The 72,089-nt window shown below is 36.8% G+C and overlaps 2 pseudogenes; one reads left to right on the top strand and one right to left on the bottom strand.

The window, feature by feature from the left end:
- The first annotated feature begins 26,599 nt into the window (after positions 1 to 26,599).
- LOC109563563 (tigger transposable element-derived protein 1-like) lies at positions 26,600 to 30,847 on the top strand (annotated as a pseudogene).
- Positions 30,848 to 31,312: 465 nt separating this feature from the next.
- Positions 31,313 to 31,707, bottom strand: LOC109563562 (dnaJ homolog subfamily A member 2 pseudogene; annotated as a pseudogene).
- Positions 31,708 to 72,089: the final 40,382 nt, after the last annotated feature.

Genomic DNA, 72,089 nt, shown 5'->3' with positions numbered 1-72,089 from the left:
TCCATCATTTACTACAAGGACTTTTCTGATGGTTCAGATAGTAAAGGATCTGCCTGCAATGTGGGAGACCAGGGTTTGATCCTTGGGTTGGGAAGATCTCCTGGAGAAGGGAATGGCTACCCACTCCAGTATTCTTGCTTGGGAAACCCAGTGGACAGAGGAACCTGGCAGGCTACAGTCCATGGGGTCACAAAGAATCAGACATGACTGAGAGACTAACACTTTCACTTTCATCTATTACAGAATATATCTCAGTGATTTTTGTTAGTTTCACCAGTCTTCACTTACATCATCGAGAAAGATACTTTTAGACTGAGCTGAGAAAGGAAAGGAGAAGAGAAAAATTTTGTACTTATGGTTCCACCATAAGAAACGGAGACTTATTAATACCAATCTGAAGCTTGAAAAATGTTGCTAAACCTTTGTCAAATAGATCTGTCTCTGAAAAGTGACACTTTGTGAATCTCATGGTATCACTTTTCCACATGCCACATTCTATCTCACTCAGCACTGACCTGTCAATGGACAAGAAAGATTTAGGTGGAAGATTAAACTGGGAGCAAAAAAGGAAGGACATTTAAAATAAGATTCTAGAGAAAGGTAAAAATGGAAGATGATATACCAAAAAATAAATAAATAAATACAAATAAAAATCTATGTGTTACATAATTAGATCAGAAACTGAAAGAGAATTTGTAAGGGGCAGAAAGTGGTAAAGAGTTGTGAATCAATGCTGTTGCTATTTGTCTCGTGAGTCTCTGGCATGAAAACTGGATCGTCATCAAAGTAAGACCTACTTCACTTAGTGACAATATAGAATTACAAGTCATCACAAACATTCAGTTGCTAAATAATGGGGGCATTCATCCTAGACAGAGATTGGCAGAAATGTGACTTAGTAGAAATGGCCAAGGCAAAGAGATGAGAAAAAGAGCAATCATAGATCCTGAAACCACTGTAAAAATGTGTGAGTGAGTTTAGCAGTAGCCAATTCATGTATAAAGGCCAATTCACAGAAAAAAGATAATTTTTAGATTTTCAGACATTGGTGGACTTCTCAGTGCTGGAATGTATTTTAACTTTACTTTGACAGATGAGTAATTTTGAAATGTGTAAAATCATGAAAGAATTGATCAAAGCAGCATGGCTTTATGTAAATACATAAATGAATACACACAAACACTTGCATAAACACACACACTTCATCTCTGATCAACACTACTGTTTCTCAAATTTTTTTCCTTCCTACTACTACAAGGTAAAATTTATATGATAACTGGTTGATAAATGGTCAATATTTCTCCACCAAATTGTCCAAAGTTGAAAATGAATAAATTTATGCAAGCATATGTATTTTCTTCTAGTTTCTAGCTGGTAGGTTTGTTGGTTTAAATGGAAGGAAAGATCTTGACAAATCTTTTCCTCAAGATAATTTCTAGATAACAGTCACGGATTAAGTTTTAATTTTCAATGTCTCTGCAAATTGGTATAAAATAAAAATAATTTCCTTACAATTAAAAAAAGAAGAGAGCAACCTCATTCTCATTCCAATTTTCTGAGGACACTGCTTTTCTATTTAAGCTTTTGCCCTCAGTGCCAGGCATCCAGGGACACTTACAAAAATGTTTAGGGTTGATATATATAGTACTGTGTCAACAGGCCCCTCAGAGGTCAAGAAAGTTATGATAATGGTTTTCCCAGGGTTAGTTCTTGTACTTAATGTCCATCAGCTAATAGATTATATTTTATTTCTTGGGATTTATGGCTTAGTTTATGGTGGATTGTTTTCTGAGTTATCCTTTGATCATAAGATAGATTTGTTTCCTAGTTTCAAATATTATACATCTGTTGCATAACACAGATTACTTTAATTCACATATCACTTTTATTCAAAAACTTGATGTCTTTTTTATAAATTGTGCCATTAACAAATTAGTTATTGAAGAACACATCAAGTTTCTTTTTGAAAATGGAACATGATCACTACCCACACCATTTGACCAAATATCCTTTTCTTTTTTTTCCCTTAACATTTATGAGGGCAAACAGTGTAAGTAGATACCTAGTATATCATAATATCTAAATACAACTCTTTTTTTTTTTTTTTACAGTAGTTACTAGAGTAGTAAAGTCACAGGCATTTTAAAAATTTGAGTATATTTTCTAATGTTTCCTTCTACAAAAAATCAGTTGAAAATAAAGATGAAGGAAGACCTGGAATGTAAGCATATGAAGCAAGAAAACTTTGCAATTTTAAAATTTTATTTTATTGAGTTTTTGAGCAATTAAACCTAAAAGAAATATTTACCTAATCTGAGATATATAGATGTGAATTATCCAGAGAGGAAAGGATATTATATACATTCTAGTTTATATTCTTGATTGTTAAGAAATAGTCCTTTTAGTCATTCTTATGCTCCTGGACTCTTTGTTAAATACTTGTTACACATGTTTTTACAGGTCAGCTCTCCATCCTACCCTCTGCCAATGGTGGCTCTAAGAAATGTTTTTCAACTAAAATGTATTTGTCTTGAGCTTTTTAACAATTATAAGTGTTTTTTCTTAATATTTCAGTTTCCTAAAACCACTTATACAGTACAAGATAACTCAACAATTCTTCTAACTTATCAAAGAAAATACAGATTTTCCCAGTATATTTTTGGTGCCCAACAGTGTACATACTTCAATTTTTCTTTTACAGCAATCTATGCATGACATGTGTGGGGCTTCTCTGGTGGCTCAGTGGTAAAGAATCTGCTTTCAATGCAAGAGCTGCAGGAGAACCTGGTTCCAGCTGGATCAGGAAGACCCCCCCGGCAAGGGCATGTCAATCCACTTCAGTATTCTTTCCTGAAGAATCCCACGGACAGAGAAGCCTGGCTGGCTATGTCCCTACAGTTGCAAATGTCAGACATGACTGAAGTGATTTAGCACACACCATGCATAAGTGACATTTAGTGATTTTTTAAGGGCTTCTCTGGTGGCTCAGAATATAAAGAATCTGCCTGCAAAGTCAGTGACCTGAGTTCGATCCCAGGGTTGGAAAGATCCCTTGGAGGAGGGCATGGCAACCCACTCCAGTATTCTTGCCTGGAGAATCCCCATGGACAGAGGAGCCTGGCAGGCTACAATTCATGGGGTTGTAAAGAGTGGGACATGACTGAGTAACTAAGCACAGCACAATTTTCTTAAGCAGTATACTTGAGTAACTGACCTATCACATTCTATAGCAATATTTGTTTATATTATTTTTCTATATTTACCATATAAAATATATTACTATATTAAATACCATGTGTCTGTTCAGTCACTCAGTTGTGTCCAATTCTTTGTTACCCCATGAACTGTAGCCCACCAGGCTCCTGGGTTCATGGGATTTTCCAGGGGCAAGAATACTGGAGTGGGTTGCCAATTCCTTCACCAGGATTAAAATGCCATACTTCATGATATTTAACCCCTAAATAAGAAATGAAATTATCAGAAACACAATTGGTTGGGTTGGTTGTAGCAAAATGAAAGTACTACATTCTAATAAATTTTGAGCTCTCATTATCTTTATTATATAAATAGATTGCTTGAAACTATAGCTCATGTTCATTTATTCTTTTGTTTAGTATAAGTTGCTGGACACAGCAAATTCTAAAGCTCTGTTAAAGTAGTCCATCTTTATCTACAGTTTTGTTTTCCATGGTTCCAGCTACCATAGACAAACATGGTCCAAAAACATTCTGTGGAAAATGCCAAAAAAAAACCAATTTATAAGTTTTAAATTGAAAGCCATTCTGAGTTGCATGATGAAGTCTCTCACTTTCCTCCTCAATCCTACCAGAGATCCACAACCATCAATATCATCAACTCCTGACATCCTCCAACCATCAACATGACCATGATTTGATGATTCAAGATCACTTAAAGCAGATGATCCTTCTAGATACCATCAGGCCAATATTATGTTAGCGCTATGTCACAATGACATTCACCACACTTCATCTCAGTATGTAAGCATTTGGTCATCTCATCTCATCACAAGAAGGGTGGGTAGGGTACAACAAAATACTTTGAGAAAAAGTGAGAGAGACCACATTCACATAACTTTTATTACAATATATTGCCATAATTGTTCTATTTTATTATTAGAGATAGTTGCTAATGCTTAGTATGCTCAATTTATAAAATGAACTTTATCACCAAGCTCCTCCATCCATGGGATTTTCCAGGAAAGAGTACTGGAGTGGGGCACCATTGCCTTCTCCTATGTATAGGAAAGGACATGTTTATATAGCATTTGGTACTATCCAAGTTTTCAGGCATCCACTGGGGATCTTAGAATGTATCTTCCTTGGATAAAGGTTGACTACATGTATTTGGAATAATTCTCTATTCATTATTTTAAATCATGGGATATATCTTAAGTAAAGTATGTGTGTGTTAGTCACTTAGTCATGTCCAACTCTTTGCAACCCCACGGACTTTAGAACACCAGGCTCCTCTGTCCATGGGATTCTCCAGGTAAGAACACTGGAAGGGGTTGCCATTTTCTTCTCCAGAGGATCCTCCTGACCCAGGGATCGAACCTGGGTATCCTGCATTGCAGGCAGACTCTTTACCATGTGAGCTATAGGGAAGTCCCAATAAAGAGGCAATTTCATTTTTTACACTGTCCCCTGGAATCTAACATTTTAGATTCTTAGATTTGGAATTTTGGAATTCTAAGATTCCAAATATTTGGAATTCCAAATACATGGAATTCTAAGAAATACATCCCAAAACTGACTGAGAGTTTATTTTTCTTCTTAATCAGTTCAGTTCAGTCAGTTCAGTCGCTCAGTTGCGTCTGACTCTGCGACCCCATGAATCGCGCAGCACGCCAGGCCTCCCTGTCCATCACCATCTCGCGGAGTTCACTCAAACTGACGTCCATCGAGTCGGTGATGCCATCCAGCCATCTCATCCTCTGTCGTCCACTTTTTCTCCTGCCCTCAACACCTCCCAACATCAGAGTCTTTTCCAATGAGTCAACTCTTCGCATGAGGTGGCCAAAGTACTGGAGTTTCAGCTTTAGCGTCATTCCTTCCAAAAAAAATCCCAGGGCTGATCTCCTTCAGAATGGACTGGTTGGATCTCCTTGCAGTCCAAGGGACTCCCAAGAGTCTTCTCCAACACCACAGTTTAAAAGCATCAATTCTTCCGCGCTCAGCTTTCTTCACAGTCCAACTCTCGCATGCATACATGACCACTGGAAAAACCATAGCCTTGACTAGACAGAACTTTTTGTTGGCAAAGTAATGTCTCTGCTTTTGAATATGCTATCTAGGTTGGTCATAACTTTTCTTCCAAGGAGTAAGCGTCTTTTAATTTCATGGCTGCAGGCACCATCTGCACTGACTTTGGAGCTCCTTCCCCAAAAAAGTATGACACTGTTTCCACTATTTCCCTATCTGTTTCCCATGAAGTGATGGGACCAGATGCCATGATCTTCGTTTTCTGAATGTTGAGCTTTAAGCCAACTTTTTCACTCTCCTCTTTCACTTTCATCAAGAAGCTTTTTAGTTCCTCTTCACTTTCTGCCATAAAGGTGGCGTCATCTGCATATCTGAGGTTATTGATATTTCTCCTGGCAATCTTGATTCCAGCTTGTGCTTCTTCCAGCCCAGCATGTCTCATGATGTACTCTGCATATAAGTTAAATAAGAGGGTGACAATATACAGCCTTGACGTACTTCTTTTCCTATTTGGAACCAGTCTGTTGTTCCATGTCCAGTTCTAACTGTTGCTTCCTGACCTGCATAGAGGTTTCTCAAGAGGCAGGTCAGGTGCTCTTCTATTCCCATCTCTTTCAGAATTTTCAACAGTTTATTATGATCTACACAGTCAAAGGCTTTGGCATAGTCAATAAAGCAGAACTCTCTTGCTTTTTTGATGATCCAGTGGATGTTGGCATTGTTGATCTCTGGTTCCTCTGCCTTTTCTAAAACCAGCTTGAACATCTGGAAGTTCACGGTTCACGTATTGCTGAAGCCTGGCTTGGAGAATTTTGAGCATTACTTTATTAGCATGTGAGATGAGTGCAATTGTGCGGTAGTTTGAGCATTCTTTGGCATTTGCATATACATACAAATTGGTCACCTCTGTAGAGAAGTTACTAAGAATCTCAATATCAGAAAATAAAACTGTACACTTAAATTGACATTTGTTTCCATATGCCCTAATCAGTTGAAAAGTTACCTAACTCTAATGTTTCTTTCTCTAGAATTTAAAAATAAACTGAATGTACTTTGCTATTTGTCAGGTAGGCCAACACCAATAGTTCTGATAAAATTTTACTTATCAGAACACTAAAATGATTGACAATATAGATGTGTTTATTAGTTTTAATCCTTTAAATTTACCCACTGAATATAAAATTAAATGGATGATGATAAAGGGACTGGCTGATTATTTTTAAATCTGTAATCAGGAAAAAAAAAAACACAAAGGACTAATTAATCAATTTAAATACAGTGTGCAAGATGGTACCCATTTCCTGATTTAAATCAATTAATACAGGTTAATTAGATCAGGTAATAGAACATTTTAACATTTTTTGTACTTATTTAATGTTATGTGCTTATCATGTTTCGTGTTTGACAAAAGAATATAAAATCTCAGTACTCGAATTTTATAAGCTCATCTCAATACTAAGCAATACTTAAGAGTAGGCTTCTATGGCACAGCTCATAAGAAAACTGATTTTACATTTTCACAGTGATACAGCTAGACAAATGGTCCTCCTTAAAGTGATATTGGCTAAGACATTGGTACTTAAAAATATGAGGAACATTTTTGTTTCTTATTGGTATTTTAAAAAGTCAAGAGCATCCCATATTTAGGAATTTTCAAAGCAGTCTCTATAAATTCTAAACTATTTGAGTCTAGTAGGAAATTTAAAAATATGAATAACTTCCAAAATTGATATTACCACAGTCTCAGTGTGTATCCAAGATATCCCAGAAGTTGGTTCACTAAAGTAGTATTAGAATTCTTTTGAAAACCTCAAACCATGGAGTGGTTTTGGGCTTTCTTTGAATTTTGATTGCCTTGGGAGAAGAAAAAAAAATGTAAAACTTAGAGCCCATGAGAATCCGTCTCAGTCTATATTCATCTCAGGACAGTAGACGAGGTCTAACAAGGACTTCTAGCATATCAGATTCTTCTAATTGCTCATTCATTTGGAAAGTGCCTTTAATAAATATATTCTTGAATATTATTAAAATAAATGGCATTAATGAATTGAGGAGTCATTAATTTGAACATTATATGTGTGCGTCTGTGTCTGTTATAATGGGCACTTGTGTGCCCATTTTTCTTATGTTTCATTATTTTAAAAAGGAATTGATAATTTTAGCTATAAAATTTATATTTACCACAGTATTTTTAAAGGGAGTATTAGGCAAATCATTTTCTTTAGAGTCATTTTATATTAATATCTGCTTTCATTGATCTTTTCAGGACATTGACCATTACTATATATATTTTATAGTTGTTCTTATAACTGCCAGAAATAATATTCATTAGTAGTAATACACATTCCTGATTTCTCCATTCCATCCATTTCAGTTTCATAAAGTGTATTGTAGGTACCTTGTTGACAAAGCTCTGTTTCAGACATTAGAATACATGGAATAGCTTTCACTCAGTAGAGTTACTATTTTATATGTGAGGACAATTAACTAAGCCCTCCACATCATTTTGATAAAATATAAAAAGTGGGCATGCCCAAACATGCCTTTAAAAAAGTTAAAATAATCTATCATGAAAAGAATATGTTCTATAAGAGTTTCATTTAAACAATGGATCTCATCTGATTCTTGATTTTGAACATATTTTACTGAAGAATAGTTTAAATGTTTTAAGTTCAGTAAAATGTACAAATGTTAAGTGTGCCACTGGATGAGTTCTTCCATGTATATATACACCTCCATGTATTTACCAAGCAGATCAAACTACAGAACAGCCATCACCCTCATGCCACTTTCAGACAATGCCAACCACTTCCAGTGATAATCACTACTTGACTTTATTATTAATTAGTTTTGCCTATCCCTGAACTTGGCATGAATGAAACTATACCTTGATGTTTACTTATGCATCTTACTTCTTTTGCTTGTTATAATATATGACATTTTCCCATGTTATTCTATTTATAAGAATATTAATGGAAGATTATTTTATAATCAATCCCAAACCAGAAACAACCCAAATGTCCTCTAGTTGGAGAATGTACTTCTTCAGCATTGAGAAGAAAGAATTGCTTATACATATAATAACATGGAAAAATCTCATATATTATATTAAGTAAAAGAAATGAAATGCAAAAGTACTGAAATACAAAAGCACATGATCTGCCATTGGATGAATCCAGGTGGGGTGTCAACTCTAAAGTTACAAGTGAATTTTCAACTGTGTGAAAGGTGGAGGTTCTTAACCCACATGTTTTTCAAGGGTCAACTTCATATAAAGAACACACAAAACTCACAATAAAAATTATCTAGTTAGAAATTGGGCAAAATAAATGAGGGGACTTCACACCAGAGAAGATATTCAGATGGCAAAATGCACATTAAAAAGATATTCAACATTATTATTCATCGAGCAAATTCAAATTTAAGAAATAATTATGTATCACCATACACCTAACCAGAAATTCTCAAATAAAATATAAGGACAATATCAAATGGTTATGAGGATAAAGATAAACTGTACCTCTCATACATTGCTGGTGGAAATGTCAAATGTTCTGCTACTCCGAAAAAATGTTGGCCATGTCTTGATAAACATATACACACCTACACTATAATCCTGTAATTACTCTCATGGTCTTTTAAACAGAGAAATGAAAAGTTATGTTCACACAACAACCTGTAGACAAAATATGTTCATAACATCTGTATTCATATAGCCTCATACTGGAAATAACCCAGGTTCCTTTAGTGGGGGAATCAGTAAACAAGCTTTGATATATCCATACCATGGTATAGCACTCAGCAATTAAAAGAAACAAACTGTTAATACAGCAACTGTTTGTATATCTCCACATTATTATGCTAAGTGAAGAAAAAAAAAGATTATATTGATGGCCAGACATCAAGTAGGGAAAGAGAGGGAATTGGTTGTGGTTATAATAGAGCAACAAGAAGGAAAATTCAGATACTGAAAAAACTCTGTATCTTGCTTTTATCAATATCTATATCCTGGTTATATTATTTGTACGATTGGTTTTTAAGATGCTAGATTGGGAGAACTGAGGAAAAGGATGCATGGGATTTCACTGCATTATTTCTTAATATTGAATGTGAATCTACATTTTTTTGAAAATTAAATTAAATTTAAACAACCACTTAATACACAAGAAGCACTGATAAAAACTACCTTTAATAAACATTAAATATTAAATAGTGAAAATACTAAGGAATAATGTTTATAGACCACATGGTCTATATTATTTTAATAAAGCAGTAATAATCTAGGCAACAAAATGAAAATAAGTTAAATGGAAGAGGAAGAAAGCAATAACGGTGGCAATCATCTTATTACTTATAACAATATTCAATAAATTCTATAAAAGTAGTTAAAACCCTATTATGAAAACCATAATAAGGAAATGGCAATCCACTCCATTATTCTTGCCTGGAAAATTCCATGGACAGAGGAGCCTGTCAGGCTACAGTCCATGGTGTTGCAAAGAGGTGGACACGACTGAGCGACTTCACTTTCTTTCCTTATGAAAACCATTAAGAGACTGAATTAGTTTTGTTAATATTAAAAGAATCTTTCAGAAATTATTTCTTTTGAAGTAGAAGCCATTAATGTAAGTTTCTGATTCTCTTCAGATTCACTTCAGGTTGTTTGTTATTCATTAAAGTAAAACTAAAATATATTTATTAAATATAAATATAGTATATTATAGTTTCATACTATATTATATTATAAATATAGTATAACTATATTATATAGTCAGACACGACTGAACAACTGAACTATACTGATAGTATAACTCAGAATATAAAATCTCTTTATGTCTATAGAGCATATTTTTTATTTATGTTAATAATATATTGAACAAGGTTATTTGTTGTTGTTGTTGTTCAATCACTAAGTTGTGTCTGACCCTTTGCAACCCCGTGGACTAAAGGACTCCAGACTTCCTTGTCCTTCACTATCCCCCAGAGTTTGCTCAAACTCATGTCCATTGAGTCAGTGATGCTATCCAACCATTTCATCCTCTGTCACCAACTTCTCTTCTTGCTCTCAGTCTTTCCCAACATCATGATCTTTTCTAATGATTTGACTCTGCATCAGATGGCCAAAGGATTGGAGCTTCAGCTTCAGCATCAGTCTTTCCAATGAATATTCAGGGTTCATTTCCTTTAGGACTGACTGGTTTTATCTCCTTGCAGTCCAAAGAACTCTCAGGAGTCTTCGCCAGCACTACAATTTGAAAGCATTGATTCTTCCGTGCTCAGCCTTTTTCTTTATGGCCCAAATCTCACATCCATACATGACTACTAGAAAACCCACAGCTTTGACTATATGGAACTTTGTTGGCAAAGTTATGTCTCTACTTTTTTAATATGCTATCTAAATTTGTCATAGCTTTTCTTCCAAGGAGCAAGTGTCTTTTAAATTCATGGCTTCAGTCACTGTCCTCCGTGATTTTGGAACCCAAGAAAAGAAAATCCGTCACTGTTTCCATTGTTTCCCCTTCTATTTGCCATGAAGTGATGGGACTGGATGCCATGATCTCAGTTTTTTTAATGTTTCATTTCAATCTAGGATTTTCACTCTCCTCTTTCACCTTCAGGAGGTTCTTTAGTTCCTCTTCACTTTCTGCTATTAGGGTGGTATCATCTGTTCTATATCTGAAGTTGTTGATATTTCCCCAGGCAATCTTGATTTTAGCTTGTGATTCATCCAGGCTGGCACTTTGTTTAATGTACTCTGCATGGAATTTAAATAAGCAGGGTAACAATATACAACTTTGATGTACTCCTTTTCCAATTATTTGTAGATGGCATAATTTTGAACTTTATATACTTATTTATGCATGTATTCATGCATTTGTTTTCTCCTTTATAGTTTATGCAAGTATGATTTGCAATTTAAACACTATACTTTTCTTTTAACAAGATATTTAAAATAAATTAAAGCAGAATAAATTCTGCTTTTGTTATTGACACTTTTAAGATGAATTGAAGCAGTAGGATGATATCAGTATTAGAAGTGTGTGTGTCTTTCTCCTGTCCTATTATGAATAGGTTCCATCAAAGCAATATCAAAATATGCCAAATATCAGAATTTTATTTTGAAATTCTTTCCTGTGGAATAACTTCATTCCCTGGAGAAGTATCAAGCATGTTATTCTGTCTCACTGAGATCATATGTCCAAAGAAATAAACATATAGTTATAATTATGAATAGATTCATACTTCAGTATTATCTTTACAGTAAAAAGTTCTCCATTGACTTTCACCAAATTCCATTGATATATATCTCTATGGGGAGTGTGTTCATGCTCGGTTTCTTTAGTGGTGTCCAACTATTTGTCACTCCATGGACTGCAGCTGCCAGGTTCCTGTGTTCATGGGATTCCCCAGGTAAGAAAACTGGAGTGGGTTACCATGCCTTCCTCCAGGGCATCTTCCTGACCCAGGGATCGAACCCAAGTCTCTTACATTTCTTTTATCTCCTACATCTCTTACATCTACATGCATTGCAGGTGGGTTCATTACCACTACTGCCACCTGGGAAGTACTATGGGTAGGAAAATATTATAAAACAATAAGTATTTTGCTAGAAAAAAAATCTTTTAAAAATTAAGAAAAAGCTAGTATTTTCTAATTGAGATAAATATTGCTCCATAAGTCATATTATTTCATCATATTATGATATTTGTTTGGTTTTGTTTTTTAAAAATCTTTTAAAAGATTATGTATTTTACTAAAATAAAGTTGTTTAGAGAGATATTTTATCAAGCTTTTCTATGTCTTTTAGCAAATTGTTAACTCTATCTAAACTTAGGCTTAAAAGCAAATGTAAAGTCCCCAGCTATTAATTTACTTTTACGCTTAAGGTTTTTGCCATGAGCTTTCATAACCAAAACCAAAAGTCATTCTTTGCAAGAGTCCTAGTTAGCACAGTTATTACTATTTATATTTACTTAATATTCTTTATAATTCATTTGTTTATGGTCTATTAGGTCTAAATATCAAATACTTTTTTAAAAGTTGTTATGAAATCTATTATTTTTTAAATAAATGTTTTATTATATCTACCTAGTATGTTTTTTTTAACTCTTTATTTTATATTATAGCTAATTAACAATGCTGTGAGGTTTATGTGGACAGCCATACATATACATGTATCCATTCTCCTCCAAACTCCCTTCCCACCCACGTTGCCACATAACATTAAGCAGAGTTCCCTGTGCTATACAATAGGAACTTATTGGTTATCCATTTTAAATATAGCAATGTGTACACGTGGATCTCAAATTCTCTAACTACCTGTTCCTCTTAATCTTAAGACATAAATTCATTATTTAGTCTGTGAATCTATTTCTGTTTTGTTAAGTTCATTTGTTTCTTTTTAGATTATGCATGTAAGGGATGTCATATGATATTTCTCCTATTCTGTCTGACTTACATTACTCAATATGACAATCTCTGGGTCCATCCATGTTGCTGAAAATAGCATTATTTCATGTTTTTATGGCTGAGTAGTCCATTTTACATATATACCACATCTGTATCCATTCCTCTGTCAATGGACATTTAGTTTGCTTCCACGTCTTATCTATTGTAAATAATACTTCAATGAACATTGGCATGCATGTATGCTTTCAGATCGTGCTTTTCTCTGTGTATATTCTTAGGATTGGATGCATGGTCATAGGCAGCTCTACTTTTAGTTTTTTTAAGAACCTCCATATTGAGCTCCATATGTACAATATGTTCTCCATATTGTAAATTGGCTGTACCAATTTACATTCCCACCAACTGTGTAGGAGGGTTCCCTTCTCTTCATACCTTCTCCAGCATTTATTTTTTGTAGACTTTTTGATATCAGCCATTTTGACTGGTGTGAGGTCATATTTCATTGTAGTTTTGATTTGTATTTGTCTAATAATTAACAATGTTGATCATCTTTACATGGGCCTCTTGGCCATCTGTATGTCTCTTTGAAGAAACATTTATTTACATCTTTGCCCATTTTTTGATTGGGTTGTTTGTTTTGATGATGTTAAGCCTCATTAACATCTTATAAAGTTTGGAGACTAATTCCTTGTCAGTCACATTACTGAAAATATTTTCTCCCAATATGTGGGTTGTCTTTTGGTTTTGTTTACTGTTTCCTTTGCTGTGCAAAAGCTTTTGAGTTTAAGTGGGTCCCATTTGCTTACTTTTGTTTTTATTTCTATTGTTCTGGATATATGCTTTTATATGTTTATATTCCTGATAATTTTTAAAGCTTAATATCCATATTTCATGCAAATTAAAGTATAGTGGAAAGGCAGTCGACTAAGTAGTTTGTAACATTAATTCATTTAATAACTGTACTTCCTTGATTACTTCAATTTTGGGTGTTTTGTTGGCCTCAGTTCTAGCATGGAGATATTTAATTTTGCTTACAGTGAAATATGATTTAAGAACCAAACTAGATGCTTTAAAGAAGTACTTTAAGACTATATGTTTGACATTAATGGGCTTCCCAGGTGACTCACTGGGTAAAGAATCCTCCTGCGATGCAGGAGATGCAGGATACATGGGTTCAATCTCTGGGCTGGGAAGATCCCTGGAGAAGGAAATGGCAACCCACTCCAGTATTCTCGCCTGGGGAATCCCATGGACAGAGAAGCATGGTGGGCTACAGTTTATAGGGTCGCAAAGAGTTGAACATGACTGGAGCAACTGAGCATTCAACATTAATAACAATTATTAATTATTATGATCATAGGTCTCTAATGTTGATAACTGGGATATTTTATAAATTAAAAATAATATAGTTCTATTTTTTTTTCTTCCTGGTTTGAACTACTCCTTCAAGGGCAGTTTTCCTGTTTAATGCAGGATTAGATTAGAGTAAGTTGATGTTGCTATAACTTATTTCATGAATAATTAAATTCAATGTTCCTGACACAGAAATGTAATTTTCTAATAAAACATGATTTTTGTCAATATTTCCCCCTTTGTTTCTTAGTCTACCTAAACTCTGAACAAACTTTATAAAGCATGCAGGTGTATCAGGGAAAGATGCCATTTTATCATGTTTGGAATTAAATTGTTGTAACAATTAAGAGCAAAAGAAGAATGAGTTGAAATCAACTCATTCTTAATTACTATATCTTGTAGAATTTACATAAAATTACACTCATCTAAAGTCATCAGTTGAGTGATCACTTTGATACATTTTTGTTTAATTTCACCTGGGAGCAGATGTGCAAAATTAGTATATGTTCAGTTTTATAACTGAGTTCAAAAAGTAGCAAAAATAAATTATAGTAATTTATAGTCCAATACAATAAAGCCTAGTTTCCGCAAGCAAAAAATTATAATTATTTTTGAATCTCTAGTACCTAATATGTGAATATCACATGTATCTAGAAAGATAACTTTAAGTCATTCATACTCTTGCCTGGAAAATCCCATGGACGGAGGAGCCTGGTAGGCTGCAGTCCATGGGGTTGCAAAGAGTCAGACACGACTGAGTGACTTCCCTTTCACTTTTCACTTTCATGCATTGGAAAGGGAAATGGCAACCCACTCCAGTGTTCTTGCCTGGAGAATCCCAGTGACGGGGGAGCCCGGTGGGCTGCCGTCTATGGGGTCACACAGAGTCGGACACGACTGAAGTGACTTAGCAGCAGCAGCAGCACCTTTTAGGGTATAGAGTATCTGTAGCTCAAACCATTCTTTTAATAGGGGGGTTCTCAACAATGTGATTAGAAGACTGATACCATATCTCATACTTTAAGGCAACATGATTACAAAAAAAGAATCCAGCAATGTTAGCTTTAAAGTAGCAGGAAGATCACTATGGCTCTAAGTCTAACATGTTCTGAAATAAGCATTTCAAGTGACCTTAAAGCCTACACTATGAAGAATTTAAAAATTGTAGAGAGTTTTAGAATTTCAGATTCTCCTCTAAGTGCTGAAGTGATATAGCAATCTGTCCTCAGAGATAATGGCCCATGGAGGAGACAGAAACTTTAAAAGACAAGTCAGAAACATGAAATAGATACTAAAATGGATAGAGAATCAAAGTCCTGTGAGAATGCAAAGCAAAACAGATTGTAAAAGATTTGGTGGTCAAAGTCATCTGAACAATGTATAAAATTTTTAAATTTTTAAGAAGCCCATCCCACTAGATAAGTAATGTGTGTGTGTGTGTGTGTGTGTGTATGTGTGCACACATGCATGTTTAGGTAATACAGCAGAACTGTATGCTATTCAGCAAGCAATCTTGCTTTGTCACTAATGTTGGCCTGTCTGCAAACCTTGTTTTAAAAGATCTTCATCATTCTTTTCAAAGGCTGCGTTTCTTCCCTCCTCCCTATGGTTAGCTTATGATTTTCTGATAGTAGAAGTTCTTTGCAGCAAAATCTCTAAGGAAAGTTGGCTGCCTAATGACTTTCTGCAGTCTTGGAGGTGGTGCATTACTTGAAGCCCTTTATGAACCCTTTATCCAAATGGTGCTCTTGGCTCTAAAGTAAAATATTTTCTAGCTCTTATGCATTAGCGTGAATACCTCATCCTATATAAGGAAACACATTCTTTTATTTCCTTATATGGACTACCTTTCTCTAAAAATATGTGTCACTCCAGTCATTCCTCAGTTCACTTATTTTCAATGCTAAATGAGCCAGAAGAGTTTAATTTCTAGAAAGAATGAAATGATTAAATGAACCTTATGGTAAAATCATAATCTGAAAGAGGTGAGATAGTTTATGGGCTTTTCACCTAAAATTCAGGAGTACTTTATCATGTGTTACATGCTTTTATATTAAATATAACCATGCACATTTTATGGGATGGTGTATCAGCAGATGGAAAACTACACCATAAAAACATACCCATTCTAAATGAATGGGGAAGAAAGAAATGAAATGAGTTATTTTGAATATGACAAGGCAGTCCACAGGATTTTATTTTCTTTTTTTCATTCAAGTATAGTTGGTTTACAATATTGTGCTAGTTTCAGGTGTATAGCAAAGAGATTCAGTGCTTTCAGATTATTTTCCATTATAGGCTATTACAAGATATTGAATCCCTACACTGTACAGTGAATCCTCTTTGTTTACCTTTTTAAAGTATAGTTCAACTCAGTTAAGATCAGTCACTGAGTAATGTTCAACTCTTTGTAACCCCATGGACTATCGCAAGCCAGGCTTCCCTGTCCATCTAGGATTCTCATAACTTTTCTTCCAAGGAGCAAGAGTCTTTTAATTTCATGGCTGCAGTCACCATCTGCAGTGATTTTGGAGGCCAAGAAAATAGTCTGTCACTGCTTCATCATTTCTCCATCTATTTGCCATAAAGGGATGTGATGTGATGCCATGATCTTGGTTTTTTGAATGTTGAGTTTTAATCCAAATTTTTCACTCTCCTCTTTCACTTTCATCAAGAGGTTCTTCAGTTCCTCTTCACTGTCTGCCATAAGGCGGGTGTCATCTGCATATATGTGAGTAAGTGAAGTGAAAGTCTGTCAGTCGTGACCGGCTCTTTGTGACCCCATGAACTATTTGTGACCCCATGAACTATATATTCCATGGAATTCTCCAGGCCAGAATACCGGAGTAGGTAGACTTTCCCTTCTCCAGGGGATCTTCCCAACCCAGGGATTGAATCCAGGTCTCCCACATTGCAGGCAAATTCTTAACCAACTGAGCCACAAGGGAAACATATCTGAGGTTATTGATATTTCTCCCTGAAATCCTGATTCCAGTTTGTGCTTCAGTCTGGCATTTCACATGTTGTACTCTGCATATAAGTTAAATAAGCAAGGTGATAATATTTGGCCTTGACGTACTCCTTTCCTGATTTGGAGCCAGTCTGTTCCATATCCAGTTCTAACTGTTGCTCCTTGACCTGCATACAGGTCTTTCAGGAGGTAGGTAAGGTGGTCTGGTACTCCCATCTGTTTAAGAATTTTTCATGTTGTTGTGATCCACAAAGCCAAAGACTTTAATCTAGTCAACAAAAAAGAAGTAGATGTTTTCCAAAATTCTCTTGCTTTTTCTATGACCCAACAAGATGGTTTAGTTCAGTTCAGTTGCTCAGTGGTGTCTGACTCTTTGCGACCTCATGAACCGCAGCATGCCAGGCCCCCCTGTCCATCACCAACTCCCAGAGTCCACCCAAACCCATGTCCATTGAGTCAGTGATGCCATACAACCATCTCACTCTCTGTCATCCCCTTCTCCTCCTACCCTCAATCTTTCCCAGCATCAGTCTTTTCAAATGAGTCAGCTCTCTGCATCGGGTGGCCAAAGTATTGGAGTTTGAGCTTCAACATCAGTCCTACCAATGAACACCCAGGACTGATCTCCTTTAGGATGGACTGGTTGGATCTCCTTGCAGTCCAAGGGACTCTCAAGAGTCTTCTATAACACCACAGTTCAAAAACATCAATTCTTCTTCACTTAGCTTTCTTTATAGTCCAATTCTCACATCCATACATGACCACAGGAAAAACCATAGCCTTAACTAGATGGACATTTGTTGACAAAGTAATGTCTCTGCTTTTGAATATTCTATCTAGGTTGGTCATGACTTTTCTTCCAAGGAGTAAGCGTCTTTTAATTTCATGGCTGCCATCACCATCTGCAGTGATTTTGGAGCCCAGAAAAATAAAGTCAGCCACTTTTTTCCCATCTATTTCCCATGAAGTGATGGGATCAGATGCCATGATCTTAGTTTTCTGAATGTTGAGCTTTAAGCCAACTCTTTAACTCTGCTCTTTCACATTCATCAAGAGGCTGTTTAGTTCTTCGCTTTCTGCCATATGGGTGGTATCATCTGCATATCTGAGGTTATTGATATTTGTCCCGGCAATCTTGATTCCAGCTTGTGCTTCATCCAGCCCAGCATTTCTCATGATGTACTCTGCATAGAAGTTAAATAAGCAATATATAGCCTTGACATACTCCTTTTCCTACTTGGAAGTTAAATAAGCAATATATAGCCTTGACATACTCCTTTTCCTACTTGGAACCAGTCTGTTGTTCCATGTCCAGTTCTAACTGTTGCTTGCTGAACGAGACAGTAGAAGAGGTGAAATGGCATTTATGTATAGAAGTTTGTGTCTATTAATCCCATACTTATATGTCTCCCTCCTCCCTCCCTTTTAGTTTTTGATAGCCTGAAGTTTGTTTTCCATGTCATTCTATAGTGTTTTTTGTATGATGTCTCTAGAGGCCTTTACAGAGAAAATCATGGCAGCTTTAAAAATACTGAGGTATAAAAAGGAGACACAAGCTAGGCCAGGGAAAGAAGATAACCTAAATCATATTAGGGTTTCCCTGGTCACTCAGACAGTAAAGAATATGCTGGCAATGCAGGAGATCCATGTTCAATACCTGGGTTGGAAAGATCCTTTGGAGTAGGAAATGGCAACCCACTCCAGTATTCTTGCCTTGAGAATTCCATGGATAGAAGAGCCTGGAGGGCTTGACCAAGTGACTATCACTTTCACTTTACTCCTTGGAAGGAAAGTTATGACCAACGTAGATAGCATATTCAAAAGCAGAGACATTACTTTGCCAACAAAGGTTCGTCTAGTCAAGGCTATGGTTTTTCCTGTGGTCATGTATGGATGTGAGAGTTGGACCGTGAAGAAGGCTGAATGCCGAAGAATTGATGCTTTTGAACTGTGCAATTGGAGAAGACTCTTGAGAGTCCCTTGGACTGCAAGATCCACCCAGTCCATTCTGAAGGAGATCAGCCCTGGGATTTCTTTGGAAGGAATGATGCTAAAGCTGAAACTCCAGTACTTTGGCCACCTCATGCAAAGAGTTGACTCATTGGAAAAGACTCTGATGCTGGGAGGGATTGGGGGCAGGAGGAGAAGGGGACAACAGAGGATGAGTGGCTGGATGGTATCACTGACTCGATGGACGTGAGTCTGGGTGAACTCTGGGAGTTGGTGATGGACAGTGAGGCCTGGCGTGCTGCGATTCATGGGGTCGCTAGGAGTCGGACACGACTGAGCATCTGATCTGATCTGATCTGAATCATGTTAATGATAATCAATAAACTGAACTTAGTGTTTAAACATATACAAGAAGAACTAGGCTCAATAAAATATACAAAGGGTAAAAATTGATGCTGCATATCTGGTAAAAATTGGGCAAGTAGAAGCATATTTACTTGACTATTCTCTATAATATGCACAGGGAAACAGTAAAAGTAACTTAACCTACATTTTAGAAAATGATAAAACATGCAAAAGATTTCCTTAAATAGTCAAACACAATGAACTCTTCTATGGATATTAAGTCTCAATTCTGTGAAGATGTCAGTGAAGTCTTATTTATTTATTTTGTATTTATATATTTATTTATCTTTAACTCTCTTTGGAGATAATTCTTGTATTTAATTTAGAAAAAATAAACTTATGAGAAAAACTGAAAGAAAAAGATAGTAAACAAGAGATTAAGGTAAGATTGCCAGGCATAAAATGTATAAACTTCAGTTCAGTTCAGTTGCTCAGTCGCGTCCGACTCTTGGCGACCCCATGAATCGCAGCATGCCAGGCCTCCCTGTCCATCACCATCTCCCAGAGTTCACTCAAACTCACGTCCATCAAGTTGGTGATGCCATCCAGCCATCTCATCCTCTGTCAGCCCCTTTTCCTCCTTCCCCCCATCCCTCCCAGCATCAGAGTCTTTTCCATTGAGTCAACTATTTGCATGAGGTGGCCAAAGTACTGGAGTTTCAGCTGTATAAGCTTTTGCCATTACAAACAATATGGTATGAATGAAGAAATAACCAGAAAAATAAATTGAAAGTTTTAGAAATGAAGACCACCAAACATATATAGGAATTTCGAGTCTAATAAGATGACATTTCAGTAAGCAAAGAAATTTTGGATATTTGTTGCAGTATTGGGAAAACTTAGTAGCCAAGAAACAATATAAATTTCCTGACAGGAAATAATATTTTAAACAGATCACAGATTTTAAAGAAATAAAGCAAAGCATGCTAAAAATTAAAACAAGCAAATGAAAGGGCCCCAACACAATTTAGGTAAGTCAATAAACTCTTTCAAAGAAAAACACTGATTTATAAATGTGGTTAATGTACCTCTTTATATTCTTTGAGTAATAAACAATAGAAAATTGACTCATATACTGGGTTTAAACCAAAAACAAGATATTTGGGGATAACTTTTAACTGATGAAAAAGCTTAGTAGCTGGATTGAAGGACTAAAGATTTGAAAATTTTTAGAGACTGTCGTTCACAGGACTGATTTGGTGGTTTTGTCGCTAAGTCCTGTCTGACTCCTGCAACGCCATGGATACAGCCTTCCAGGCTCCTCTGGTCATGGGATTCTCCAGGCAAAAATACTGGAGTGGGTTGCCATTTCCTTCTCCACTGACTCAGTTGCAACAATTTTCAGTTTTTTCATTTGAAACTTATAATTTCAGGAGAGAAAATCTGAATGTCCCAGTCTCAGTACTTGTCCATGCGATCAGCTGTCATAGGGCCAGTGTCATCCAACAGCTACAGATAACGAGGCCCATTTCTAGTGCAAATGTCTTGCATGCCTACCTTTGTGAGCCAGGATTCACCATGGGATTCTAGTATAGCTACAGGTTTAAATCATCTGCAGAATAAATAAATACAATGAGAAACTAAAAACAAGAAAAAAAAGTGTCAAAAAAGGAGAGCATTGCACAACAAATATATTAGTGACTACCTTTCCACATTTAAGAGAGAATATTATAATTTTTTTTTTTCAAAAAGACAAGCCATGAGGGGAAAAATATCAAGATTAAAAAAGGCAGAGACGTTGAGTGGGTTAGTCATGCAAATTTATTTCCCTCTAAAGCATCTCTTTTTTTTCAACAATAGGGATAAAATTGGTACACAATTCATGCTGCTTTGTAGATTAGATGAAATAATCCAAGCAAAAGATTTATTGTAGCCCCCAGCATGGAGTAAGTGTTCAATAAATAATAGCTATATTTGCTTTGGTAAATGTTATTATTAACTCCCTTGAAGTGTATAATTTATGTATATAAAAGGTAGAGGTAAAAATATAGACGGTCAGAAAAGAAATACAGAAAAGGAATCTCAACTTTATTCATCAGCTCAGTTCAGTCGCTCAGTCGTGTCTGACTCTTTGAGACCCCATGGCCTGCAGCACGCCAGGCGTCCCTGTCCATCAGCAACTCCCGGAGCTTGCTCAGAGTTTATTCATATTTAACATTTAAACATTTTTGAACAATTAGGGAAATCTCATTATCTTGTCAGATGGGTAAATGCGAATTAATATCAAATACTGCTGAGAGGTTTTGGTTAACCCTAAATCGCTACAAACTTTTAGAAAACAGTTTATTGTCAACTCCCAAAGTAAAAAGAGGCACATCACCTCTTTATTGGTTGGGAGAGCTATTTTGCTTCAGAAGTAGCCAGCAAACTCCACTGGGCCCAAGTGGCCTGACACTCTCTGTTTGTTTGCCCCATCTTCTCTGAGTTGTGGTCATCTCCTAGGCTCAGAGACAAAAGGAAGATGGGGCATATGTAATGGACTTGCCATCCAAAATGCATTTAGCTGGATTCATATCCAAGTTGGCAAGACCACAATCTGTCATCAGGTGGTATTGGGATCTGGACAGTAATGAACTAGAAGAAGATATTTATTTGACTTAAAATCTCAGCTTGTATTTTGATCTATATTTGCCCAAGAACACTGGCCTTGTGAGGTCGAGACATTTCCCTTTCATTAATAATCCTTTCTCTTGATTTCCATTTACCTTCATGCTTCTCTTTACCATAAGTTAAAATACATCAAAGAGACAAATTGTTAATGTCACCAAGCTCCAATTAAATCTATTTCTATGCATTTATCTACAGATGCTTTCACATGAATGCCTGAATGTATTTGTACAGAATCTTGCTTCCAACATTGTTATAATAATAAGGAAAAAGAAAATAATGTTTGTTATTTAGGGATAATGACAAATAATAGATGATGATATATTCTTAAAATAGGATACCATACAATTATTTTAAAAACATAAGGTAAATTCTTATGCTCAAATTCTTAAGTACTGATATGAAAACTTTTCTTTACAAACTTATTAAGAAAAACAGCAAGGTGGAATATAGCAAGTATAACATGGTTTATACATAAAACACATACACACACACACATACACACACATTCAAACTCTAATCTTACATGTTTGCCTCAGAGGTCAAAATTCAACTGCTGTCCCTCAAAGACCAGGCAAGTGTTATCAATATCTGTTGTAGCTAAGTAAAAAAATTTGGAAGCAGTGGTAAGAGGGAGGATGAATTTCACACTTAAATGAATTCAAATTTAGTTTTTAAAATTTTAAAGTACCATATTACCCAAACAAAACCAAAAATGATTTGCTTCTAACTGCTAGTGGGTGAATTCTAATACAAACATTCATATTCATTGAATAGCTCTAGGAGGCTGCATGAAAAATTCCTAACAGATTAATATTTTGGAGTGGAGCTACAATGGTGAAAGGTGACCTTAATTTTATACTTTATACTCTTCTGTACAGTTTTATATTTTTTACTGTCAGTGTGTATATCTTTATGCCACTTTCAATTTCACAAAAAGGCTTACATAAATAAAAATGCATGGCAAAGAAATGAAATGGCTTTATTAATATTTGAAATCTATACAACCTAAATTTTTGATAAAATAAAAAATACACATATCTGGACACGTCTATCCTAAAAGTATTTGATTACATATATTTATCTATGCTGTGCTGTGCTGAGACTCTCAGTTGTGTCTGACTCTTTGTGACCACATGAAATGTAGTCTGCTAGGCTTCTCTGTCCTTGGGGATTCTCCAGGCAAGAATACTGGAGTGGGTTGCCATGCGTCCTCCAGGGGATCTTCCCAACCCAGGGATAAAACCCAGGTCTTCCACATTGCAGGCAGATTCTTTACCAGTTGAGCCACCAGGGAAGCCCAGGAATACTAGAGTGGGTAGCCTATCCCTTCTCCAGGGCATCTTCTCAATACAGGAATTGAACTGGGGTCTCCTGAATTACAGGTGGATTCTTTACCAGCTGAGTTACTTTCTAGTCCTACAGTTTTATTGTAATATTATAATACTCTATATCATATGAAAATCTTTATGCTCTATGGTTTTATATATATACTTTCCACATGATGCTTCTTTACCTGGAATTTTCTACCCCTCTCCACCTCTTGAGAGCTGGGAAACCTATGTTCATTCTTCTCAATTTGCTCATCCTAAGTGGCTTATATTATTCCCAATTTCCCTCTCCCCCAAGAGTGATGAACCTCTTATTCTCCTCTACTCCTCTTTGTGCTACATATTTTAATCAAGTACACATCATATGGAATTATTATTTGTTAGAATGTATATTCTCTTTTTTTTTTTTTTTTGTAGTTTGAGATTTCCCTGAGAGCAGAGAATGCCTGATCTTTCTTAGTATTACCAAACCTATGCAGGATGTCCCAAAATTATTTCCAAACTTTTTTAAAGTAAACGGAGAGAAGGCATACTTCTTGTCTGTAAAGCATCCTTAGAGTCTGGAATAAAAGGAGTAAGTGTTCTTTTTGACATTAAGTAAGCTCACTGTGACATTTCTTAAGTACTGAGTATGTATTATCTGATTTAAGACTTACAGAAACTCTATAGATAATTAATGTCATTTACTAGATGAGGAACTTGAGGTTTTGAGCCATTAATTTTCTTTACTAAACTGTAAGATGTAGAACTTGTGTATGAAATCAGGATAAAGGATTTATTGAATAAAGAGAAACATACAATATTTCCACAACTCAAGAAAGTATAAAATGTGAGTAGCGCTTCAAATCTATTTCTTCTCATTTAAAATGGATAGAACAGGAATTTTACCTCAACAGTAGGACAATAAAAAATTGGAAATAAATTGAAAATTGCAACATAGGAAGTAGTTTTATGCTGGGAGCCAGCATGAGGAACTCCGCCCATGGCAAAGGTCATGAGGAAGAAGGCTCGACATACACAAAGGCGGGATGGAGCCTCAGGAGTCCCCCTGGAAATTCTCGAGCATCTACCCCCAAAACCAGAGTCTGCCTACTTTACTACTTTGTGCTCTCACCTACACCTCTGACTTTATGGGGGGCTGTCCCCCACCACCTCTCTCTGAAAAAGAGTTAACTTAGAGCTCAAGTTAATGATAATTCCTGGGCTTGACAGAAGTGTTTCAACCTACAAACTCCTCTGAAGGTTCTCTAGCCTGCCCGACAGGCTTGTCCGGCCACATGTGATTGTTCACAGCCTCTCCCAACCGTGAGAGGCATGAGATGCTCTAAACTTTCTAGAAACAGATTCTTTTAAGAAGTTAGGAAATTTTTAGTGTACTATAGTGGGCTGATTAGAAATTGTATTGGTGAAGGGTTTTTCATTTGTTGATCCAGTGTTTGCTGCTAAGTCTCCACATCCCCTGCCCTTATACAGATTAATGAATATATAGAAGAAATAAGTATTAACCTTTGATTTTAATCACGTTAGACCTTAGGCTAAGCAAATTCTTTCCTTAATTAAAACTCACTACACCCTCACCCTATAGGAATGTAACTTTATCTGGTACCTTCGGAAGGTGGCATCTGTTTTAAGAATAATCACCCCTGGAGGAATAAGTGTTCTGGTTGACTGACCACTGTCACAAGGAGAGGGTCATGAATTGTTAACAGGCCCCCTGGCCAGAAGATGATGTAACACCCCTAAGACCTTCATATACATTTGTATAAAGCACCTGACTTTAATAAAAGTCAGCACTGCTGACCCCGCGTGACTTTTGTATAACATCTCAGTGTATAAAAACAGACCCTGGAAAATAAAGAATGGGATCAATTCCTCGAAAGACTGGTCTCCTCATGTCATTCTTTCTCTCAACCTCTGGCTGAGTTTCCATCTGGAGCGCGGAGGCCTGCCAAGCTTACTAATTTTGCCTGGGCTTCTAAGATCCGACTGGGGAGGCCTCAGTGTCTCCTCTCCTTTGGGAGAATGGGAAGATGCCTACAGCCTACGTAAGTGGTGCAAACTTCTTGGCTTGAAGTTTTATTGGTTTTCTGCATAAACCAAGCTACTCTGCCTCTTTTCTCCACTGAATTTTCCTGCTGAGCTATCCTCATTCTATTTCTCTTTATATCTCTAATTAATATTTAATTAAAGCCAGTGTACTCACCGACGCCGTCTCTCCTTGGAATTTCCTTGGATCCACCAGGGCTGGACCCCGGCAGTTTTAGATGATTAAAAAATAAGTAGAAACAAAACCCCAGCAAGTACAAAGGATTTGGCTTGTAAAGGTATGTAAAAATGTCTCAGCATCATAACAAATACTATAATATATTAGTTATTGGACTATGTATGCTACAAAATATAGTTTGCTGAAGAAGATGGTTCAAAAAGACAAAAACAGAAAACTGTTTCAAAAGTTTTAAATTAAAAAAGAATGTACATTCATAAGAGTCAAAGTTATTTCAAATTCTACTTTTCAAGGAGAAACATCACAGGAGCCCTTAAATAGAAAACATAATGTAGGTCCCAGCAGGCCCTGTGCAGCCCAGGGCTGGAGAATGGTGGTCACCAGGTCCCCGCCTCACCCTGGAATGCGTGTTCTGGGGTCTTGTCCGGCTGGACCTTCACTGCCCTGTGTGTGCTGCCTCACCTTGGTATCTGCCTGGGGAGACCTGGTGTACTGTGCACAGAGACCTGGAGCCTCATGGATATGAGCTGACCCACCCGGGAGGAGTGGGAGCCGTCATTTGAGGTGGCCTTTAAGGTCTTTCTTCTTATGATTTCTGAAGAGCTCCCTTACTCTGGGGAGATTTGGACAGAAGCCCCTGTCCCAACAGCAGAGCCCCCAGGTGCAGGAAACAAAGACTGAGACAATACAAGGAAGGCAGACAACTCAGTAATAGTACTGGCATACTTTTGCTGCACTTTACTATACGTTGCAGATACTGTTTTTTGTTTTTGTTTTTTTAACAAATTGAAGGCTTGTGGCAAGCCTGCATGGAGCAAGTCTATCAGCAACATTTTGGCAACAGCATTTGCTCACTTCATGTCTGAATGTCACATTTTGATAATTCTCGCAGTATTCCAATTTTTGTTATTGTTTTTTACAATAACCTGTGATTCATGGTCTTTGATGTTGCACTTGTAATTGTTTTGGGTGCCAACAGACACTCCCAGGTAAGACAGGGAACTTAACTGATAAATGTTGTGTGTGTTCTGACTGCTCCACCAATGTGTGTTTCCTGTCTCTGCACCTCTCCTCTGGCCTTCCTATCCCCTAAGACACAACTATTAGGCCAATTAATAGCTTTAAAATGGCCTTTAAGTGTTCAAGTGAAAGGAAGAGTCACACATTTCTTGCTTTAAACCAAAAGCTAGAAATGATTAAGCAAAGTGAAGAACTACAGAGCCTCTTGATGAAAGGGAAAGAGGAGGGTGAAAAAGTTGGCTTAAAGCTCAATATTCAGAAAACTAAGATCATGGCATCTGGTCCCATCACTTCATGGGAAATAGATGGGGAAACAGTGGAAACAGTGGCTGACTTTATTTTTCTGGGCTCCAAAATCACTGCAGATGGTGATGGCAGCCATGAAATTAAAAACTTTCCTTGGAAGGAAAGTTTTGATCAACCTAGATAGCATATTAAAAAGCAGAGACATTACTCTGTCAACAAAGGTCTGTCTAGTCAAGGCTATGGTTTTTTCAGTGGTAATGTATGAATGTGAGAGTTGGACTATAAAGAAAGCTGAGTGCAGAAGAATTGATGCTTTTGAACTGTGGGACAAGGAACTCTTGAGAGTCCCTTGGACTGCAAGGAGATCCAACCAGTCCATCCTAAAGGAAATCAGTCCTGGGTGTTCATTGGAAGGACTGATGTTGAAGCTGAAACTCCAGTACTTTGGCCACCTAATGCAGAGAGCTGACTCATTTGAAAAAACTGATGCTGGGAAAGATTGAGGGTAGGAGAAGAGGACGACAGAGGATGAGATGGTTGGATGGCATCACCGACTCAATGGACATAGAATTGGGTGGACTCCAGGAGTTGGTGATGGACAGGGAGGCCTGGTGTGCTGTGGTTTATGGGGTCGCAAAAAGTTGGACATGACTGAGTGACTGAACTGAACTGAACTGAGTGAGGAAGGCATGTCAAAAGCTGAGATAGGCCCAAAGCTAGGCCTCTGGTACCAAACAGTTAGCCAAGTTGTGAATGAAAGGAGAATTTCTTACAGGAAATTAAAAGTTCTACTCCAGTGAACATGAGGAAGCAAAGTAGCCTTACTGCTGATATGGAGAAAGTTTTGGTGGTCTGGGTAGAAGATCAAACCAACCACAACATTTCCTTAAGCCAAAACCTAATCCATAGCAAGGCTCTGACTCTCTTTAACTCTCTGTGAAGGCTGAGAGAGGTACAGAAGCTGCAGAAGAAAAGTTTGATGCTAACAGAGATTGGTTTATGAGATTTAAGGAAAGAAGCCATCTCCATAATGTAAAAGTGGAAGTTGAAGCAGCAAATGCTAATGCAGAACCCAAAGCAAGTTACCCAGATCTGCTTAGGATGATTAAGGTAAGTGGCTACACAACACAACAGATTTTCAGTGTTGATGAAACAGCCTTATATTGGAAAAAGATGCCATCTAGGACTTTCATAGCTAGAGAGGAGAAGCTAAGGCTTGGCTTCAAAGCTTCAAATGACAGGCTTATCTATTGTTAGCGACAAATACAGCTGGTGACTTGAAGTTTAAGCCAATGATCATTTATCATTTTGAAATAGCGGAGCTCTTAAGAACTATGCAAAATCTACTCTGCCTGTGCTCTGTAAATGGAACCACAAAATCTGGATGACAGCACATCTGTTTACAACATGGTTTACTGAAAATTTTAGGCCCACTGGTGAGACCTACCACTCAGAAGAAAGATTCCTTTCAAAATATTACTGCTTATTGACAATTCACCTGGTCAGCCAAGAGCTCTAATGGAGATTTACAATGAGATTAATGTTGTTTTCATGCCTTCTAACACAGTGTTCATTCTGTAGCCCATGGATCATGGAGAATTTCAACTCTCAAGTCATATTATTAAGAAATGCATTTCAAAAGGCTATAGCTGCCATAAATAGTGATTCCTCAGATGTATTTGGGTAAAGTTTACTGAAAACCTCTGAAAAGGATTCACCATTTTAGATGCCATTAAGAACAACCATGATTCATGAGAAGAGGTCCAAAGCAACATGAACAGGAGTTTGGAAAAAGTTGATTCCAACCCTCATAGATGACTTGGAGAAAGTAACTGCAGATGTGGTGGAAATAGCAAGAGAACTAGAATTAGAAGTGGAGCCTGAAGATGTGACTGAATTGCTGCAATCACATGATAAAAATTAAACAGATAAGTAGTTGCTTCTTACGGATGAGCAAAGAACATGGTTTCTTGAGACAGAATCTACTGGTGAAGGTGCTATGAAGTTTGTAGAAATGACCGCAAAGGACTTGGAATATTACATAAGCTTAATTCATAAAGCAGCAGCAGGATTTGAGAGGATTGATTTTAAAAGAAGTTTTGAAAGAAGTTCTACTGCAGGTAAAAAGCTGTCAAACAACATTGCATTCTACAGAGAAATTGTTCATGAAAGGAAGAGTCAATTGATATGGCAAACTTCATTGCTGTCTCATCTTAAGAAATTGCCATTTATTTTTCTGGAGTTGAGCTGTAGGAGTTGCTTGTATATTTTTGAGATTAGTTGTTTGTCAGTTGCTTCATTTGCTATTGTTTTCTCCCATTCTGAAGGCTGCCTTTTCACCTTGCTAATAGTTTCCTTTGATGTGCAGAAGCTTTTAAGTTTAATTAGGTCCCATTTGTTTATTTTTGCTTTAAACTGGAAATAGAACTGCCTTATGATCCAGCAATCCCACTGCTGGGCATACACACTGAGGAAACCAGAAGGGAAAGAGAGGCATACACACTGAGGAAACCAGAAGGGAAAGAGACACGTGTACCCCGATGTTCATCGCAGCACTGTTTATAATAGCCAGGACATGGAAGCAACCTAGATGTCCATCAGCAGATGAATGGATAAGAAAGCAGTGGTACATATACACAATGGAGTATTACTCAGCCATTAAAAAGAATACATTTGAATCAGTTCTAATGAGGTGGATGAAACTGGAGCCTATTATACAGAGTGAAGTAAGCCAGAAAGAAAAACACCAATACAGTATACTAACGCATATATATGGAATTTAGAAAGACGGTAACAATAACCCTGTGTATGAGACAGCAAAAGAGACACTGATGTATAGAACAGTCTTATGGACTCTGTTGCAGAGGGAGAGGGTGGGAAGATTTGGGAGAATGGCATTGAAACATGTATAATATCATGTATGAAACGAGTTGCTAGTCCAGGTTCAATGCACGATACTGGATGCTTGGGGCTGGTGCACTGGGACGACCCAGAGGGATGGTATGGGGAGGGAGGAGGGAGGAGGGTTCAGGATGGGGAACACATGTATACCTGTGGTGGATTCATTTTGATATTTGGCAAAATTAATACAATTTGTAAAGTTTAAAAATAAAAAAAAAAAACTTAAAAAAAAGAAATTGCCACACTAACTCCAGCCTTTAGCAACCACCAACCTCATCAGCAGCAGTCATCAATATCCATCCCAGACTCTCCTCCAGCAAAAAGATTACAACTCACTGAAGGCTCCGATGATGGTAGACATTTCTTAACAGTAAAACATTTTTAAGTCAAGGTATGTACACTTTGTTTAGACACAATGCTATTGCATACTTAATGGACTACAGTATAATGCAAAAATAATGTTTGTATGCATTGGGAAGCCCAAAATTTGTGAGACTTGGCAATATCCACTTTTACTGCAATGGTCTGGAACCAAACACTTAATATTTCCAAGTTAGAAATATTGTCATGGTCTTTAGTCGGATTTCTCTCCCCCTTTGTTCTTTTCTCCCCCCATTTAAAAACTATGCAAATTATGTACATACCAAAGATGATGCAATCCTAAAATGAACCTATCCACAGACCAAAAATGTTGAACATGACCAATACTGTTACAGCTACCTATGTGCTCCTTACCATAACATCTCACCCCCTTGATTCCCCACCAAAGGCATCTACCATCCTCAACTTCACATTTGTCTTTTTCCTGTTGCATGATGTTCTCCTGCATGTGCATATATATATGCACAAAGATATTATTTAGTCATGCTTGCTTTGGATGTTCATAAAAGTGCATCGTATGTTTTTAATTTGTGAATGCCTTTTTCATTCATCACTATGTATCCAAATTTCATTTGCATTATTTTACAGGGGTACAGTTTATTGTGACTTCTCTGTAATAGCTCATTTGGTGAATATGACAGGATTTGTTTATCCGTTATCTTATAGAAGGACATTTAGACAGTTTTTCCTTTTTGGTATTATGGAAATTGCTACAGTGAATATATTTTTGCATACTTCCTGGTGTAATGAGTTGAAATCTGAGGATATGTACATGAATGTGGAATTGCTGAATCAGGATATGCAAATGTTCAGATTTATGAGATAATGTCAAAATGGTTGTTCAGTTTATATTCACACCACATCCTCAACAACTTGGTATTATCATACTTCTTAATATTTGCCAATCTAAATGAAGATCTGTTAAAATTAAGTTGTGGTTTTAATTTACATTCTTCTACTAGACATTATGGCTTAGTATCTTTTCCGTTTTGTTTCTTTTTTTTTTAATGTACCTTATGTGTTTTCTGCAAAATGTCTATTTAAGTTTGTTGCCCACTCTCCTATTGGGATGTTTGTCTTTTTGTTGAGCAGTGGTGGCTCCTTGTGGTTCCTGAATCAGATCTTCTATTGTTTATATGTTACCCATATCATCTGCCAATTTTTGACTTTATTTTTCATGATCTTTTGAGAACAGAAGTCCTTAATTTTAAGAATGTATTCCCTCAGAGTATAAACACAGCTTCTTTTTTGCTCTTAATTTTGTAAAACTTTGGCTTCCACAGCTCATTCTTTAATAAGAAACAGGTGTTGTTTTTTTTTTTTTTTCTTTTTTTTTCATGCCACCACCTCCACCGCTACCCTCCCGAAGACCTTGTTCTCCATATCTGTCATATAGTTCGCGCTTCTCAGGATTTGATAGTACTTCATATGCAAAGCTTATTTCTTTGAATTTGTCACCAGCATTTGGATTCTTATCAGGATGGTATTCTTTGGCTAACTTTCTGTATGCCTTCTTCAGCTCGTTCTCGCTGGCTCCAGGCGGGACGCCCAGGATGTCGTACAGTTTCGTGTCGGCCACGTTCGCCATGGCGGCCGGCCGGGCAGCGCTCAGGAAAGAAGGCGGAGAAGGAGGAGGAGCGGAACCGGGCCCTAAGCAGCGGCAGAGGTGGCGGCAGCGCAGGCGGAGACAGTCTAAGAAACAGGTGTTTTATATATGGTATAAGGCAGGGATCTGACTTCTTTCTCATATGGGTAGCCAGTTGTCCTAGCTCTACATGTTGAAAGTCTTATCTTGTTCCACCTGAGCTGCAATGCCATCTCTGATATCCAGTAAGTCTCTATAAATACATGGGCTTATTTTGGGCATTCTATTTTGGGTTGTTCTTGCCTCGTCTTCATTGCTATAGATTTATAATAAGGCATAGTGTTTGTGAGGGCAATTGCCCTGAATAGTTTACTTCTTTAGAAATTTCTTTTGAAGTTTTGAGGCTATTCTTAGCCATTGTTTCATAAATTTTTGAACTAATGTGTCAAGTTTATTGTTTATACCTGTTAGAGTTTTGGTCAGAACTACATGGAATCTACAATTCAGGGTGGGGAGAAGAGACATCTTTGTGATTTGAATCTTCCCATCCATAAACAGTATATCACTCCAGCTATTTAGGCCCCCTTTAGAAACTTCCAATGAGAGTTTATGCTTTTCTGCATATAGGATTGTACATTTTTGGTTAGATTTATTCCTAGTTACTTTATTTTTTATTGTTGATACTTTTGTCAATACATGATACTTTCAAAAACTGATATTTCCTAATTCACTGGTCATGGTATATAAAAATGCAGTAGATTCTTGTGAAATGATCTTATACCCATTTACTTTGATAGATTATTTTATTTTAAATAGTAACAAAAGAGAATATAATGTAGAGAGCTGATAAATATTAATGTAGTAAAACATTTAAGACATTACAGAAAAGTAAAATATCCTAGAGCAAAAAGAATCAGCACGTGACTAAGTCACTGTGTCATATCAGGAAAAAAGAGAAGAGTTAAACGTGGATTTTCCTAGGGCGCTATTAATAATGAAAAAATACATTTCAAATAGAATGGAAATATTCAAATAAAAAATACCTGCAATCATAAACCTGTGTTTAAAAAGGAGAAAAAACAATAGGAATTTCTTCTACTCACCACTCCATTATTACTAACTTTAAAAATATACTTTCCTTAGGGTCTCAAAAGACTATGAAATATTACCAAGAATAGGAGTTCATATTCTTGAACTTGAATCATGAAATTTTCCTCCCCACTTTAAAGAGTGGGGTTGCAACCTTATCATTTCCTGTGTCTGCAATGATCCTGATTGTGATCTAGAGGTAAAGGCAAAAAATGCATTGCCATTAGTTGCTAACTGCAAATATATAAAGACCTCTAAGGAAATTCAGGAGCTAATAATAGCATCTGTTTCTCAGTGTATGTATAAGAAGAAAGCACCTCCAGAGAAGGCACCGCTCTATACTAAATGACCTGCTTAGGGCCTTAAAGTTCATTGTCTCTAGGCTGTTTAGTGGCTTGTGTTTAAAAAAATTACTTGTTTTGGTACAATTTCTTTTAATCCAATAACTCTTAAGCCTCTTGAAACAAAACAAAGTTAAAATTATTTTTAACTGCTTTGAACTAGGATGTGTCAGGCAGTCACCCACATTTCATGGGCATCAATAGAATAAAGCACTCACCATGAAACCCTTCTCTTTTACTCATGAATCAAAATTCCAATGAGCTCACTTCTGTTTTAGTCTGGAAGAGATTTATGAGAAAAGGGATTTTTCTGACTCATGATTTTAAGTGAAGTTCTCCGGATATATGTTCCCAAGAAAAACAGCATAGCTAATCATCTCACTTAACTCTAAATAACGCACACTTGATTATGGAGCCTATCTCAAAAATCCAGAAGCTTGACAGAAATGCGAGCATGGCTTCCCATCTTGGACTCTGTGTTTTAGTGAATGACTTTTCTCAATGTGGTTTATTTAGTCACACATTCTAATATCAGTTCATTGTGTCAGAAAGGTAAAACCACAAGAATTAACGATGAAGAATTTCACTTACTCAGCCGCCTGTCGTCACCTGTCAACTTCCTACCCATTCATCACCTAGCTTGTCACACTTGACATAAGCTTCTGAAGGGCTGGGCAACGAGGGGGCAGGAGAGGCTGGATAAATGTCTTCATGATCATCTTTAGCAATGTCAGTAGCTCAGCACTCTCAGTATTTTAGACTTGCCGGTGACAGCTTTTCCACCAGTGCTGAAGCTGCATTCCAAATTGATATTTGTGGCGGCTTGGAGTCCGGGCTAGAGAGATGCCTAAGGCAAGCCAATTTCTGCAGTTTGATACCAGTAAACAAAATGATCTCTCTTTGTGTTCATGTGGATGAGCTGGAGTGGAATGAGGGAAGGATAACTTCAAATGACAGTTGCCACAGGTGATTAATTTTTTTTTGGTCTTTTGCAGATTTACTCTGCCTACTCTAATTTAAATTGGTGTTCATAATGATCCTTTCATTTTGCATAAAAGCTGAAGAGATGCTTTCACTCCTGTAACAAATAAGCAGACAGGATGCTGTGCATGAAGATGATGTTCCTGATTCCCTGTGATTTTTTTTTAAATGTGCAAGGAGATGTTTCTTCTTTCTGGCTACCCACCTGACCAGCCCCTGTGTGACCAGGAGATGTGATTGTGAGGCAGCTGATGGGAGAAAGGTGTGGGAAGGTCAAGGATGAGATACTCTGAGGTCCAGATGCAACCTGATGTTGCCTCTCAGGGAACGAGTTCACACACAGCTAGAGAGAGAAGGAAATGTTCCAGTCCCTCATTTTTAATTATAAACAGGGAAAAGTAACCTAATCTCACTGGGGTTTCAATAAGTGGAGGGGAAAACAAACAGAATATACTACAAAGGGCTATCATGAGGATACAACAGTGCATATGAAAGTGTTTTAAAAAGTTACAAGGCATTAGTCAAGTATTAGTTAAATATTATTAATGATTATCTCATATCAAAGAAAAATCAACAGGCTGATAATTGAGCCTTTAAACTTGGCCTTGGGAATCCAAAAGAGTACAAAATCTCATGTTTTATTAATTCTGCTCTGTTTTGTATAGTCTATTATTAGTCATCTTTAGTTTTCCATTTTGGGTATATGTAAACATGAACACAGTAGTGTTAGTATATATCAAAATATTTAAGTAAAGCATATTTAGAGAAGCTGGCAGCATAGAGATGAGCAACATCTTGTGGGAAAATTACAACATAGAAATAAAGCAGCAAATGCTAAAGAAAGCCTAACAAGCACAATGACCATCCAAACCATGATTCATTTTTACGGGTCATAGATTAACAAGTTGATTTTTGAAAACAAGTGAAAGACACACACTTTCATTGTATTGCAAAAATATCCTGAGGATGTGTGATTCCAATGGAAAATATCAGGATATTTTGCTTTCTCTTTGCTCAGTCAATAGTTGGAGGCTGTAGTATGATTACCTGACATACATTCAAACAAATGTGAGCTTCCACATTGATCTATTGCTCTCTGGGGAGCAGAGCTCTCAGAAGCTCTGTTTCTGAATAACAAGGTAAGAGTGAGCCAATACAAACTTCCTTTAAAAGAAAATGTCAGATTTGGAGTAGAAAAACAAGAGAAATATCACAGCCTTCTTGAAAAGATACATGGGGTTACAATTGCTAAAGTATGTCTGGTAGACACAAACCCTTAGAAAATCTGATGAGCATATAAACCTAAAATATGTTTTGCAGACTAACTGCCCAATCAATTCCCAGAGAAAATGAACAAAAGCACTAATAAATCTAAACTGGATCAGAAATTTATTTCTGTTTGAAACACAGAGTTGAGCAGTGATTCCTTCGTTCTAACTAGGCAGTACCTGTCTGCCCTCTGAAGCAGTGCATGGCATTTATTCAATAGGTGAAAACTCACAGGGCAAAAAGATCTATGGGAAATAAAGTATCAATTGACTATGTTTTTTCTCCAAAACATTATCCTTTTTTATACCTCATAGCCTTTTAGCAACCCCAATATTTTACCATATGAACTGTTTCCAGCCTCTACCTAGCCCAGTCATCATAAGACAGTTGTCAGATTTGGATTTCAAAAGCCCATCTCTGATCATGACACTTGTTCCCTAAGTCTTTAATGGCTTCTTATTACTCACACACACACAGACACACACAATCTCTATAATATACATTGTGACATGGCAGCAATGTTTTTATCCTTATTTTCCGTTTGTCTCCCATATATAGTTACACTGCAGTCAGACATTCTTTTAGTCTTCCTAATACTACTTGGTTTTTTTCCTCCTCTGCTCACAGTGTCTTTTTTTTTTTTTTGCCTGAAATGTTCTCACTTTTCTTGCGTCTCTGCCTGGTTGACATTTTAGGTGTCATCCAAGTTCTATGTCAAAAATCACCCACTCAATTTTCTGCTTGAATATCATTTCTCAGCATCCCAAAATATCCTTAAATACTGAAGAAGACGTAAAAGCATACGGTAACCTTTAACAATGATTCTCTGTTTGAAGCTAAACTGCAACCAAAATCTGGGAAGGATTTTTATTGTTTAGAACAGGGGTCCTCAAGCCTGATGCTCTGAGGTGGAGCTGATGTAATACTAATAGAAATAAAGTGTGCAATAAATGTAATGTGCTTGAATCATTCTGAAATGATCCCCTACTTCCGGTCTGTGAAAAGATTGTCTTCCATGGAACTGGTCCCTGGTGCCAGAAAGGTTGGGAACCACTGGTTTGGAAGATTCATGAGCTTGAAGTGCCATTCCATAATGGTGATTGTTACTGACTTGTTTGCTGTCATCTGAGTAACCTACACTGCAGAGCTGATGGAAAGCAACCTCTTCACCCATCCTCTAGTGAAGACCCAGACTCTTAGGGTCACCCTACTGGATTCTATTAATTTTTAAATGGCCAGATGTTTTTATCCTATTTCATTTTTTATAAGTGAATTACCATTCCAGAAAATTTGGGGGGTCAGGAAGAAGGTGGGAGAGGTGGTGGTGTAGCAGTTCCTATGGCAGTGTGATTTAAGCAAGACAGAGCTTGTGGGGAAAGCTAGAGGAGTAAGAAACCAAAATGATTTATCAGCAATATGTGAACCGTGAACTTCCTGATGTTCAAGCTTGTTTTAGAAAAGGCAGAGGAACCAGAGATCCAGTTGCCAACATCCGCTGGATCATGGAAAAATAAAGGGAGTTCCAGAAAAACATCTATTTCTGCTTTATTGACTACGCCAAAGCCTTTGACTGTGTGGATCACAATAAACTGTAGATAATTCTGAAAGAGATGGGAATACCAGACCACCTGACCTGCCTCTTGAGAAATCTGTATGCAGGTCAGGAAGCAACAGTTAGAACTGGACATGGAACAACAGACTGGTTCCAAATAGGAAAAGGAGTACGGTCAAGGCTGTATATTGTCACCCTGCTTATTTAACTTATGTGCAGAGTACATCATGAGACATGCTGGGCTGGAAGAAGCACAAGCTGGAATCAAGATTGCCGGGAGAAATATCAATAACCTCAGATATGCAGATGACACCACCCTTATGGCAGAAAGTGAAGAAGAACTAAAAAGCCTCTTGATGAAAGTGAAAGAGAAGAGTGAAAAAGTTGGCTTAAAGCTCAACATTCAGAAAACGAAGATCATGGCATCCGGTCCCATCACTTCATGGGAAATAGATGGGGAAACAGTGGAAACAGTATCAGACTTAATTTTTGGGGTCTCCAAAATCACTTCAGATGGTGACTGCAGCCATGAAATTAAAAGACGCTTACTCCTTGGAAGAAAAGTTATGACCAACCTAGATAGCATATTCAAAAGCAGAGACATTACTTTGCCAATAAAGGTTTGTCTAGTCAAGGCCATGGTTTTTCCTGTGGTCATGTATGGATGTGAGAGTTGGACTGTGAAGAAGGCTGAATGCTGAAGAACTGATGCTTTTGAACTGTGGTGTTGGAGAAGACTCTTGAGAGTCCCTTGGACTGCAAGGAGATCCAACCAGTTCATTCTGAAGGAGATCAGCCCTGGGATTTCTTTGGAGGGAATGATGCTGAAGCTGAAACTCCAGTACTTTGGCCACCTGATGCGAAGAGTTGACTCATTGGAAAAGACTCTGATGCTGGGAGGGATTGGGGGCAGGAGGAGAACGGGACGACAGAGGATGAGATGGCTGGATGGCATCACTGACTCTATGGACGTGAGTCTGGGTGAACTCCTGGAGTTGGTGATGGACAGGGAGGCCTGGCGTGCTGTGATTCATGGGGTCGTGAAGAGTCGGACAGGACTGAGCGACTGAACTGAACTGAACTGAAGCCATGTTGTGTAATCCCTTTTGCAGAGTATCAGATAAAGTGAAGGTCAGGAATAAGAAATAGTTAGATAAATAAACATATAGCTATAGATGTAGTCAACCAGTGAAAACAATGGAAGTTGACCCAGGAACTATGTATATGAACCTGCCTCTCTCAGATGTAGATATGAAGAAAAGAGTATAACAAACATCCAAATGCAGGTGTCCTTTATTCTGTTTCTTTTAAGTGCATGATAAAAATACTTTAGCTTTGTTTTTGAGAATCAAGGACATTGTGTGAAGTGAATTGTGTGCCACTGTTTTTTGCTTACTCTGTAGGTTTGCAATACGCATTATAATACAAAATTTATGCTTGTGTTTGATATTGTGAGACTGACTACATTTCTGCTGATATCTGACATGCCACCCATGTGAGTTGAATAGTGACTAGGAGGCTAAGGATATGCCAAATAGCCCCCCCTTTTTTTGTCTCCATCAATTCTTGATGGGGTTTTCCTGCTTTCAGGATAGGCAAAAAAGAAAATACCTTGCATGGGACCTATGAAAGATATTGAATATTCAGTAAAATAATATTGTAAGCATTTTGTACATGTCCAGCTCTGAGTAAGAAGTAAGAAAAAAATTAGTCCTTAAAATAAACATTTGGTTGGTACACATTAGAAGGAAGATGTTTTCCTATAATCTGCAAATCACTATGGATGATTAAGGTAATGTTCTTATTCAAAGAGCTTTGGAATAAGATACTCTGAATTTGACAATAAAGTCCAATAGCATTCCAAGAAAATTAATAGATTATGTAATAAAGGAAGATCTCAATGAATATTAGCAGACAAAATATCAGTGCATTAGTTCCAGGGTCTCATAAAAAGGTATGTAAGTAAATCATAAAAGGTATGTCATGAAATCTTTTAAGGGGAGCAAAAAAGTCATGAAACCATGTCAATAAAATGTATTCAGTGGACATAACTACTGAGATTTAAAAAAATCATTGATAATATTATGTACCAAAATGTAATAAAATTAAAAAAAACCCTGAGATCCAGGGAACTGTTTTGTCATGGATACAAAACTAGTTTAGAGGCAAGAGGATAGGTTGGGAATAAATAGGCACTTTTCTAAATAAAGAAGTGTAAACACCAGTGTGCCTTAGGGAGCAGTGACAGTATATGTCTTATTTAGCTTTTTTATAAATGATGTATAAAATTATTTACAAAATGTGGAAAATTATTCAAGAAATGGCAGTACCAGACCACCTTACCTGCCTCCTGAGAAATCTGCATGCAGGTCAAGAAACAACAGTTAGAACCGGACATGGAAAAACAGACTTGTTCCAAATTGGGAAAGGAGTATGTCAAGGCTGTATATGCCACCCTGCTTATTTAACTTATATGCAGGGTACGTCATGCAAAATGCCAGACTGGATGAAGCACAGGCTGGAATCAAGATTGCTGGGAGAAATATCAATAACCTCAGATACGCACATGACACCATCCTTATGGCAGAAAGTGAAGAGGAACTAAAGAGCCTCTTGATGAAAGTGCAAGCAGAAAGTGAAAAAGCTGGCTTAAAACTCAGCATTCAAAAAACCAAGATAGTGGCATCTGGTCACATCATTTCATGGCAAATAGATGAGATGGGGAAACAATGGAAAGAGTGACAGACTTTATTTTTTGGGCTCCAAAATCACTGCAGATGGTGATTGCAGCCATGAAATTAAAAGACGGTTACTCCTCAGAAGAAAATCTATGACCAACCTAGACAGCATATTAAAAAGCAGAGACATTACTTTGCCAACAAAGGTCTTTTCCAGTAGTCATGTATGGATGAGAAAGTTGGGCCAAAAAGAAGGCTCTTGAGCCCTGAAGAATTGATGCTTTTAAACTAGTGTTGGAGAAGACTCTTGAGAGTCCTTTGGACTGCAAGATCAAACCAGTCAATCTTAAAGGAAGTCAGTCCTGAATATTTATTGGAAGGACTGATGTTGAATCTAAAACTCCAATACTTTGGCCACCTGATGCAAAGAACTGTCTCATTGGAAAAGACCCTTATGCTGGGAAAGATTGAAGGCAAAAGGAGAAGGGGACAACAGAGGATGAGATGGTTGGATGGCATCACCGACTTGATGGACATAAGTTTGAGCAAGCCCTGGGAGTTGGTGATGGACAGAAAAGCCTGGAGTGCTGCAGTCCATGGAATCTCAAAGAGTCAGACACGGCTGAGCGATTAAACAAAGTGATTAAACTGAGCTGAACTGAATAAATTATTTAGAGGAATAGTACATAAGGGATTTTCAAAGTTTCTGGAAGATTTTTCCTGTGTAATGTAAGGTCTTGCTGGAGCTAAATGATCTCAGGGATATTTTGTAATTTGGTTTATAAATGGCAAATTAATTTTAATTTAGGGCAGTTTACTTAGAAAAAATCTAATTTATTTGTAGAGGATGTTCAATTTGGAAATACCAATTTTCACAATAGATTATGGGTCTTGTAATTGTTACAAATCATGTCTTTCAAGACAGCAGGATATAAGGATCACTGTGTTTAAATATAAGGGTAACAAATGCCCATCATCATTAACCATGTTTTTTGGAAGCCTATTAACAGTATTTCGGAGAAGGCAATGGCACCCCACTCCAGTACTCTTGCCTGGAAAATCCCATGGATGGAGGAGCCCGGTAGGCTGCAGTCCATGGGGTCGCTCAGAGTCGAACAGGACTGAGCGACCTCACTTTCACCTTCATGCATTGGAGAAGGAAATGACAACCCACTCCAGTGTTCTTGCCTGGAGAATCCCAGGGATGGAGGAGCCTGGTGGGCTGCCATCTGTGGGGTCGCACAGAGTCAAACACGACTGAAGCGACTTAGCAGCAGCAGTAGCAGCAGCAGCAGCATTAACAGTATTTACCTACACTTGCACCATGCCCAAAGCTTACATATATATGAAATATCCAAATCTCCAGGCAACTGAAATTTCCTAAGGAGTGAAGGGATTGAAAATCTCAAAAGAAAAGCCTAATTCTTTCTGGCTATGTTGTGAAACACATAACTTCCTTCCTGATCAATACCCACTTCCATGTATACCCATCCCCTACATCTTCAGGAGCTCACTTGCTCTTTCCTATTAACATCAGTATATAAGCTCACTTTGAGAGCCCACATTACAAATCCAATGGCTTGGAAAATCCAATCTAGTTCAAGAAGGAAGACTGGGCATATAAATCTGTGTCTGTTATTTCCCCCAAACTTTTGGAATAATAGGTACTCAACAGAAAAAATTAAATACATTTTCTGTGTATATTTGCAGAGCTTAAGTGTGGATATAAATGGAATAAAGATTTGGCAAATTTTTGAAAGATAAAATACATTTGGAATAAAAGTGGGAAAAATTCATAGAGGAGATTAGGGCCAAAATCTATATGAAGTATAAATGATAAGATTTTAATACAAAAAGGTCAAATTATCAGTGAGAAATGAGGATGAGGCATCAAAATAGCTTTTGAAAGCAAGCAAAAATAGATTATAGGATGATTCCAGTAAATTAGGCCTAGAAATTGGACTAGATGATTTAACAGTTAACAAATAAAAAAGTATTGAAATAAGTATCTTTGAAATATAGTAATACAGATGTATTTCTTTTCTTAAGGAAAAAGAGTAATGTATTTTTGAGTTAATGAGTCAACAACTAGAGGCATAAATGATTTAGAAAATGGAGATCCCTTCCCAAAACAACAAAAAAAATGGAAAAAAGATACACTTTGTTTTGAAATTTGGATAAGGTTCAAGAAGAAATCAGGACGGGGCAGGGATAAGGCATGAATGTTAATAGGCCATTGGAAGTTATCATGTAATTTAAAATATCTGAATTTTTTAGTGTCATTCAGCATTGTTTATCATTCTCTTTGGATATACTTTATACCTGATATCAGAGATGTGAAACTGTCCTAGTTTTTTACCCATCTATCTGGACTGTTTCTTGAAGTCTTTATTGCCAACTTTCCTTATCTTAGATGTTTTAAAAATTGCCAAATTTTCAATACCTGGGATCCCATATAAGGCCATTTTCCTTCTCATTCTGTACCTCTATTTAGGTTAGTTGCTACTATTTTAGCTTTAAATACCATAAATATGCAGATTGATCACATATTTTACTTCCAGATTATCTTAACTCTAGAACATACATCTATCTCATCTTATCACTTGGATGTCTCATAAATATGCAAATACAACAAGTGAAAAACCAAACCCTCAATGCCACCCTTCAAAAATATTTCTTTCACAGTGTTCCTCATATGAGCAATGGCCATCCAGTGCTCACAGCATAAACCTGGAAAGAATTCTTGAAACCACTCTCTCCATCACCCACATTTATTCTCACTTGAGTGAATTTCTAGTAAATGTTTCCTTCTTCTCATCTTATTCAGTCAGTTCAGTTCAGTCACTCAGTCGTGTCCGACTCTTTGCGACATCATGAATCGCAGCACGCTAGGCCTCCCTGTCCATCACCAACTCCCGGAGTTCACCCAGACTCACGTCCATCGAGTCAGTGATGCCATCCAGCCATCTCATCCCCTGTCATCCTCTTCTCCTCCTGCCCCCAATCCCTCCCAGCATCAGAGTCTTTTTCAATGAGTCAACTCTTCACATGAGGTGGCCAAAGTACTGGAGTTTCAGCTTTAGCATCATTCCTTCCAAAGAAATCCCAGGGCTGATCCAATTCAAAATGGACTGGTTGGATCTCCTTGCAGTCCAAGGGACTCTCAAGAGTCTTCTCCAACAGCACAATTCAAAAGCATTAATTCTTCGGCGCTCAGCCTTCTTCACAGTCCAACTCTCACATCCACACATGACCACAGGGAAAACCATAGCCTTGACTAGACGAAACTTTGTTGGCAAAGTAATGTCTCTGCTTTTGAATATGCTATCTTTTAACTACTGTATCTTTAAATTTTTATTGAAATGTAGTTGATTTACAATGTTGTGCTAGTTTCAGGTATACTCAAAGTTATCCAGATATAGATATTCTTTTTCAAATTCTTTTCCATTATATGTTATTGCAAGATATTAAATATAGTTCCCTGTGCTATGCAGTTGATCCTTGTTGGTTATATATTGAAATGTGTATATCTTAATCTCAAAGTTGAACTATTTTAAAAGTTTTCTAACTGGTTTGTCTCATCCTATTCCCATACCTCTCCAATTCTCTGTTCAAAAAGCAGTAAAATTGGTATTGAAAATATAATTAAGGGATGTAGCATTTTTTCTTAAAATCCTGTGTTCTTAAAATAAATGCACCAAGTGTACACTGAAGTGACTAAAATTTTATATTTTTTTTCATTTGCTAGTTTACTGCAAAAATATTGAGTTCTTTGAAATTCTTTTAGGTTCAAGGGCAAGTTACTGTCCCATCCTGTCCAATTCCCCTCAAATCACTTCCTCTCAATGCTTGCTCACTTGTGTTGTCTGGGATTCAATTTCTTTTACCTAGAGACAATTTTGATGACACTCAGATTTGATTTATACATCTCCATTACTACTCTGATAGCAGCTTCTACTTGTCTTTCATACCACTTATCACAATTGTTTAATGATCTGCATGAGTCTACTCATATCCCCAACCCAAAATGAAGCTCAAAGTTCAGTGCAATGAAAATTCAATCTCTTGTTTTTGCTATTAATTTTACAGTACTTAATTGGAGCTTAGGATATATATGAGTTCACATATTTATAAATTCTATTTAAGGTGTAGCTCTGATGAGATGAGCATGCTGTGCTGTGCTTAGTTGCTCAGTCATGTCCAACTCTTTGTGACCCCAGAGACTGTAGCCCGCCAGGCTCCTCTGTCCATAGGGATTCTCTAGGCAAGAATACTGGAGTGGGTTGACATGCCCCCCCTCCAGGGGATCTTCCCAACTCAGGGATCAAATCCAGGTCTCCCACATTTCAGGTGTATTCTTTACCATCTGAGCCACCAGGGAAGCCCAAGAATAATGCAGTGGGTTACCCTATCCTTTCTCCAGGGATCTTCCTGACCCAGGAATCGAACTGAGGTCTCCTGCATTGCAGGCAGATTCTTTACCAGCTGAGCTACCAAGGAAGTCCAAGATGAGCATGGTCTAAGTCAAAAAGTTAGCAGTGCAAAGGGAGGGTGATCCCTTGATAGATTATGCCAAATAAATACAATTACTGTTTCATACATATAAATTTAGGGAAAATAAACTCAATTACAATTTCACACAAATGTAATATTTTAATGACATACACTACTTCCAAGAGGTTGAAAGAAGGTAAAATACAGAAGCAACATATCAGCTGTAGATATGGATAATAAGATATAGGTTACTAAGGAAACTAGAATATCTTGATAGTCACTTGAAATTTGATTTGATGTAGGTATTTTAATCTTTAAAATTCAATTTGCAAAATTATACATATATTTCTTTTTTACCTGGAATTTCCAGTTCTGTCTAATGAATTCAGTTTGCCTTGACCTTTGAAAACTGATTTTAAAAGCTATCGTAACTGATGATCAAGGTTATTATTCATTTGCTGCATGTCATTTTAACCCTCATTTTTAACAATAATTTTTCAAAAGTTGCTTAGATGGTAAAGAATCTCCCTGCAATGCAGGAGACCCAGGTTCAATCCCTGGCTTGGGAAGATCCTCTGGAGATGGGCATGGCAACCCATTCCAGTAGTCTTGCCTGGAGAATTCCATGGACAGAGGAGCCTGGCAGGCTATAGTCTCTGGGGTCACAAAGAGCTGGACATGACTGAGTGACTTTCATGCACACACAGATATTTTAATCTTTAAAATTTTAATTATAAAATTATACATATATTCCTTTTTAGCCTGTAATTTCCAGTTCTGTCTAATGAATTCAATTTGATGTGACTTTTGCAAACTGAGTTTTAAAGTCATCTTAACCTATGATCAAAGTTATTGTTCAATTGCTGCATCTCATTTTAACTCTCTTTTTTAACAATAATATTTCAAAAAGTACTGTGTAAAAATGATCTCCCACAACATCATTAAATTTTCTGTCATAACAATTAACATGCCTGTTTGTATAATATTCAGTCTTTTCTATTGATAGAATCTGTAAGGCAAAAATCATGTCTTCTTCATTATTTTATTCCTAATAGCTACAACAGTTCTTAAAGCACAGTAAATATTTCATAAACTTAGTAAGTATAATCAAATAAGGAGAGGGTCAAGTCTCTTAGGAAACATAATTTAAGATAGATATTTTTGTAGGACAACTTAAAGCAGTTTAGCATCTCAAGCATAAGCAAAGTATATAATTTATGCTGGATAATAACCGTGGAAGTTACACTGTACAAACAAAGACCTCACAAAAGAAATATTGTAGGGTCTAACAAATGAAGGGAATAAATATAAAACTTGAGTCAGCATCCTGTTTTCTTTTTAAGACCAATTAAATTCTAGCCAGTTTCTGTACCCTGATTTCAGTTTGTTTTACACAATCACAGAAAGGTGTTTCCATTTTAGACTATCATTTACAGATTGAGGAAAATCTAACATAAAGTCAGGGAGCTGGAGCTCCTAAAAATCCCATATTCTAAGTCAAGTCTAAGACTTAAAATTTCAGGCCAATGAACAAATAGATGCTGTGTTCCTTTTGAGATTGACTTAGGGCCAATATGAAACCTAAGATAAAAGCTAAAATATACATATTGAGAGAGGTGACATAGACGTTTGCAAATAACATAAATCCAGACCCCAGAAGTTCAAAACCAGTACAGACTTGAGGTGAAATCAGATTATTCTCAATCAGAGGCTGTTCTTTTCTTCAGTTCAGTTCAGTCACTCAGTTGTGTCCAACTCTTTGCAACCCCATGAACCGCAACACGCTAGGCCTCCTGTCCATCACCAACTCCTGGAGTCCACCCTTTTCTTACTCTTTATATAAATCTTGTTGGATTTGAGGCAGCTGATTCCTCAGGTATTGACCACATCCAGAAAGTTCTTTAAGTAAATTTGGCTTCAATTAAGTGAAAGAGAAGTTCTTAGGAGATTCTCATATTAAAGTTTAATTTAGTTTCTACAAAGTCTGCAACACAAAGTGAAATAAGATCTGGCATGTTGGAATATGTGGAGCACAGAAGAACTTTAAGGCAGTACAAAAAAAAAAAAAATCTGCATGATACTATAATGATGGACACATGTCATTATACATTTGCCCAAACCCATAAAACGTATATCACCAAAACGCAACTCTGAGGTAAACCGTTGACTTTGAATGCTTCTGCTGTGAAAATGTATGTTCATTAGTTGTAATAAATGATTTGTAACAAATCACTCTGGTGGAGAATGTTGATAAGCATGTGTCTAGGGCAAGGGATATAGGGAAAATCTCTGTATTTGCTTCTCAATTTTGCTAAGGACCTAAAACCTATGGAAGAAATAAAGTCTCAAAATCTCAAACCTGTAGCAATAATATAATAAGAAGCAAATATTCCAAAAAATTGTTTGTAATTAACATATTGTGATTTTATTATTTGTTTAAAGATTCACTCTGTTGTATAGCCTGTCACTAAACCTAATTACCAGCCTGTGGAAAATAACTCCATTGCTGAATGTATCATAGTGTTCTCAGCGTATAACAACACAAAACGTATCACCACAGCTATTAAACAAGAATATGAGTATCAATCTCAGCAAAGAAATACTATAGATTAATGATCCACTTTTACTGTAAAATTCAGAAGAGCTATGATGCAAAAAATTTGAAACTCAGTTAAGACAAATTCTCTTATTTATATATTGACAAAAATCTACATTTTCAGTCTATATGCATACACATTTCACATATATATGTATTCAATATGTTCACTTCATGTGTAAACACATGCACAGATGCATACACATACATGAATGGTTCCCAACAGACACCATCAATTTAATGTGATCAACTCCATATACATGTAAAGCAGTTTCAAAATTAACTCACACCCTCATGAGATATGACTTTACTCACTAGACTGCAGTGCTTATATACAGTTCCTTTTGTCATTAGACTTGCAGCTTCCAGTCATTTTTAAAGTAACTGAGGTCAGCATCCCTCTTTTCATCACCTTCATGTGGTTGTGTAATATATTTGTAGGACAGATATTTTTACCACAGTCTGAAATCAATCTAGAAATCCCCCACCCTCCTAGTGGATTTTATTTTTAATTTAGAGACTTTAAGTTTCACTTTTGCTATAAAGTGATAGTTTTGAAAAGCAAATAGTGTCACATACCAAAAAGTATCATACAGAATAGTTTCAGCGTCCTAAAAATTCCCTGTGCTTCACCAAACAACCCTTCCTCTTTTCAAAACTCCAGGTAACTAGTGATTTGTTTTTCACCTTTTACAGTTCTGCCTCTTTCAAACTGTCATGTCAATGGAATCAGACAGATTTGAGCAATCTCAGTCTTGATTCTGTACTTAGAAATATGCTTTTAAGATGCATCCTTGTTGCTGTGTGGAATTATAGTTGTTCCTTTTGATTGTCAAATAGCATTTTGTACTTTAATGTACCACAGTTCATTCATTCATTCAGCGAGTAACGAACAACTTGATTGGTTCTAGTTTTTGGTGATTGTGAATAAATGTGATATAAACATCTATGTGCAAGTTTTTCCATGGAAATATGTTTAAAATCAGTCAGATTAACACCTAAGAGTATGACTTTGGGGTCATATGTTAATTGAGGTTTAGCTTTATAAGAGTGACAAACTGTTCTCTAAAGCTAATATTCGTGGGAGTCTATTCTGGTCATTCAATTTTGTTCCATTGACTTATATGTATATTCTTTCACTACTTCCAGATGTCTTGATTAATGTAGTTTCATAGTAATACTTAAAATCAGATATTATGTCTTCACCTTTGTTTTTCTTCAGTATTGTGTGGGCTATGCTAGATCTTTTCTATTTCCATATAAATTTTAGAATCAGTTGGTTAATATCTATAAAATTATCTAAGATTTTGTTTCGGATTTCACTGGAGTTATGGATCAAATCAGGAAGAAGTGATATTGTAAAAATATGAAGTCTTTCATCCGATGAACACAGATTATTTTTCATTTTTTAAAAGATTTCCTGTCTTTCATTCATTAGTCTTTCACAGTTTCCCACATGCAGATATTATATATGTGTGGGATTTACACCTAAGTATTGACTGTATTCTGTCTCAGCAATGCCAAGATATTTCCCTTTGCTGGTATTCCTCTTTCCTCAACTATTGGAATGATTCATTCTATCCTTATGAGTCAGTTGCCCTCTATTGGCAGTCTGTTCCCAGTTACCCCGAGTGAAATCAGTGCCAATCAGCTCCTTTATGTTTTATTCCTTCATTCCAATTAGGTTCTTTGTAGTACTTATTACAATCTATAATTCATGTGTTCACTAATTGGTTTATGTTTTTATTATAGCAACCTGAATACGAGGGAAGTTCCATGTGACCATTTTGAGTCTCCAGTTGCACATAGACTAATATAAAACAGACAATTATGACAGCCAACACACATCCCAATCTCCATATCTTTATGTATCTCACTCTCATATTGCATGGGCTAACCTATATAACAAGCTGGATTTAGTAAAGACAGAGAAACCAGAGATCATTTCCAACATCCACTGGATCATGGAGAAAGCAAAGCGATTCCAGGAAAACAACTTCTGATTCATTGACTATGCTAAAGCCTTTGTGTGGATCACAACAAACTGAAAAATTCTGAGATGGGAATACCAAACTACCTGGCCTGCCTCTTGAGAAACCTGTATCCAGGTCAAGAAACAAGAGTTAGAACTGGACATGGAACAACAGACTGTTTCCCAATTAGAAAAGGAATATGTCAAGGCTGTATATTGTCACTCTGCTTAACTTATATGCAGAGTACATCATATGAAATGCTGGGCTGGTTTAATCACAAGATGGAATCAAGATTTCCAGAAGAAATATCAATAACCTCAGATATGTAGATGACAACACCCTAATGGCAGAAAGTGAAGAAGAACTAAAGAGTCTCTTGAAACAGATGAAAGAGGAAAGTGAAAAAACTGGCTTAAAACTCACCAGTAAAAAAATTAAGATCATGGCATCTGGTCCCATCACTTCATGGCAAATAGATGGGAAAACAATGGAATGAATGACAGACTTTATTTTCTTGAGCTCCAAAATCACTGCAGATGATGACTGTAGCCATGACATTAAAAGACACTTGCTCCTTGGAAGAGAAGCTATGCAAACCTAGGCAGTGACATCATTAAAAGCAGAGACATCACTTTACCAACAAATGTCCATATAGTCAAATTTGTTTTTTCCAATAGTCATGTATGGATGTGAGAGTTGGGCCATAGAGAAGGTTGAGCACCAAAGAATTGATGCTTTCGAACTGTGGTGCTGGAGAAGACTCTTAAGAATCCCTTGGACAGCATGGAAATTAAACCAGTCAATCATAAAGGGAATCAACCCTGAATATTCATTGGAAGGACTGATGGTGAAGCTGAAGCTCCAATCCTTTGGCCACCTGATGTGAAGAGCTGACTCACTGAAATAGACCCTGATGCTGGGAAAAGTTGAAGGCAAGAGGAGAAGAGGGTGACATAGGATGAGATGGTTGGATGGCATCATCAACTCAATGAACAAGAGTTTGAGCAAACTCCAGAAGAGAGTAAAGGATAGGGAAGCCTGGAATGCTGCAGTCCTTGGGGTTGCAAAAAGTCAGACACTACTGAGTGACTGAACAACAACAGCAGCCTATATAATTAAGAGGAAATTAGACTCTATTTTAGACAGCAAAGAGAATCTCAATAAATCTGAAAGGATTCAAATAATACTAAGTATGTTCTCTGGCCACAGTGTGATTAAACTTGAAATTAGTACAAAAAAGATCTCTAGAAAATTTACAAATATTAGAAACTAAGCAGCACATTTATGCCTAATCCATGGATGATAAAGTTAATCAAAAAGGGAACTAAAAGAAGTTTGAACTGAATGTAAATGAAAGCATGACATATCAAAAGTAATAATAGCTAGAGGAAAAATTTATTTACATTAGCCATCTATATTAGAAACTAAGAAAAGTACCAAACCAATTACCTCAGCGTTAACCTTAAGAAATATGAAAAAGAGGTTATTAAGCTCAAGGAAGAAGAAGAAAGAAAATAAATAGAAAAATCAATGACATGGAAAACTGACTAGCAATGGGAAAAAAATGAAAGCAAAATGATTTTTTTAAGAAATCAATATAATTTATAATGCTCGAGTCAAAGGAATCAGAAAAAGAGAGAGAGAAGACTGAATTATCAATGGCAAAAATTATAAGAGTGAGATCACTGCAAATTCTGCAGAAATTAAAAGTTAATAGAGAAGTATTATAATAATTTTATGACAATAAATATGAAAATACAAATCAAATGGACAAATTTCTTGAAGGAAACAAACCACCAAAGCAATATCAATAAGAAATAAATATTTTGAATAATCAGTGTGCAAACTAATTGAAGTTGTAATTTAAAATGTTTCAAAAGGAAAAACCCATGGTAAGTTAACCATGCTTCAATTCTTTACAAATTACTAAAAAAAAAAAAAAAGAAAGAAAGAAAAGAAAGTAAGATTCAGGACCAGATGGTTTTACTGGAAAGTTCAATCAAGCGTTAAAAAAATAAATAAATAATGGCAATTCCAAAAAAATTCTTCTAGAAATGTAAAGAGAAGAAAACACTCTCCAACTTATTTTATGAAGCTAACATTATTCTATATGTGTGTTAAAGGCAATACTAATCAAAATCTCAGCAGAGTAACTAAATAATTATTAACTATTAATGTAATATGGTGAATCACAAAATAATAAAGTGGTGTGTAAGAAGCCTGAGTGAACTCCGGGAGTTGGTGATGGACAGGGAGGCCTGGCATGCTGCAATTCATGGGGTCACAAAGAGTCGGACATGACTGAGAGACTGAACTAAAGAAGCCAAAGAATAGATATGCTATGATTCTATTTCTGTGAAAATTCTAGAAAATACAGACTAACTGATATTGACAGAAAGATGAGTAATAATCTTAGGATGGAAATGGGTAGAAGGAAATAGAGGGAAGTACTATAAAGAGTTCAGAGGAAACTTTTAGAAGTAACCGATATATTTACTATCTTGTTTGTGGTGATGATTTCATAGTTGTTTACCTATGTGAAAAGTTTTCTAACTGTCCAATTTAAATATGTTCGGTATTCTCTATGTCAGCTATATGACAACTAGTTTTTCAAAAGACTAGTTTCAAAAGTGAATGTTTCTCTTTACTCTCAGTCACACCAAATCTTCCCAAAGATAATCATGATTGTTTTAGTCATGTTCTTTCATATTTTCATGACATATTTTAATGAACCTAGGTACATAATTTTGTATCTATAAACTTATTATACATAAATTTTACAATCCCTCATATCATTTCCTGACTTTCAAAAAGTGGATGGGATGTAATCAATGGGAAAGAGAAGAAAGACTGGAAACCCATACAAATTTTTATATGGTAAGAAGCCATCAACTGTCAGGCAGAAGATATATAACCAGTAGCACACTGAGGTCATCTTCCCTGAATTTCAGAAAAACAAACATACACAGAACTAACATCTTGGGGAAGATTTTTGGATGAGGAAGAAAAAGGTTACTTAGCAAGGAATGAGACTCAAATGGTTGTCAAGCTGTATTATTTGTACTGGATTCTAGATGCCAAAGAATCAACATCTTTGAAGCCCTGTGGGATAGGCATTTTGAATAAAAAATCACAAATTCATCCAAGCAAGTTTTCAAATGCACCCTCTCTGATAGAACTAACAAGTATTTGATGATTCAAATGAGAGCAATCTCAGTAGTTGATGAAAAGAAAAATAAGTTTGCAGGAAATGTAAATTTATCATGAAGCCACTGAAGCTTGAAATTCAAAGTCCTACACTTCTAAGTTTCAGATCCTGTGTGTGTGTGTGTGTGTGTGTGTGTGTAAAACAATATTTATTATTAGAAATTCACTCACACAATTCTGGAGGCTGAGAAATTCCATCATCTGCTGTTTACAATCTGGAGACCCAGCAAAACCCCATTATATAATTAAATTGACATCCAAAGGTGGAAGCTTATGAGGTACATCCAGTCCAAGGCCGAAGCCTCAGACTCTGGAGCCCTGGGGACAGAAGACAGATGTCCCAGATTAAACAATCCAACAAGAAAGGCTGAATTCTTCCTTCCTCAACATTTTTGTTCTGTTCTTTATAGATGGGATGGTACCTATCCTTACCTGGGAAGGCAAACCACTTTCCTGTGTTCATCATTTCAAATGCTAATTTCATTCAGAGACCCCCCCCACCCCCACCCAACCAATACCCTAGAAATAATGTTTGGCCAAATATTTGGGCATCCCATGATCCAGCCATGTTACACAGAAAGTTAACAGTCATACTGTGGAAGACATGGATATGTGCCTAATTGCAGCAAGTTAAGCAGTAGCTATCAAATTAGAGGGGAAAAAAGTAAATGGAGACACCTTCTTCAAGAAGGGACAAGAGAGGAAAAGATGATGGTAGCAATAGGAAACCATAGTCAAGATGTTTCTTTGGAAGACTGACTTAAATGTGGTACTAGGGATGGAGAGGGTGAAAATTTGATGGAAAGTGGAACTAACTTATGGAGAAAAGTATCAGAGAAACAAAAGGACTTCGCTAAAAATTCAGATCGACAATATCACTGAGGAACATAGATGTGCAAAAACCCTCAAAAAATTCTAGCAATTCAACAGAATTCTAGCAGAATCCAACAACTTATAAAGATCATACATCATAATCAAGTGGACTTTATCCCAGGGATGCAAGGATTCTTCAATATTTGCAAATCAATCAATGTGATACACTACATTAACAAACTGAAATATCAAAACCATGTGATTATCTCAATAGATGCAGAAAAAGCCTTTGACAAAATTCAACACCCATTTATGATAAAAACTCCCCAGAGAGCAGGCATAGAAGGAATTTACCTCAACATAATAAAGCCATATATGATAAACCCACAGGAAACATTATCCTCAATGGTGAAAAATTGAAAGCATTTCCCCTAGAGTCAGGAATAAGACAAGGGTGCCCACTCTCACCACTACTATTCAACATAGTTTTGGAAGTTTTAGCCACAGCAATCAGAGGAGAAAAAGAAATAAGAGGAATCCAGATTGGAAAAGAAAAATAAAACTCTCACTGTTTGCAGATGACATGATCCTCTACATAGAAAACCCTAAAGACACCACCAGAAAATTACTAAAGCTAATCAATGAATTTAGTAAAGTTGCAGGATATAAAATTAATACATGGAAATCCCTTGCATTCCTGTACATTAACAATGAGAAAACAGAAACAGAAATTAAGGAAATATTTCCATTCACCATTGCACTGAAAATAATAAAATACTTAGGAATAAATCTACCTAAAGAAACAAAAGACCTATGTATAGAAAACTATAAAATACTGAGGATAGAAATCAAACATGACACAAATAGATGGAGAAATATAGCATGCTCATGGGTTGGAAGAATCAATATAGTAAAAATGAGTATTCTACCCAAATCAATCTATAGATTCAATGTAATCCCTATCAAGCTACCAATGGTATTTTAAACAGAACTAGAACAAATAATTTGTTAAATCTCAAGTAGCCAAAGCAATCTTTAGAAAGAAGAATGGAACTGGAGGAATCAACCTGCCTGACTTCAGATCATACTACAAAGCTACCTTCATCAAGATAGTCTGGTATTGGCACAAAGATAGAAATATAGATCAGTGGAACAAAATAGAAAGCCCAGAGATAAATCCATGATAAAATATACAATAGAGAAAAGACAATCTCTAACAAGAGGTGCTGGTAAAACCAGTCAACCACCTGTAAAATAATGAAACTAGAACACTTTCTAACACCATACACTAAAATAAACCCTAAATGGATTAAAGACCTAAATGTAAGATCAGAAGCTATAAAACTCCTAGAGGAAAACATAGGCAGACCACTCTCTGACATGAATCACTGAAAAATCCTCTATGACTCACCTCCCAGAGTAATGGAAATAAAAGCAAAAATAAACAAACGTGACCTAATTAAATTTAAAAGCTTCTGCACAGCGAAGGAAACTATAAGCAAGGTGAAAAGACAGCCTTTAGAATGGGAGCAAATAATAGCAAACAAAGCAACTGACAAAGATTAATCTCAAAAAATATACAAGCAGTTCATGCAGCCCAATACCAGAAAAAATAAACAACCCAATCAAAAACAGGCCAAAGAACTAAACAGACATTTCTCCAAATAAGGCATACAGATGGCTATCAGACACATGAAAAGATGCTCAACATTGCTCATTATCAGAGAAATTCAAATAAAAACCACAATGAGGTACCATCTCATGCCAGTCAAATGGCTGCTATCAAAATATCTACAAACAATAAATGCTGGACAGGGTGTGGAAAAAAGGGAACCCTCTTACACTGTTGATGGGAATGTAAACTAATACAGCCACTATGGAGAACAGTGTGGAGATTCCTTAAAAAACTGGAAATAGAACTGCCTTATGACCCAGCAATCCCACTGCTGGGCACACACCAAGGAAACCAGAATTGAAAGAGACACATGTACCCCAATGTTAATCACAACACTGTTTACAATAGGTAGGACATGGAAGTAACCTAGACGTCCATATCTGTCCATTCAGCAGACGAATGGATAAGAAAATTTTGTTACATATGCACAATGGAATATTGCTCAGCTATTAAAAAGAACACATTGAGTCAGTTCTGATGAGGTGAATGAAACTGAAGCTTATTATACAGAGTGAAGTAAGTCAGAAAGGAAAACACCGATACAGTATATTAACATGTATATATGGAATTTAGAAAGATGGTAACAACAACAGTATATGCAAGACAGCAAAAGAGACACAAATATAAAGAACAGACTTTGGGACTCTATGGGAGAAGGTGAGGGTAAGATGATTTTAAGAATAGCATTGAAGCTTGTATATTACCATATTTGAAATAGATGACCTGTTCAAGTTTGATTCATGAAACAGGGCACGCAAAGCCGGTGCACTGGAAAACCAAGAAGGATGGGATGGGGAGTGGGAAAGGGCTTTAGGACAGAAAGACACATGTACACCCAAGGCTGATTCATGTCAATGTATGGCAAAAACCACCATAATATTGTAAAGTAATTAGCCTCCAATTAAAGTAAATAAATTAAAACAATTTCACATTGACAATCTGTCTTGGAAATAATATAAGGGCATGTTCCCCTCACTTTAGTCTTATAGGACATAGTGCTGATGTTCATTTTTTGAGGGAGCATGGTTAAGACTGGTCATGCTGAGGGCTTCATTTTTCCTTGTGAAATAGGAAAAAATGCTGTTTGCTCATATTAATATAAAGTCATTTTTCTGAAGATGTTGTCCCTAATATAAAATTTGCAATATTTTCCAGAATGAACAATTATGTTGCAGAATCAATATGACACACACCTTGTGATCGGTCCTGAAATACAATATATTCTAAACAGTCTCTTAACGTGTCTGCTAATTTTGCAGATAAATAGATTGAGATGTTGTTAGCATGGCCTGCCAATCAGTTCCTCATCATGGGAAATCACAGGAAGAACAGCCACCCAAGAATCAAAAGTTTCCAGTTCTTACCTCTGTGTTTCTCTGGGCTTCAGCCTCTTACTCCACGTAATGCATGTACTGGACAAAGGTCTCTCATTTTCTAAGATTGTGTGAGCCTGTTTTAAATTTATTTGTTATCTAAACAGAAAAATTGGAGTGTGGGAAAGAAGGAATAATTGTAAAATGAGGTAATCAGAACATCTTCAAGAAAGAATAAATTATTAAGCTGAATCTTACAAAATAAATAAAATCTACATAATAATATTGGGTAAGATTTGTATTGTTTTATAAGTTAAATGTTTTCTAATTTATATAACATTTCATTTATTCCTCCTGTCATGGTAATATAATTATTTTAAGTGTTATTTCCATTCTGAAGTCAAGACACTGAGGCTCTGAAAGAAAATAGAGGTCTAATTATTGCATACCTGCAATATTTCAGGTAATGTATAATGGATAATGGCAATTCCAATGTAAATAAGACACTACCCGTATTCTGGAGAAGTTCACTAATTAATGGGATCAGATGAAGTGAATGGAAAATAGAGCATAATGGAGTCCCTTGAAAGCCAATCAGAAACTTCCTTTCCGTTACTCAGCTGCTACTGCTGCTACTGCTAAGTCACTTCAGTCCTGTCCGACTCTGTGTGACCCCATAGACGACAGCCCACCAGGCTCCCCCGTCCCTGGGATTCTCCAGGCAAGAACACTGGAGTGGGTTGTCATTTCCTTCTCCAATGCATGAAAGTGAAAAGTCAAAGTGAAGTCGCTCAGCCGTGTCCAACTCTTAGCGACCCCATGGTCTACAGCCTACCAGGCTCCTCCTTACTCAGCTAATTGATGGCAAATCAAGATAAGGAAACTTTTCCTAATGTTTTACACATCACCGCATTATTCTGCTACATTATTTCAAAAAGAGAACTATATTTATTATACCATGAAGGTGATAATCTAAAAAAAATTTAAAAGATATATTTATATTCCTAATTGGTTCATATTATACACATTTAATTAGCTAGGAATCTGTAATATATCTGAAGTTACTAAATGCACTTTAAGAATAGCCAATAATAGCTAGTTACAAATACCATAATATGAAAAAAAGCTGAGAAAAAATCATTCAGCCTATTATGAGGAATAATATCACAATAAGAAATAGAAGGGTAACCTAGTTTTTAATAAACTAAATATCCTGTAAGAAAGAAGACATTTTTAAATTTTAATTACTATCTTCTAAGTAACTCAAATTCTCCTTCATAGTTCTTCACTGTAGTCTGTCTTTAAGCATAAATAATGTGTTCAATTCAGTTCAGTTAAGTCACTCAGTCATGTCCAACTCTTTGCGACCGCATGAATCGCGGCATGCCAGGCCTCCCTGTCCATCACCATCTCACGGAGTTCACTCAAACTCATGTTCATCGAGTCAGTGTTGCCATCCAGCCATCTCATCCTCTGGCTTCCCCTTTTCCTCCTGCCCCCAATCCCTCCCAGCATCAGAGTCTTTTCCAATCAGTCACCTCTTCACATGAGGTGGCCAAAGTACTGGAGTTTCAGCTTTAGCATCATTCCTTCCAAAGAAATCCCAAGGGTGATCTCCTTCAGAATGGACTGGTTGGATCTCCTTGCCATCTAAGGAACTCTTAGGAGTCTTCAACACCACAGTTCAAAAGCATCAATTCTTCAGAGCTCAGCTTTCTTCACAGTCCAACTTTCACATCCATAAATGACCACTGGAAAAACCATAGCCTTGACTAGATGGAACTTTGTTGGCAAAGTAATGTCTCTGCTTTTCAATATGCTATCTAGGTTGGTCATAACTTTTCTTCCAAGGAGTAAGCATCTTTTAATTTCATGGCTGCAGTCACCATCTGCAGTGATTTTGGAGCCCCCAAAAATTAACTTTCATTAATTATAAAGAATTATTAATGTGCCTTTATTTTTGTTCACACCTGATGTGTGAGTTAGACAATGAATTCCTTTACACAAATGTGATAGACATGAAACATTTGCTTTAAAATATTTTAAATTCTGGGTGATGATAACATATTAAATTAGATATCAGTGCACATATGAAAATCTGGAATCATATTATCTTAATGGAAAATGTTCAATGGCTAAACAAATATGCTGGTAACTATTTCTAGATAAAATTAAGTTATCCCCACACCCAAAAGTATTCATCTGAAGCTAACTCACATCTCCTATAAGGTCATCATACAATCTACAGTTTCACACTATTAGGCTTTGAGTATATATAATTTTGCATGATGTCATTATTATAAAAAATAAGTTTTCTAACAGTCTTAGTTCAAAAACAAGTGTATATGAAACATAACTTGCTTTCACACTATAAATTCTACCTTAACTTCTTTTATGAATTTAATTTCACTTTGTTTTAGAAACTTTTCATCAACCGATTAATGGTATCCCTGTCTTTACTGAGAAGTTCTTATGAAAATAATTAGTACAAGGAATGGACAAATGCTCATTGTCCAAGGTCCTGTTCTGTCCACATTATCATCATCTGCAGTGTCCATTCTACCCCCCATTGATCCTGAGGGGTCAGGTCATGAAGTATTCATATTTTTTGATTCCCCAAGTCCTTTCCAATATGTCTAAGTCCCTTGGAAACTGCTCCTCCACCAAAGTGCTGAGCAATAGGAAACACAGTTTGCATCATTAAACTAGGACTCTCATTTGGGCAATCCAGAAGGGAATAAGTCCTTCAACATCTGTCACATTCTCACCCTTCTGTACCTCCTGCCTGAAGAAGCAAAGCAAAGGGCGTCAATTAGGAGAAAAGTCTGACAGTTTGCTGAATGCTTTTTACTATTGGTATTGCTAGAAACTCAATCTATTATTGTTGTAGTTAAACTCAATGTATACATTACAGGTTCTGACCTCATAATTGAATATATTGTACGATTTTGAATGGTATGTTTTCCAACTTTATTTGGAACCCAGGTGGAAGGTCTATAACAGCTTATGATAGAATGTCTACACTCACAAGTCACCTTAAAATGATAAGAAGACATGCTAAGTCCCTTTTGTCAACTTAAAACCACACAACATGAGAGCTGTGAGTTTCATTTTCATTCAGGGGTTTATTGAAGACTATAGTCTAGGAGAGAGCCTGTCAATAGTTCTGAGGAAACTGCTCCAAAGAAGTAGAGGAGAAGCTAGGTTATTTGTGACTTTTGGTAAAAGAATGTGTATGGTTAATTATACACTCTTGGTAAAAGATCACTGCTGCTCACAGAGAATATATATCTCAAGTTAATGATTTTAGTGCTTTTCTGTAGAAGAGAAGATACAAGAATCAGAGTCCATTAAACTTTTTCCTGAGATATACATCTGGCTAATCTAAGGGCCCTTTCTTGTCCAGAATGCTTTGTCCTGTTTTTCATCCTGAATTCTTCTCAGGATGCCTTATAGGGGCAGCAACTGCAGAGACTAATGACTTAATTCTTGTAAAACTGGGTGGTGAACAATGTTCTTTATTTTCCTTTGGTTACACCCCCACCCTGTGAGATTGGGAGTCTCTAATGATGGAGGGGACAGAAAGACTAAGACCAAATTTTGAATTAGATAACCAGGGAAGTAGGGCTGGAATCCTGAGCGAGGAAGACTGTTCAAGTCTCTATTTGCACACTGGAGGGTGTCTTGCAGGTGTAAGCATAGTCCTTGGGGCATAGCCTGCTGGACAACTCCAGAGTCCCAGATCTCCTCTCAAATGGATAGAGCATACCAAAACATGGAGAAACATGGCAAATGGAGGGAAAGATTGAGAACCAAATTTCCCACTTTAGGACCCACCTTGTAAAGTGACATGGTTGAGAAAGGCTTGTTAAGAATGAACTATGAAGGAACATGGGGTTTGGGTTCAAATCCATCCAGAGAATGAGGACTTTTCAGATCAGATCAGATCAGTTGCTCAGTCATGTCCGACTCTTTGTGACCCCGTGAATCGCAGAACACCAGGCCTCCCTGTCCATCACCAACTCCAGGAGTTCACCCAGACTCACGTCCATCGAGTCAGTGATGCCATCAAGCCATCTCATCCTCTGTCATCCCCTTCTCCTCTTGCCCCCAATCCCTCCCAGCATCAGAGTCTTTTCCAATGAGTCAACTCTTCGCATGAGGTGGCCAAAGTACTGGAGTTTCAGCTTTAGCATCATTCCTTCCAAAGAAATCCCAGGGCTGATCTCCTTCAGAATGGACTGGTTGGATCTCCTTGCAGTCCAAGGGACTCTCAAGAGTCTTCTCCAACACCACAGTTCAAAAGCATCAATTCTTCGGCGCTCAGCCTTCTTCACAGTCCAACTCTCACATCCATACATGACCACAGGAAAAACCATAGCCTTGACTAGACGAACCTTTGTTGGCAAAGTAATGTCTCTGCTTTTGAATATGCTATCTAGGTTGGTCATAACTTTCCTTCCAAGGAGTTAGTGTCTTTTAATTTCATGGCTGCAGTCACCATCTGTAGTGATTTTGAAGCCCAGAAAAATAAAGTCTGACACTGTTTCCACTGCTTCCCCATCTATTTCCCATGAAGTGATGGGACTGGATGCCATGATCTTCGTTTTCTGAATGTTGATCTTTAAGCCAACTTTTTGACTCTCCACTTTCACTTTCATCAACAGGCTTTTTAGTTCCTCTTCACTTTCTGCCATAAGGGTGGTGTCATCTGCATATCTGAGGTTATTGATATTTCTCCCAGCAATCTTGATTCCAGCTTGTGTTTCTTCCAGTCCAGCATTTCTCATGATGTACTCTGCATATAAGTTAAATAAACAGGGTGACAATATACAGCCTTGACGTATTCCTTTTCCTATTTGGAACCAGTCTGTTGTTCTATGTCCAGTTCTAACTGTTGCTTCCTGACCTGCATACAAATTTCTCAAGAAGCAGATCAGGTCGTCTGGTATTCCCATCTCTTTCAGAATTTTATCTTTATTCAAAAATCCATCACACCAGCCTCCTGAAGGGCCTCTCTCCCACTAAAACTCAAACTTAACCAGAGGAATTACCCAGAGTTTCCAGCACTGCCTGCCATGTACTTGTACCTGCAGAGGCAGGCATGACTAGCACTTGAATCATTGCACTTGTGCTCCAGTGACTCTTTGGCTGGTGGTTTCCTGTCTGTATCAAATGACACTGATGTTCACCCAAGTCTTGATGAACCAGCGTGTGCCCTCAATCAGAGGGTGTGTTTGAATCATTTGGGAAATTTGCAGGACAGCCTTCACCTCCAGGCCCGTGACAGGAGTCAGGAAGTTCTCATTTGTGTGTGAGAAGTTCCAGGGCACTCTCTGGCAAGAGTTATAATACAATGTTGCTGTCTCATCCCTAAAGAAACATACTCAGGAAACATAACCATGCAGATCAGCAAAATGACAGACCTTGAATTCAGACTGGCCTACAGATTGAGTCCTTGCTCCACCAGGTAACATCTAGGGATCTTCTGGAATGGTACTTAAAATTCAAGCCTCAAGTCTTCTTCTGTACTAAAATACAGATAGACAGATAGTTATATAGACTATATATGTAGTCTGTGCGTGTGTGTGTGTGTGCTCGCGCACACATGCATCTGCTCAGTGGTGTCCGATTCTTTGGGACCCCATGGACTCTAGCTGGCCCGGTTCCTCAGTCCATAGCATTTTCTGGGCAAGAATACTTAAGTGGGTTACCATTTCCTCTTCCAGGGGATCTTTCCAACGCAGTGATCAAACCCATATCTCCTGTGTTTCCTGCATTGCAGGTGGATTCATTACCACTAAGCCATTTTGGGAAACCTATATTGTATGTATATAATATATAATTACCTGTGAATGAAAAATGTTGCTTGCCATATCAGTAAACAAAGGATTCCCTGTGGGTAATCCCTGAGGGAACTCAGGGTAGGAAAGCACAGGATATCAGTTCCAGATAGCTGAGGTATATATCGAAGGAATAATTTCAATGAGCCCAGACTTTTGCATCTTTCCATACACAGAAAGGGTTTCCCTGGTGTTCAGACAGTAAAGAGACTGTCTTCAAAGCCAGAGCCCAGGTTCAATCCCTGGGTCAGGAAGATCTCTTGGAGAAGGAAATGGCAACCTACTCCAGTATTCTTGACTGGGAAATCCCGTGGACAGAGGAGCCTGGTGGGCTATCGTCCATGAAGTTGCAGAGTCAGATACAACTAAGTGACTTTCACTTTCATACACAGAAAAGCACTAAATTAATTAACTTGAGATACCTTGTTTTCTTTAATTAACAGTAACCTTTTGGTACTCTTTTTTCTTTCTTTTTTTTTTTAAACAAAACTCCTATATATCCTGGCTCCACTTTTACCTCTTCAGAGCAGTCCCTTAAGAGCTATCTGAGAGACTGTCTCAGGGCTTCAAGTCCTCAGAAATTCTGCAGAAATAGTACAATTCTCAATTTTGAGTTCATGTATTTTTTTCAGTAGACATACCTAACAACTTTCATTTGGTTGTAATGTTTTAATGAGATGATCTAAGGCAATGATTCCTCCCGAACACAGTAAACTGCTAAAAAATTCTGACTATAACTTTTGATTACTATAGCAATTGGCCATCTTTGTCCTTGAGGAAGTTCCAAGAGAGTTTCTGTAACCCCAGAATCTTTCACAGGGCTTCCCTGGTAGTTCAGTGCTAAAGAAACTGCCTGCAGTGTAGGAGACCCAGGTTCAATCCCTGGAAGATCCCCCGGAGAAAGAAATGGCAACACACTACAGTATTCTTGCCTGGGAAATCCCAGGGACAGAGGTGCCAGTGAGCTATGACCCACGGGTTTCAAAATAGTAGGAAACAACGGCATAGAGTCTTTCACGAAACCTTCATTGGTATCTGCACTTGACACTAGCTTAACATGTTAATTGGCTAAACTGTCATGTTAATAGCACTACTGTCAGACAGCACAGGGTTAGGCCCTGGGAAACCAGATAATGCAGTAGGATCCCGGTTATCTAGGAGGGGAGGATTTGAGCACAGAATTGGGAGAGGAGATACTGTCAAAGAGGTATTTGGTACTTAGTGATTTGGCCTAGAACTAACCCCTAGAAAACCTGGTGGCTCAGAACAGTTTACAGCACTATTGGAGTCTAAGTCTTTCCTCTAATTCACACTTTAACTCTCCTTCAAAAGTGGAGTTTTATGAGAAGATGAATTCACAGGAAGAGATGACTCAGAAAACTGGTTAAAGTTGACTTTCTCTTTGCTGTTTCCTGTTTTCCTTACAAGTGATGTATTTTTGGCACAGAATCTTGTTATAAACCGTCTGGGGCAGTTGTTTCATGATACTGTATTAAGTTGCTAAAAAGAGAGAATTCTGAGTTAGTGAATGACTAAACTATGTTTTCATCCTGAATAATGATAGACCAACTAGACAATTGTAACTGGATTTTCCATTTCTTTCCTGACAACAGCACCAGGATATGTGGTTGGAAGCCCTTTAAATAGACAGATGTACAAACTAAAAATGCTTGAGTTTTGTTTATTTTTTTCTCAGTTCTAATTTCTAGACAATGGTCCCATCTTTGGTCAGCTATTTATTTTTGTAGAAGGCTTCAACTATGGAATTTCTTAGCATGGAAGTTTGTCTCATTTCTTTATATTCTTTTTTAAACATTACAGATTTTAATGATAAAAATAAATCTAACTTGCTGTTTTGAAACTTTGCTCTATATAAGATGTATCCTCAAAAGAGAAACACATTCTGTCTCAGTTTGTCACAAAATAATTTTATTGCTGACAGGAAAGAGACTTCAAAATGAGTTCATATGACAGAGCAAAATGAAATTTAAGATATTAGAAAATCTCTTTGTCTCTCTCTATGTAAAATAAGTGATTCTATCTATTGATCTGAGACCAAAGTGACTATTACCATCCTAACAAAGTACCAAGAAAGTACATTTCCACTAACTCTGAGAGTTTAATAAAAGTATTTGATTATCAAGACATAAAATTATTTCACTACATATTACCGCCCAGTGTATGTAAATATACTTACTTATAAATTAACTTTTGTTACTAAAATCAAAGAGACAATTAAAACAGATCTTTTCACAATATCCTTGATGGTATCTATTAGCTACTTAAAAGGTTGTAGGGACATTTCATGAAGTTCACCACGCTCCAGGAATGTATTTTATGAATTTGTCACAGGGAACTGAATGACAACTCAAAAACAAATGGGGAATCACTATACAGACTTATCCAGATAACCATGATGGTGTGATCATTCAAATAGAGCCACACATGTTGGAGTGTAAAGTCAAGTGGGCCTTAGGAAGCATCACTATGAACAAAATTAGTGGAGGTGATGGAATTCCAGCTGAGCTATTTCAAATCCTAAAAGATGATGCTGTGACAGTACTGCACTCAATATGCCAGCAAATTTGGAAAAACTCAGCAGTGGCCACAAGACTGGAAAAGGTCATTTTTCATTCCAATCCCAAAGAAAGGCAGTGCCAAAGAATGTTCAAACTACTGCACAATTGCACTATTTCACATGCTAGCTCAAACTTTCCAAACTAGGCTTCAGCAGAACATGAACTGAGAACTTCCAGATGTTCCACCTGGATTTAGCAAAAGCAGAAGAACCAGAGGTCAAATAGCAATATCTGTTGTATCATAGAAAAAGCAAAAGAATTCCAGAAAAACATCTACTTCTGCTTCATTGACTACACTAAAGCCTTTGACTATGTGGATCACAACAAACTGGAAAATTATTCAAGAGATGGGAATACCAAACCACCTTACCTGCCTTCTGAGAAATCTGTATGTAGGTCAGGAAGCAATAGTTAGAACTGGACATGGAACAACAGACTGGTTCCAAATTTGGGAAGGAGCATGTCAAAGCTTTATATTGTCACCCAGCTTATTTACCTTAATGCACAGTACATCATGAGAAATGCCAGGCTAGATGAAGCACAGCTGAAATCAAGATTGCCAGAAGAAGTATCAATAAACTCTGATATACAATTTATACCACCCTTGTGGCAAAAACTCCAATACTTTGGCCACCTGATGCGAAGAGCTGACTCATTTGAAAAGACCCTGATGCTGGGAAAGATTGAGGGCAGGAGGAGAAGTGGATGACAGAGGACCAGATGGTTGGATGGCATCACCAACTCAATGGACATGAATTTGAGCGAGCTCCTGGAGATGGTGGAAGACAGGGAATCCTGGCATGCTGTAGTCCATGGGGTTGCAAACAGTCAGATCCATCTGAGTGACTGAATAAAAACATCATATTGACTTTAGTCAAAGTAGTGACTTTCAGATTGTTATGAGCTGAGTGGAAATTGAAATAGGAGCTTAAAAATCTGTTTTTATTTATCCTTCTTTTCAATTTTATTAATTTCCAATGATAGCAAAATATTATTTCAAATACCTCTCTAAGCCACAATGAAGCAATCATTTTGTGTTCTTCACTAGTACTTTATAAACTTTATTATGGCTTTAGTCTTGACAGCATTTTATGTCTTAGTGATAATAATTGCGAACAATATTCTCTTTAAAAGAATATGCTTTGTAAAACCTAACCCTGCTTTTATCAAAAGTTTTCTACTATCTACTTAAAATCTCCAAACTGGAAAATAAAGGGTAGACTAAATTTGTCATGTAATTTGATTTTGTGGGTTCCTGATAGTGTTGTTAATTCTAAATTCTGAGGAATTTTTTTCTTGGGAAAAATTCAATTCTAGCCACCTACATTACTTTTTCTGAAAAGTTTGAAAACAAAAACAAAGCACTGACAGAAAATAACACCCCTTCAAAAAAAGTCTCTTCATATTGATTCTTATGTAGTAAGATCATGGTGGTGGTGGGGGTTAGTTGCTCAGTCATGTCTGACTTTTACGACCCAATGGACTGAGGCTGACCAGGTTCCTCTTTCCATGGGATTCACCAAGCAAGAATACTGGAGTGGGTTGCAATTTCCTTCTCCAGAGGATCTTCCTGACCCAGAATTCAAACACAGATCTATCTCCCTCATTGCTGGTGGTATCCTATATTGTAAGCAGATTCTTTAATGCTGAGCCACCAGGGAAGACCCATAAGGTCATGAACTGGTTTTAAATCTCAGCTTTGACATCAACATAGTGTATCAACTTGGTTAAGCTATTTATTCCTTTTTGAGCTTCTGTTTTCTCATTTGTAAAATGGATGCAGTAATTTATGTTTAGTGTTGTTATATTACCTGAGAAACTGAATATATACCAGAGACTCTGGTTTCGTCACACTGGTCTTCCCTTTCCTCTGAGTGCACAGCTGGGCTGTTTTTCCTTGCCTTCTTTGCAACTGGATGTGGCCAATGGGGCATCAATAGAGATGATATTTGCCTTTCCCACAACTGACCCTTAAAATCCTCTTGCATAATCCACCAATGTCTCTCCTTCATCTGTAGAATGCAAAGGACTTTTAGGACCTTGATGATGAGAGCCATGAGATACAGTTTGCCTGGGTTTCTGAACGTTCTTGCTGCACAAACCTTTTGCTGCAGAAGCACTTCCACATTGGAATTTGTAAAAAGAAGATATAAACTTTTATTTGAAAGACAAGTTTTGGGGACATTTTCTGCACTGCTGGTATCATTACTGCTAACCCTAATGTGTACAAAATATCAGCTCTCAACTAGACTGAGAGCTCCAGGAAATCAGTAATCTCTCTTACCCACTGCATTTCTCACCCTATGAATGAATATAGTATTTCACACAAGGTCCTCTAAATACGAATGAAATGTAAGCAACTGAAAAAACATTTACAAAGCAGTGTATACCCATGTATTGGAAAATCACAGCTATTTTCATTATATTATTATTTTATTTCAAATCATTTTTTATTAAGCTATTTTATTTATAGTTAAAGAATTTCCCTTCCTTCTGCATCCATCATTTTCCTTATTCAGGCCCCTATTCTTCTTGTGGAAGAGTACAGCTGCTGTTGTGTAGATCCTCTAGTCTCTGAATTCCACACATAGCAAAAGCACTTCCAGTCTTTTGTAGAACTTGGCTATTTTTATCAAAGTATGAATATACTCCAAGACTATTCATTTTAATGAGTTACTTTTTGAAATGAGTTATTGTTCAAATCAGTTAGCATTTATAAAGTTCTTAGAATCATGCCTGGCACGTAGAAAGTGCTACATAAATGTCTTTTTAAAAGACAAAACAAACTGTGTCATCTTTATATGATGTTTGCATTTCTCTTTCCAGTCCAAAGGAAATTAGTTTCTTCACTGATTTTCAGATTCCAGATGAGATCACTTTAACTTTCATTTGATGTTGTTATGTATCCGATTAAATTTATGTTTGACTTTTGGCAAAAAGATACTTCTGCTGGTGTCCAAGCCTTATCATGAACATAAAAATTGCTCTCTTTCAAATTGCCACACAGCATAACTAACAAGCTTTATATTCAGGGATGTACTGTAGCCATCTCAACTGATTTGCAGGAGTCAACTTTTAGCATGCCTTTCCAACTTTGTGTTCAGTAACCTCATACTGGTAACTTGAAATCAGCTACTGTAAGACTATCTACACATGGAGACTGGCAGATTCTACAGATCAAGACTCCTTGAAACCCTCTCTCTTCTGTGTGCTTTCTCTTGTTCTCCTTCTATTTTTAGAGAGCCAAGTGTTAAACTTTTCCCAACACATCTTGGTGACATTGCTGTTTATAAACTCTAAAAAGATTACTCAGTAAGAAAGCTAAGATACATACAAACCGGGGTACTTCTTAACCTGCAACAACTCAATATCAAGGAAAAGAAAGTGGTTCTGAGTCTCTCCTGTATGTGATGCCTGAAAAACAATAGGCACAAAGTGTTTGTTGAATAAATTATTTGGAAATAATAGCTACTTTATTTAAAATAATAATTGCTAACTTTTACTGAGAACTTATTTGATGCCAAACACTATTTTGACTGATTGATTGAATCTTCAAGAAAAACGTCATAAGTAAAAACGTCAATGTCTTTTATTCTACAAACATAAAAGTGAGGAGCAAAAACATCAGTTAGGGGTATGAGCTAAACTGGTAATTATATTGTTGAATAAATACTTAATTTAGAACCCACCACACTTCAGGTATAACTCAGATTTCTGAATTTTCTTGAAAAATGGGGAAATCAAGCTTCAGTCCATACATCTAGTATGACACACCAACAGAAGCATAGATGATTTACAGGAAGCATTGCTATTTTGGTGGTTCAAATATGAAGTGCACCATTTTCTTCTACTCCTGGATGTGATTTTATAATTGATTAGTTTACCTTAGTTTTGTGAGCTTTCTGGTCTTTAGAAGTAAATGAGGCTGTAACTCCTAACTGTAATACTTGAACCCAGTTCCAAAATCGCTACTCAGCTCATATGGTGTTATGATGAAAGATAAATATTTAACACAGACTAGAGATGTTTTAACTTCTCTTTGTTGCTATTGTTTTTTTTTAAATCAAGCTACAAATGCATATAATTTTGTGCAATATGATACAAACACATATATTTAACTTTATACATGTATGTCAATCTATAGTCATATACATACATAAAATCCATAATTGTATAATCATCAAAAAGATATCTAATAATATTTTCAAAATTCAGAGAGCATTGACTTGATTGAACATATTTCCATTTTAGCACTTGCTTCCTAATGAGCAACTGGTTTCTATTAAAATTCAGATCCCCAATCTATTCACTCAGTCCAGGCTTCTTATGTATGATGTTGCAATTATATTTCCTGAATGAACTTAATGGATCTGGCATGAATCCAATCTAATTCATATACCTATTATACACATACATATCAGATAGAAAACACTACTGTAATGATATTGATGTTATTTTAGATGAAGTTTCCCAACTCCTTGATTGTTATGAAGCAAATGTTATAAAGACAGCTCACTATATCTTCATTTCCAGAAACAACAGAACAGAAGGCAGAATAATATAATTAAAGAAGGAAATCCTAGGCAAATATTTCCAGTGAATAGGAGTGATGTCCTGGAAGCAAAAGAGAATTCTTACACAATGGACACTGCATCTCTGGACTGAAATATCTTACATTTGCTTTTGACCATTAGAAAATTCTGTTTGCCTGTCAGCCATCAAGACAGACTGTGGACTGGGTATTTTGGAGAAGAAAAACATGCTTTATATCCATGATGGTTTTCCAAGCAAGCTCATAACTTCATTATGTTGTGAGAGGAAAGGAGAATCAGAAAATGAGTGCAGGGTTTATGTATACCTAATGTTCACATAGAAGGACTCTGCTCTACAGCCAGGCACAAAGAAATTTTCTGTATAACTAAGATTAAAAATAAAGTAACTAGTAAAGTAAATGTCGCTCAGTCGTGTCCAACTCTTTGCGACCCCATGGACTGTAGCCTACCACGTTCCTCCATCCATGGGATTTTCCAGGCAAGAATACTGAGTGGGTTGCCATTTCCTTCTCCAGAAAGTAACTATAGGGGGAAGAAATTAAGAGGCTTTTCTTATCCTAAGGCATTTGTATCATTTTATAATATAGCACAGAGACCTCATCAATGTCAGGCATCACTAAACTATGTGATGGCACTACCCAGAGGAGTCAGTTCCTTGTCCTAAGGAGTTAAGCCTCAGACTCCAACAGCACTGCAGAGCACACCCGGGGGAAAGGCAGAAGTTTGTTGTCATGCAGGAAAAACAGGAATTGCTCAAGTTTGCTGTGACTTGCAAGATAAAGGGGCTTATCCTCAGAGACCCTGTGATTCAGGGACATTAAAGTTAAGTCCTAAGGCTAGCTTAACAGAGTGCTTTAAAAAAAAAACAAGGGCATTCCAAAATAGGTACATTGCAATACTTTTTCTCCTAGTGTTCTCTATATGTTTGAAAGCTCAACTTGGATTCAGTGTTGAGTGTTATTTATAGGTATGACTCATCAGTGCCTTGAAATGGTTAACATGCAGGCAACTAACTCACCCAACAGTGAGGAAGCCACTGGGGAGAATCTGGTTTCCAGAGAATAATGATTCATTGTAATGACTCTTTTATAAATATATTAGCAAATAGCACATTATAACAAGTGATGTCTTCTTTGAGCACTCACATACACACAGCAGCTAATGATAAAATAACAGGGATACCATTTTTATCAGCTTATTGCCTTAATATTCACCAGAACATCCAGATGTCATAAAGATCACAAGTACATGAATATCTATTTGCTTATGAGGCTTCATTAAAGTTGATAGAAATGTGAGGGAGGTCACAAAATTCAGCAATATTAGCTTCCAGCAGAAGAGAAACAGAGCAACTGAAGGGCATGTTCTATTTTGCCTATAAAGTAATATGATGCACTCCACTCCCACCTGCTTCCCCATACTCCAAATTATATGCTCCTTTCACGCCCACCCACACGGGCTCTAGTTAGTAACTGGAGTGAATCATTTGAATGTCTTTTATTCTAGAAAAGGCCATTTCATAATATTTTATGCCATTAAATTCATCTTTAAATGGTAAGCAACATAGTTATTTGAAGGACAAACTGAAAAGTAAAAGGATAAATAATAAGGTAGCAATCATTATTAATAAAATCCAGTCCTAGTTAACTTTAAATGTGAACGAGACTCCTATTTGATAGTATAAATATAATTAAAGATGGGGCATCAACAATTAGAAGCCAAATAGTGTCATTATGATATTGAGTGATAGTTTACTATTATGTTTTTTGCTTTTAAAGGGCTGATGTGACAATTTAAAGGGCTGATGTTCAGCATCTCACTAGTATTAATGAGGGGCTTGGATGGCAGAGCTAGCCTGCTCTTGCCTTATTCCCAACAAGAGGATAGAAGATAGAATGTCATAAACAAAGGTAAGGTCCTAGATAAATGTTTCCCTGAGGGTCAAGAATAGAATAAAATTGAAAATATCACTCAATATCATTCTGTCAAGGCAGGGAGAGAAGTGCCTGCATTTAATTGCAGGAAGGAATAAAACAATGTAATGCATTAGGTTTCACTTTTGCATTTGCTATCAGGAAGCAAAGCCAAAAAGGAGTTTCAAATTATATACAATCAGCTCACTATAGACTCATTAGTTTATCCTCTTTACCTCGGTCATAGAAGTCTGTGCTCTTTTTGTTTCTCTCATTTCTTCTCTTCTCTGGCTTTTTGATGACTGTATCAACTCAGTTTTTAAGGTGGTCAGGATATAAATAAAACGCTTATTCATTAATGTCAACATCAGTAGGTATGTTATTTATTAAATGTATCAATGCCTGTGAAGAAGGCTGAGTGCCGAAGAACTGATGCTTTTGAACTGTGGTGTTGGAGAAGACTCTTGGGAGTTCCTTGGACTGCAAGGAGATCCAACCAGTCCATTCTGAAGGAGATCAGCCCTGGGATTTCTTTGGAAGGAATGATGCTAAAGCTGAAACTCCAGTACTTTGGCCACCTGATGCGAAGAGTTGACTCACTGGAAAAGACTCTGATGCTGGGAAAGATTGGGAGCTAGAGGTGAAGGGGACGACAGAGGATGAGATGGCTGGATGGCATCACTGACTCGATGGACGTTGAGTCTCAGTGAATTCCGGGAGTTGGTGATGGACAGGGAGGTCTGGTGTGCTGAGATTCATGGGGTCGCAAAGAGTCGGACACAACTGAGCAACTGATCTGATCTGATCTGTAAAAATAACAAATATTAATTGACATATGGTAAAGAACCTGCCTGCAATGTGGGAGACTTGGGTTCGATCGCTGGGTTGGGAAGATTCCCTGGAGGAGGGCATGGCAACTCACTCCAGTGTTCTTGTCTGGAGAATCCCTATGGACAGAGGAGCTGGGCAGACTACAGTCCATGGGGTTGCAAAGAGTAGGACACAACCGAGCAACTAAGCACAGCACAACATTATGTATTCCAGGCATTATTTTATAATACTAATATATATTAACTCAGAGTATCCTTATAAAAATTCTATGTAATGGATACTGATTCTGCCTCTGTTTTACAGATGAAGTAAGAGAGAGATATACCCAGCAAGTTAGTACTGTGATTGATAGGTCCAGAGTCTGACTCCAACGTCTGCTCTCCTAATCTCTCTACTATGCAAAGAGAATTTATAAATTCATTGTATTTTCTTTTACCTCTTTGACAAAATTAGTGCCTTCTTATACTTATTCATGTAACTATATCAAAAATCATTAAAATAACTGTCTAAATGATAAACTTATTTTCCATGAGCTAGATAGCTCTTAATTTGGTAAATATTTTAACAGTTCTATATTAAATTCCATTTTGTTTTGAAATGAATGAACATGGATAGGAATAACTTAGAATGAAGAATGATGACATAGGAGGAAACTTGATATTTTGCTTTTATAAATTTCTTCAGTACTTGTGTAATTTTTGTTCACACTAGGCACTTAATATTTTTCAAATTAAAAATAAATGAACAAAAGAATATCAGCTAAAACATAATATAATTACATGT

This window comes from Bos indicus, chromosome 9 (genome assembly GCF_029378745.1).
Source record: "Bos indicus isolate NIAB-ARS_2022 breed Sahiwal x Tharparkar chromosome 9, NIAB-ARS_B.indTharparkar_mat_pri_1.0, whole genome shotgun sequence".
NCBI lineage: Eukaryota > Metazoa > Chordata > Mammalia > Artiodactyla > Bovidae > Bos > Bos indicus.
Note: the sequence above shows the minus strand (reverse complement) of the source record. Positions and strands in the feature narration are given on the sequence as shown.